The sequence below is a fragment of the Triticum urartu genome, chromosome 3A (genome assembly GCF_056163025.1).
Source record: "Triticum urartu cultivar PI428250 chromosome 3A, HENAU_Tu73, whole genome shotgun sequence".
NCBI lineage: Eukaryota > Viridiplantae > Streptophyta > Magnoliopsida > Poales > Poaceae > Triticum > Triticum urartu.
This window is the reverse complement of record NC_141875.1, coordinates 206,962,782-207,034,870: the sequence shown is the minus strand read 5'-3', so window position 1 is coordinate 207,034,870 and position 72,089 is coordinate 206,962,782. Positions and strand designations below refer to the sequence as shown.

At 46.2% G+C, this 72,089-nt stretch overlaps 3 protein-coding genes and 1 pseudogene across 3 annotated transcripts; 1 reads left to right on the top strand and 3 right to left on the bottom strand.

Annotated features, from left to right (window-relative positions):
* Nucleotides 1–13,157: 13,157 nt before the first annotated feature.
* Nucleotides 13,158–13,721, bottom strand: LOC147979217 (uncharacterized). Its single transcript, XM_087515088.1, has one exon. The coding sequence runs from the start codon at nt 13,719–13,721 to the stop codon at nt 13,158–13,160; it is 564 nt and encodes a 187-aa protein (XP_087371214.1).
* Nucleotides 13,722–19,796: 6,075 nt separating this feature from the next.
* Nucleotides 19,797–21,554, bottom strand: PKS4 (phytochrome kinase substrate 4). Its single transcript, XM_048711951.2, has one exon. The coding sequence runs from the start codon at nt 21,458–21,460 to the stop codon at nt 19,991–19,993; it is 1,470 nt and encodes a 489-aa protein (XP_048567908.2). The 5' UTR covers nt 21,461–21,554; the 3' UTR covers nt 19,797–19,990.
* Nucleotides 21,555–22,720: 1,166 nt separating this feature from the next.
* Nucleotides 22,721–32,088, bottom strand: LOC125543752 (uncharacterized). The gene is made up of 6 exons (XM_048707216.1): nt 31,900–32,088; nt 31,539–31,589; nt 31,348–31,399; nt 30,637–30,695; nt 29,916–29,961; nt 22,721–23,125 (listed from the first exon to the last, which is right to left on the bottom strand). Exons 1-6 carry the CDS (start codon nt 31,969–31,971, stop codon nt 22,998–23,000), a joined length of 408 nt encoding a protein of 135 aa, XP_048563173.1. The 5' UTR covers nt 31,972–32,088; the 3' UTR covers nt 22,721–22,997.
* On the top strand, nt 24,408–25,572 carry LOC147979216 (uncharacterized; annotated as a pseudogene).
* Nucleotides 32,089–72,089: the final 40,001 nt, after the last annotated feature.

Below are 72,089 nucleotides of genomic sequence, written 5' to 3'. Positions count from 1 at the left end.
TCTATCTTCTGCCGTGGTCGGGTTTTGAGTCTTACTCAATTTCACACCTTGTAACACAGGCAAGAACTCTTTCTTTGACTGTTCCATTTTGAACTACCTCAAAATCTTGTCAAGGTATGTACTCATTGAAAAAACTTATCAAGCGTCTTGATCTATCTCTATAGATCTTGATACTCAATATGTAAGCAGCTTCACCGAGGTCTTTCTTTGAAAAACTCCTTTCAAACACTCCTTTATGCTTTGCAGAATAATTCTACATTATTTCCGATCAACATTATGTCATTCACATATACTTATCAGAAATGCTGTAGTGCTCCCACTCACTTTCTAGTAAATACAGGCTTTACCGCAAGTCTGTATAAAACTATATGCTTTGATCAACTTATCAAAGCGTATATTCCGACTCCGAGATGCTTGCACCAGTCCATAGATGGATCGCTGGAGCTTTCATATTTTGTTAGCACCTTTAGGATTGACAAAACCTTCTGGTTGCATCATATACAACTCTTCTTCAATAAATCCATTAAGGAATGCAGTTTTGTTTATCCATTTGCCAGATTTTCATAAAATGCGGCAATTGCTAACATGATTCGGACAAACTTAAGCATAGATACGAGTGAGAAACTCTCATCGTAGTCAACACTTTGTACTTTGTCAAAAACCTTTTTCGACAAGTCTAGCTTTGTAGATAGTAACACTACTATCAACGTCCGTCTTCCTCTTGAAGATCCATTTATTGCCGATCATCGGGCAAATCCATCAAAGTCCATACTTTGTTCTCATACATGGATCATTTCTCAGATTTTATGGCCTCAAACCATTTCGCGGAATCTGGGCTCATCATCGCTTCCTCATAGTTCGCAAGTTCGTCATGGTCTAGTAACATGACTTCCAGAACAGGATTACCGTACCACACTGGTGCGGATCTCACTCTGGTTTACCTGCGAGATTCGGTAGTAACTTGATCTGAAGTTTCATGATCAATATCATTAGCTTCCTCACTAATTGGTGTAGGTGTCATAGAAACAGATTTCTGTGATGAACTACTTTCCAATAAGGGAGCAGGTACAGTTACCTTATCAAGTTCTACTTTCCTCCCACTCACTTCTTTCGAGAGAAACTCCTTCTCTAGAAAGTATCCATTCTCAGCAACGAATGTCTTGCCTTTGGATCTGTGATAGAAGGTGTACCATTCTGTCTCCTTTGGGTATCCTATGAAGACTCATTTCTTCGATTTGGGTTTGAGCTTATCATGATGAAACTTTTTCTTATAAGCATCGCAACCCCAAACTTTAAGAAACGACAACTTTGGTTTCTTGCCAAACCATAGTTCATATTGTGTCGTCTCAATGGACTTAGATGGTGCCCCTTTTTTTTAACGTGAATGCAGCTATCTCTAATGCATGATCCCAAAACGATATTGGTAAATCGGTAAGAAACATCATAGATTGTACTATATCCAATAAAGTATGTTTATGACGTTCGGACACACCATTATGTTGTGGTGTTCCAGGTGGCATGAATTTGTGAAACTATTCCACATTGTTTTAATTGAAGACCAAACTCGTAACTCAAATATTTGTCTCTGCGATCAGATCGTAGAAACCTTATTTTCTTGTCACGATGATTTTCCACTTCACTCTGAAATTCTTTGAACTTTTCAAATGTTTCAGACTTATGTTTCATCAAGTAGATATACCCATATCTTACTCAAATCATCTGTGAAGGTCAGAAAATAATGATACCCTCCGCGAGCCTTAACACTTATCGGATCGCATACATCAGTATATATTTATTTCCAATAAGTCAGTTGCTCGCTCCATTGTTCTGGAGAACGGCTTTTTAGTCATCTTGCCCATGAGGCACGGTTCGCAAGTACCAAGTGATTCATAATCAAGTGGTTCCAAAAGTCCATCAGCATGGAGTTTCTTCATGCGCTTTATACCCATATGACCTAAACGGCAGTGCCACAAATAAGTTGCACCATCATTATCAACTTTGCATCTTTTGGTTTCAATATTATGATTATGTGTATCACTACGATCGAGATCCAACGAACTATTTTCATTGGGTGTGTAACCATATAAGGTTTTATTCATGTAAACAGAACAACAATTTATTCTCTTACTTAAATGAATAACCGTATTACAATAAACATGATCAAATCATATTCATGCTCAACGCAAACACCAAATAACACTTATTCAGGTTCAACACTAATCCCGAAAGTATAGGGAGTGTGCGATGATGATCATATCAATCTTGGAACCACTTCCAACACACATCGTCACTTCACCCTTAACTAGTCTCTGTTTATTCTGCAACTCCCGTTTCGAGTTACTAATCTTAGCAACTGAACTAGTATCAAATACTGAGGGGTTGCTATAAACACTAGTAAAGTACACATCAATAACATGTATATCAAATATACTTATGTTCACTTTGCCATCCTTCTTATCTGCCAATCACTTGGGGTAGTTCCGCTTCCAGTGACCAATCCCTTTGCAGTAGAAACACTTAGTCTCAGGCTTAGGACCAGACTTGGGCTTCTTCACTTGAGCAGCAACTTGCTTGCTGTTCTTCTTGAAGTTCCCCTTCTTCACTCTGCCCTTTTCTTAAAACTAGTGGTCTTGTCTACCATCAACACTTGATGTTTTTCTCGATTTCTACCTTCGTCAATTTCCGCATTACGAAGAGCTTGGGAATTGTTTCTGTTATCCCTTGCATATCATAGTTCATCACGAAGTTCTACTAACTTGGTGATGGTGACTAGAGAATTCTGTCAATCACTATCTTATCTGGAAGATTAACTCCCACTTGATTCAAGCGATTGTAGTACCCAGACAATCTGAGCACATGCTCACTAGTTGAGCGATTCTCCTCCATCTTTTAGCTATAGAACTTGTTGGAGACTTCATATCTCTCAACTCGGGTATTTTCTTGAAATATTAACTTCAACTCCTGGAACATCTCATATGGTCCATGACGTTCAAAACGTCTTTGAAGTCCCGATTCTAAGCCATTAAGCATGGTGCACTAAACTATCAAGTAGTCATCATATTGAGCTAGCCAAACGTTCATAACGTCTGCATCTGCTCCTGCAATAGGTCTGTCACCTAGCGGTGCATCAAGGACATAATTCTTCTGTGCAGCAATGAGGATAAACCTCAGATCACGGATCCAATCCGCATCATTGCTACTAACATCTTTCAACACAATTTTCTCTAGGAACATATCAAAATAAACACAGGGAAGCAACAACGCGAGCTATTGATCTACAACATAATTTGCAAAATACTACCAGGACTAAGTTCATGATAAATTTAAGTTCAATTAATCATATTACTTCAGAACTCCCACTTAGATAGACATCCCTCTAATCCTCTAAGTGATTACGTGATCCAAATCAACTAAACCATGTCCGATCATCACGTGAGATGGAGTAGTTTCATTGGTGAACATCACTATGTTGATCATATCTACTATATGATTCATGCTCGACCTTTCGGTCTCCGTGTTCCGAGGCCATATCTGTATATGCTTGGCACGTCAAGTATAACCTGAGTATTCCGCGTGTGCAACTGTTTTGCACCCGTTGTATTTGAACGTAGAGCCTATCACACCCGATCATCACGTGGTGTCTCAGCACGAAGAACTTTCGCAATGGTGCATACTCAGGGAGAACACTTCTTGATAATTAGTGAGAGATCATCTTATAATGCTACCGTCAATCAAAGCAAGATAAGATGCATAAAAGATAAACATCACATGCAATCAATATAAGTGATATGATATGGCCATCATCATCTTGTGCTTGTGATCTCCATCTTCGAAGCACCGTCATGATCACCATCGTCACCGGCGCGACACCTTGATCTCCATCGTAGCATCGTTGTCGTCTCGCCAATCCTATGCTTCCATGACTATCGCTACCGCTTAGTGATAAAGTAAAGCATTACAGCGTGATTGCATTGCATACAATAAAGCGACAACCATATGGCTCCTGCCAGTTGCCGATAACTCGGTTACAAAACATGATCATCTCATACAATAAAATTTAGCATCATGTCTTGACCATATCACATCACAACATGCCCTGCAAAAACAAGTTAGACGTCCTCTACTTTGTTGTTGCAAGTTTTACGTGGCTGCTACGGGCTTAAGCAAGAACCAATCTTACCTACGCATCAAAACCACAATGATAGTTTGTCAAGTTGGTGTTGTTTTAACCTTCGCAAGGACCGGGCGTAGCCACACTCGGTTCAACTAAAGTTGGAGAAATTGTCACCCGCTAGCCACCTTTGTGCAAAGCACGTCGGGAGAACCGGTCTCGCGTAAGCGTACGCGTAATGTTGGTCCGGGCCGCTTCGTCCAACACTACCGCCGAACCAAAGTATGACATGCTAGTAAGCAGTATGACTTATATCGCCCACAACTCACTTGTGTTCTACTCGTGCATATAACATCAACACATAAAACCTAGGCTCGGATGCCACTGTTGGGGAACGTAGTAATTTCAAAAAAAATCCTACGCACACGCAAGATCATGGTGATGCATAGCAACGAGAGGGGAGAGTGTGATCTACGTACCCTTGTAGATCGACAACGGAAGCGTTAGGTTGATGTAGTCGTACGTCTTCACGGACCGACCGATCAAGCACCGAAACTACGGCACCTCCGAGTTCTAGCACACGTTCAACTCGATGACGATCCCCGGACTCCGATCCAGCAAAGTGTCAGGGAAGAGTTCCGTCAGCACGACGGCGTGGTGACGATCTTGATGTACTAATGTCGCAGGGCTTCGCCTAAGCACCGCTACAATATTATCGAGGACTATGGTGGAAGGGGGCACCGCACAAGGCTAAGAATATGATCACGTGGATCAACTTGTGTCTCAAGAGGGTGCCCCTTGCCTCCGTATATAAAGGCTCAAAGGGGGGGTGCGGCCGGCCATGATAGGGCGCGCCAGGAGGAGTCCTACTCCCTCCGGGAGTAGGATTCCCCCCTTTCCTGGTTGGAATAGGATTCGTTAAGTGGGAAAGAGGAGAGAGAGAAGGAAGGGGGCGCCGGCCCCCTCTCTCCTTGTCCTATTCGGACTAGGGGGGAGGGGCGCGCGGCCCAGCCCTGGCCACCTCTCCTCTCTTCCACTAAGGCCCATTAAGGCCCATATACCTCCCAGGGGGTTCCGGTAACCTCCCGGTAATCCGGTAAAATCCCAATTTCACCCGGAACACTTCCAATATCCAAATATAGGCTTCCGATATATCAATCTTTATGTCTCGACCATTTCGAGACTCCTCTTCATGTCCGTGATCACATCCGGGACTCCGAACAAACTTCGGTACATCAAAATGCATAAACTCATAATATAACTGTCATCGAAACCTTAAGCGTGCGGACCCTACGGGTTCGAGAACAGTGTAGACATGACCGAGACACGTCTCCGGTCAATAACCAATAGCGGAACCTGGATGCTCATATTGGCTCCTACATATTCTACGAAGATCTTTTATCGGTCAGACCGCATAACAACATACGTTGTTCCCTTTGTCATCGGTATGTTACTTGCCCGAGATTCGATCGTCGGTATCCAATACCTAGTTCAATCTCGTTACCGGCAAGTCTCTTTACTCGTTCTGTAATCCGTCATCCCGCAACTAACTCATTAGTCGCAAATGCTTGCAAGGCTTATGTGATGTGCATTACCGAGAGGGCCCAGAGATACCTCTCCGACAATCGGAGTGACAAATCCTAATCTCGAAATACGCCAGCCCAACATGTACCTTTGGAGACACCTGTAGAGCACCTTTATAATCACCCAGTTACGTTGTGACGTTTGGTTGCACACAAAGTGTTCCTCCGGTAAACGGGAGTTGCATAATCTCATAGTCATAGGAACATGTATAAGTCATGAAGAAAGCAATAGCAACATACTAAACGATCGGGTGCTAAGCTAATGGAATGGGTCATGTCAATCAGATCATTCACCTAATGATGTGATCCTGTTAATCAAATAACAACTCTTTGTCCATGGTTAGGAAACATAACCATCTTTGATTAATGAGCTAGTTAAGTAGAGGCATACTAGTGACATTCTGTTTGTCTATGTATTCACACATGTATTATGTTTCCGGTTAATACAATTCTAGCATGAATAATAAACATTTATCATGATATAAGGAAATAAATAATAACTTTATTATTGCCTCTAGGGCATATTTCCTTCAGCTGCCCTGGTATTAGACCCAGTAATTGGCGGATATCACTTCACACGAGTCTTGATGGATGGCGGGAGTAGCCTAAACCTAATATATCAGGATACAGTCCGCGGGATGGGGTTAGACCCAACACAAATTCGCCATAGCAATACTACTTTTAAAGGAGTAACGCCAGGCCCAGGGGCTCGTTGCACGGGCTCCCTCCTACTACAAGTTATATTCGGCTCCCCCGATAACTTCCGTCGCGAGCATCTAACTTTCCACATCGCTCTGTTTCAAAGTGGCTTTCAAGCACTGCTCGGAAGCGAAGCGTTCGCTCGCTTCAATGCAATACCACACTACACCTCCCTCACACTCAAGATGCCCGGTCTACGTGGCATCATTGCAGTGCACGGAAATATCAAGCGATCTCTGCGCGCCGAAGAAAGTGAGGCTGCCTTGGCAGCCGCACACTAAAGGCGCCCGGACCAGCGAAAGCATCCAATAGGTCGTCAAGACCTCAGACACAACTAATTGAGTCCGGCGCCGCTACTTATACCGAATAAACACTCACACCCCTATTTGTCAATACAAGGGGCTCAACGCGCGCAGACAAGTGGCAATTTCTTCTCATCTTGAATTATGCATGGTTTCTTTAAAAAACTATCTTTCTGCACGACAACTTTTTCACCTAAATTCCTATCTTTTACAGACGATCATCGTGCTACACCCGTCCAGGATACGGCATAACGGAGACACAAGCGCAGACGTGCAGCAGGGACCCGTTCCAAGGATTCTTTTTAGATTAAGACCCTGCGTAAACCTTTTTTACTGTCTCTTGTTGATACATATCCACCAAAGGATGCTGACGTCTTGGCATGTGGCCACGCCAGAACAATGCCCGTACCTGGACAGAAGGGGCTTCTTACAAAGGCCATTATTTAGGCCCGGTTTATACCACTAAGACCGAATACCTTAGGGAGTGTTCGGCGTCGCGAGTTCGGCCTTATATGCATCAGCTCCGAATCATTGTCTTTGGTCAAATGTTGGGTTTGCCCGGCTCCTGTGTTTTGGTGCCTTACGTTCCGCTTTACCGGCTAAGGTAGCACCAGCAGAACTACTGCGATTGTGCCCTGGTTCTTCCGAACGAGCACCTCAGTAGAGAAAGCCGAAAACTGACTGTCATGATATAGCGTGAGACTAGTCAACCACTCGATGACCTGTCGGAATGTTAGAATTCCTCCGCCTTAACGAAGGGCCGTTTTCCAGCCAGGCATGTACGCACCCCGGGATCGGGAGAGTGCGGAGCCACCAGGGGCTATCTAGTAGCCCCACTGTCAAACTCCTATGGCTAAGTGAAAGTGCTAAAGCATTATAGTCCGGTTGCCTCGCTCGCTCCGCTATCACCTCCTTAATAGGACCAAGATGTTGGGTTAAGTGTGAACGTGTGTTTGTGCGAGCACCTCCGCATTATATGCGTGAGGGTTGAAGCCGACGACTGCAATCTTTCAGGTTATACACATGTATACATAAACGGCCGCCCAAGAGGCATCATATTACTTTCAGGCAAAAGTATAAAAATAGCCTTACAAAAATTTATAAAAGCATTTCGCTTACAATGAGATTACATATCACTCAAACATAATATTTTTTGAGCACTGGGTCTCTATCAAACGAGCACCCTCAAGAACTTCTTCAAAGCAGTGCTCAGCAGCCCTTCGACCTATGGCTGAATCCCGCGCTGCAACGGTGGTAGCATCCATCTCCGCCCAGTATGCTTTAACACGGGCAAAGGCCATCCGTGCGCCCTCTATGCAAGCCGACCTCTTCATCGCATCAATGCGTGGCACCACGTCAAGGAACTGCTGCACCAAGCCGAAATAAGAGTCTGGTTTTGACCTTTCCAAGCCATAGCTGATCCACAACAGTCCTCATGGAGAGTCCGGACAACCTATTTAGTTCGGTCCATTCGGCCAATTGGTCACTCAATGAAAGTGGACGCTCGGGAGAATGGAATTGTTTCCAAAATAGCCGGTCTACTTCACGGTCTGTCTGACCCTGGAAATACTTGGCCGCGTCGGCAGCGCTCGCTGCCAAATCCATGTATACATCCTCCGAACTCCACAGCCGATCCAAAGGGGCATATCGTGGATCTCCGAACTTCCTCCGCAACATAAAGGATTTCCCGGCTACAATATCTCCGGCTTCCCGCAACGCCTCCTTCTTTGCCCTCATAGCAGAGCGGAGGTCCTTTCTCGTCGCAGCAGCCTTCTCAAGGTCCGATGCCTTCGCTTGGTTTTCCTTTTCGAGAACCCGGCAACGGTCGGCGGCGGCTTTTAATTCTATGGCCATCTTGGCCATCTTGCCTCGGCTCTCGCCATGCGCGACCTTCTCGGCTCGCAACTCTTCGGCCGCCTTCAAAGCAGCCGCATTACCCAACCTCGCTTGTTCCTTGGCTCGGGCAAGTTCCGCCCGCAAGGCTTCAACGGTGGCAGCTCCATCTGCAGTCATAACATATTAAAGATACTGGCTTCACGCTGCTCTTACTATGTGGCGTTTACCAGATAATGACACTTACCCTGTGCCTCGTCAAGCCTTTTGTTAACAAGCTCGATGTCGGCGTCTGTCGCATCCAACTGTCGTTCTAAATGGGCATACTCGCTCGTCCGGCTAGCCACCGGAGCTTCCATTACCTGCACATAAATGCAGTATGGTTATTACCTGGGAATATGATCCTCTGTTCGTCGTCGTTTCCGACGACAACCAGAGTCTCAGGGGCTACTATCTACACAGGGCACACCTAGCATGTGCAGGACTATCATACATTCTTTTACGTACCTCAAAGCCTGTCAGTAGACTCATAAAAGCTTCATGCAATCCGCTTTCGGCGGACGATATCCTCTCCATCACCGTATTCATTAGCACACGGTATTCGTCTGAGATGGCCGCTCACCCCACCAACTCCCTCAGAACATCCGATCACACACTAGACGGTGCCCGACTCTTTTGTCTGCTCTCTTCGGGAACCGGACACTGGGAGCTTCGGGGGTCAACGGGATTATTTTCTGGCCTCGCTGGACTCGGAGAAGCCCTCCGTGATGACACTTTAGGGTCACCCGCTTTCGGAGCAGAGGAGTCCGGAGGAGGCGTTTCACTCTCCATCATCTCTGGAAGGAGATCCCCTGAAGACGAGCTCATTTGAGAGGGGCTAAGGCCCGAACTGCAAAGATATATGTGGTAGTTACTTTCTCAGAAGAAAAAGATGGCGTATCTGTACTATTAAAGTATTTCGGGTCACTTACGACTCGTGGGAGAATTGATCCCCCCGCGGACTTTGTGCGGCCACTGCGCCTCCCGAGGTAGGACCCTCTGTGGGAGACTTCTTCTCCCGTTTGGAAGCTTCGGCTTCCGAATCCCCGGGCGTAGTCCTTTTCCTCTTCCGGTCGTCTTCCTTCATGAATACGCTCGCTCCCTCGGTTAGAATGGGCAGTGTTGGGGGCCCGCGTCCGCCCGTATTATCCTCCCTGGTATCTTCCTTCAAGGGCTCCGGGCAGGGTGCGACCTGGAGCATCTTTTCCAGTACCGGATTTTCCAAACCCTCAGGAAGGGGGGCCGAACACCGGATCAGCTTCGCCTTTGTTAGCCAGTCCTGGTCAAAAAGCGAACTCTCAGAGATAACTTCGTAACAAGTGAGAGATAGTATATTCGGCCGGAAAATTCCCTACCTGTTCGGCAGCGCGGATACTGCTCAGGCCCACGTCCTCGGTGATTTCCGGACACTCCACTTGAGGTTCGAAGAATGACTTGTACATCTCCTCGTGCGTCAGGCCGAGGAAATTTTGAATGACACGCGGTCCCTAGGGATTGAACTCCCACAAGCAAAGGGGCCGGCGTTTGCAAGGCTGGGCTTGACGGACCAGCGTGACTTGTATCACCGTAATCAAACTAAGATCTCCATTAAAGAGATCTCGAATGCGGCTTTGTAGCATAGGCACGTCCTTGGCTGGACCCCAGCTCAGTCCTCTGCTAATCCATGACATCAGTTGTGGTGGAGAGCTCGAGCGGAAAACAGGGGCAGCCGCCCACTTGGCACTTCTAGGAGCCGTGATGTAGAACCACTCCTGTTGCCACAATTCAGATACTTCTGGGATGGAACCTTTGGGCCATGGAGCTCCCTTCATCTTGCGTATTGAAGCACCTCCACACGCCGCATGTTGCCCCTCGATTATCTTCGGCTTTACTTCAAAGGTCTTGAGCCATAGGCCAAAGTGGGGGGTAACCCGTAGGAAGGCCTCGCACACGACGATAAATGTTGTGATATGAAGAAAGGAGTCCGGAGCTAGATCATGGAAATCTAGCCCGTAGTAAAACATCAAGCCCCTGACGAAAGGATCCAAAGCAAGGACTAGACCTCGGAGGAAGTGGGAGACGAACATGACACTCTCGTTGGGTTCGGGGGAAGGGACGGCCTGCCCCCGGGGAGGCAGCCGATGCAAAATCTCGGCGGTCAGATATCTGGCCTCCCTCAACTTTTTGATGTCTTCTTCCGTGACGGAGGAAGGCACCCATCGGCCTTGAAGGCTAGATCCGGACATGACTGAAGGTTCGGAGCACCTGACCTAGACTTTGGGCGTTTGAGCTTGAGGCGGGGGAAGGATTCGATTGAACACAGGAGGGAAAAGTAGAAAGCCTTGTCCCTTTATAAAGAGGGTGAATATCAAGCGTCCTCTCCGTGTCCGTTTGGACTTGCCTATAATCTAGGAGTCCCAGAAGCGGTTGGGTTACCCACACCCGTATTGATGAGAATCCCGGAATAAGGGGACACGATCTCTGCTTTAACAAGACGTGCCAATGAAACCGCCTCACGTAACACGCTGAGGTGGGGTAATAAAACGACTCGGATAAAGGCTTGGCCGTGGTGTGTCGCACTACGGAGTACGTCAGCAGATTAGAATTGTGTAAATATTGTTCTCTCTATGGCAATATGTGGAGACTTATTTTGCAGAGCCGGACACTATCTTTGTGTTCAAAATCTTCTATGAAGTACTTGGAGGAGGAACCCGCCTTGCAATGCCGAAGACAAACTGCGCGCCGGACTCGTCGTCATTAAAGCCTGGTTCAGGGGCTACTAAGGGAGTCCTAGATTAGGGGGTGTCCGGATGGCCGGACTATACCTTCAGCCGGACTCCTGGACTATGAAGATACAAGATCGAAGACTTCGTCCCGTGTTCGGAAGGGACTTTCCTTGGCGTGGAAGGCAAGCTTGGCGATACGGATATACAGATCTCCTACCATTGTAACCGACTTTGTGTAACCCTAACCCTCTCCGGTGTCTATATAAACCGGAGGGTTTTAGTCCGTAGGACAACATACACATCAACAATCATACCATAGGCTAGCTTCTAGGGTTTAGCCTCTCCGATCTCGTGGTAGATCTACTCTTGTACTACCCATATCATCAATATTAATCAAGCAGGATGTAGGGTTTTACCTCCATCGAGAGGGCCCGAACCTGGGTAAAACTTCGTGTCCCTTGTCTCCTGTTACCATCCGGCCTAGACGCACAATTCGGGACCCCCTACCCGAGATCCGCCGGTTTTGACACCGACAATCTTCGTAGAATATGTAGGAACCAATATGAGCATCCAGGTTCCGCTATTGGTTATTGACCGGAGATGTGTCTCGGTCATGTCTACATAGTTCTCGAACCCGTAGGGTCCGCACGCTTAAAGTTCTGTGATGATCGGTATTATGAGTTTTTGTGTTTTGATGTATCGAAGGTAGTTCAGAGTCCCGAATATGATCACGGACATGACGAGGAGTCTCGAAATGGTTGATACGTAAAGATCGACATATTGGAAGGTTATATTCGGACATCGGATGAGTTTCAGGGGTTATCGGATAAATACCGGAGAACCGAGAGGTTATCGGAACCTCCTGGGTGGTTATTGGGCCTTATGGGCCCAAGTGGAGGAAGAGGAGAGGCGGCCAGCTAGGGGCGCGCGGCCCCCGTAGCCCAAACCGAAGTGGACTAGGGGGTTGGCCCCCCCTTTCCTTCTTCTTCTCCCCCTTCCTTCTCCTCTCCTACTAGGAATAGGAAAGAAGGGGGAATTCTACTTGGAGTAGGATTGCCCCCCTTGGGAACGCCCCCTCCTCCTCTCCCTCCTTTATATACGGGGAGGGGGCACCCCTTGGACAGATAATAATTGATCTGTTGATCTCTTAGCCGTGTGAGGTGCCCCCCTCCACCATAATCCACCTCGGTTATATCGTAGCGGTGCTTAGGCGAAGCCCTGCGATGGTAGCTTCATCAACATCATCACCATGCCGTCGTGCTGACTAAACTCTCCCTTGAGCTCTACTGGATCATGAGTTTGCGGGACGTCACCGAGCTGAACGTGTGCTGAACGCGGAGGTGTCGTACATTCGGTGCCGAGGATCGGTCGATCGTGAAGACGTACGACTACATTAACCGCGTTGTTATAACGCTTCCGCTTAACGTTCTATGAGGGTACGTGGACGCCACTCTCCCCTCTCGTTGCTATGCATCACCATGATCTTGCGTGTGTGTAGGATTTTTTTTTGAAATTACTACGTTCCCCAACAGGAGCAACTTCAATGGGGCGACCCATTTCGTCCGCCGCCGTCCATTTGGGTCGGCGCGGATAGAAAAGTCGGCCCAACGCACCGACCCAAACGGACGCACGTCCGCTTTCGTCTGCCTTCCAACCCATTCACGACCCATTTTTTAGATGGATTTGCATCGGCACGGACACAAGACGAATGCGCGCGCTCGCCCTCTCTCCTTCCCAGGCCCGCTGGTCGGTGGCACATTGGCCTCTCCATATCCAACAGCACACCCTCGCCCGCCTGCTTCGTCGCCGACGCTGCTAGCCATTTTTTCGATAGAAAAAGGATACATAGATAGTTATAACGTCCACAGATAAAAGAAAAGATCAACTACTCGTCGCTTTCCGACTCTGACTCGGTAATGTCCTCCTCCGACGTTTGGATGTAGGCGTCAGCATACCGCTCTTCCTCGAAGTCCCACCCCGATGTTTCTCGTAGCTTCAGTTTCAATTGAGCGGCCTGCTTCCGCGCACGCTTGTCCTCCTGATAGGCGGCTCGCTCCGTCCTCCTCACCTCCCTCTCCGTCCTCCTTTGCTTGTAGAACAGGCGCTCGTCGACGATATCCTGCGGGAAGCGTTCGCGCCACACCACCATGGCTTCCACGTCCTTCTCGGCGATGGCGAGGCGACGCTGCCGTCCCCGATGGACACAACGATCCTCGCCGGTGAAAAGCCACAGGAGAGGCACGAGATCCTGCGCCCGCTGGCTCGACACGTCGGGAAAATTCATCTCCCAGCGAGGCCTCAGGAGGCGCCACGCCACTGCGTCGTGCGCGCGGGCCGCCTCCTCTATGGTGTCGAAGGTGTCGAGGATGAGACGTTTCTTGCCAAACCAGATCTCGGGGGAGAAGGCGCCGGAGCGGCGCTTCGAAGCGCCCAGGCGGCGCATCAACATGGTGGCGTAGAGGCGGTGAGGCTAGTGAGAGGGGGCGAGACGAGTGGGCGGCGGACAGACTGTGGAGGGAGCGCTGGCCGCGGCGCGCCAAAACAAGCACGCGAACCTTTCCCGCGCGCTGGAGCGCCAAAACCAGCGCGCACTATGCCGATTTTCCCCCGCGCGCGAACCTTTCCCACGCGCTGGAGCACCAAAATCAGGGCGACGACATGGCCATTAGCATGATCTAAGTGTGCGCGGTCATGAAATGGGTTGGCGCGTTGGGCTTACTGCCGACCCAAATCTAAAAGAGGACGGACGCTGGGTGGGCGGCCGACCCAAACGGACAAAAAGCGGACAAAAGCGTCGTCCGTTTGGGTCGGCCCATTGGAGTTGCTCTAATAGTGGCAGGCATCAACAATGCAACTTCGAGCTTTTCTTTTGCGATATTTCAGCATATTCGTCGGCAATTTAATGTTTTAGCTCATATTCTTGCTAAGTCTTGTATGAACTTTAGCGGTTTTGTGTTTTCTATTCTACTCCATATTGTATCTAGGGACTCTTGGTAACTATTTTTTTAGAAAGAAAGGGCTGCGCCCCTGTTCCATTTCATAACAGAAACGAAACAATAGATCCAGAGTATATTACATCACGAGAGCTCACGACGGACAGCAGGCACGCTGCCGCAGTAAAGCGTCACAAATCTATGGCAACGCAAAAACCAGAAACTAGAACTAGTAAAGGAAGAATCCAGCAACAACTAGTGCACTTTTAAACAGAGAGAAGCTACAGGCTCATAAGCCAAAAGAAACAAGTCTAAAAGGAATTTCCTCGCCTCAGCAAGGATCTGGCCACAGCAACAGAGGAGGGCGTCTCGCTTTCATCTCCAACTTTTCCATAGCCCACTCCAGCTTGCCCCTGGCACCTTCTGAGAAAAGGCATTCCCATGTAAACAGATTTGATGTTGTTCTCCTCCATATAGCATGCAAACCAGGCAAACAAACGTTATTGAAAACCATGTCGTTGCGACTTTTCCAGATCGCCCATAGCCCAGCTGCATGGACCGTGTTAGTGGCAGCGAACTTATCTCCTCTAAGCCGGTACGAGGAGATAGACATCATATTTATGTCTTCACTCACTCCAGTAATGGCGCGGATGGCTTTCCAGAACTCAGCAGCAACAAAACAAGCACTGAATAAGTGGAAACAGGATTCTTGCTCAGAGCAAAACACGCAAGTGGGATCACCCACCTCTTGTCTTTTGCTCAAATTATCTCTGGTCAGTAATTTATTATTAACCAAAAGCTAGAGAAAAATATGAATCCTAGGGGGGTTTAAGTTTCCAAACAGCAGGAGAAGTAGCAGGCAAGACCCCCCTGAAATTAATGAACTTATAGAAAGAATTGACTGTATAAACCCCTTTAGAATTCAGATTCCAAACAGGGGAGTCATCCTCATCTACCAAACAAATGGAACTAGCAATTTCTACAAGTTCAAACCAAAGAGCTACCTGCTCTTGAGTAAAACATCTTCTAAAAGTAAGCTTCAGGTTATGGCCATCCCAAATTTTATCAAAAGTGGCATTATGTTCATTAGCTAAGTTGTATAGATCCCAATGTTGGGTAGCCAAAGTAGCATTGCCAAACCAATGGTCCTCCCAGAACCGAGTCCTCTTGCCATTACCAACCTTCCAAGAGAAGCCAAGTTTGGCAGCTTGTGCTGCCCAGATCACCCCTTTCCAGAAAGGGGAGGCTCCAATAGCAGAACAAGCAAAAATGTTACTGTTCTGAGGGTTATATTTGGAGTCAATGATATTCTTCCAAATTTTGCCCTCGGAGTTGTAGTATCTACTAATCCAAGAAGCTAATAGGGCCAAGTTCATATCTTCTATGTCAGTAATACCAAAACCACCAAACTCTTTCTTCATATTTATTGAGTTCCAGGCAATTAAATGATATTTGTGATGACCTTCATAATCATCCCAAAAACAATGAGCTAATTGGGAGTTAATGAGCTTAATAGCCCATTTAGGAACTTTATAAAGCCCATAAGATAAGTAGGGATGCTAGCTAAGCAGGCTTGGACTAGAATAAGTCTCTTGCCAAAGGAGAGCGGTCTCCCTCTCCACCCAGCAGCTTTTCTTAATGATCTTATCAACAGTAGGTTGCAGATCCTCTTTTCTAATTTTGCTAAAATGTAAAGGGGCACCCAAGTACTTAATAGGGAAAGTACTAATTTTACAACCCAAGGTTTGAGCAAAAACTAAGGCCTCCTCCCAGGGGACAAGGTCACACTTGTGAAAATTAATCCTCATACCAAAGATCTGCTCAAAACAAGATAAAAGCCATTTAAGGTTTTTGGCATGTTCTGAGTTTTTGTCTAGGAAGAGCAGGGTGTCATCAGCATATTGCATGCTAATGACCCCAATAGGATTTGAGGGGGGGGGAACACCAGCAATTAAGTTTTCATTAACAGCTTTGATCAAAATTCAAGTGAAAACGTCAGCAACTAAATTAAACAGCAAAGGGGAGATAGGGTCCCCCTGTCTTGCCCCTTTGCCAGCTATAAAATACTCACTGTTGGTGTCATTAATTCTGACACCAACAGACCCTTTGCAGAGTAAGGATTCGATTTTATACATCCATATAGGACCAAATCCTCTCTTCCTAAGCATTTTCAGGAGGAATTCTCTACTGATCATGTCATAGGCTTTTTCATAGTCAAGTTTGAAGCAGAAACCAGACATTTTGTTAGTGGCAACTGCATGGACTACCTCATGAGCAGCCACTATGCTTTGAAGGATAAATCTTCCTTTTAGGAAAGCGGTCTGGTTGGGAGAAATTAGAAAATTACAAACAGGGCCAAACCTATTGGTGACACACTTGGCAAAAAATTAAAACTGCAATTAATCATGGCTAAAGGCCTAAACCTATCCAGCTTAACAACATTAGGTTCTTTAGGCACTAAAGTAAGTAGGGAGAAATTAAGCCTGTACAAATCAAGTTCTCCAGCCTCCCAGTCTCTAAACAGAGCAAATAGATCATTTTTGATTAAATCCCAGTACTTTGGATAAAACAGGAAAGGAAAACCATCCGGTCCAGGTGCTCCTTCAGCATATGAGCCAAATACAGCAGCCTTAATTTCCTCCTCAGAGAAAGGTTTTTCAAGTAAATTAAAGTGCTCAGGAGAGAGCATGCTATCATGATCCCAGAAGTCATCCTTGAGATCAATGTCAATGGTAGGAACATAACCAAATAATTTTTTATAATAATCTACAGCTATTTGAAGAATACCTTGGGTATCCTCCACAGGACCTGAAGGGGTTTCCAGCATAGCAATTTGTTTCTTCCTCCTCTTCTAATTTGCCACTGCTTTGAAATACCCAGTGTTATATTCACCCTCCAAAATCTCTTTCTCTCTGGACCTCTGCCTAGCCTTGATCTCCTCCCTTCTCCAGATTTCATTCAGCTCACCTGCAATATTTTTCATTTTATTCTTAGAGTTAGCAGATAATGGTTGAGTTTCAGCTAGGATATCTAAGTAATTATATTCAGCCACTAGTGCCTGCTTATTTCTGTTCTGATCTGCTTCATAATTAGCACACCAACCCTTAGCAGCTTTCCTAGTAGCCCTGATTTTAGATTGCCAGATATCAATGGCACTGGTGGCTTTGCACTCAGTGTTCCAAGCTTTATGAATAACATCATCATAACCAGGAATATTAAGCCACCATTTTTCAAATCTAAAGAATTTAGAAGTAGGGTTCGGGAGCCCAGAAGTAGTATTTAATACTAGAGGAGTGTGATCACTCCCCACTCTGGGTAGGGCTTTGATAGAGGCCCTAGGGAAAATCCCATCCCAATCTACAGAAACAAAAACTCTATCTAAAGTGGCCATAATCAAGTTGTCTTGATTATTAGCCCAAGTATATCTCCTCCCAGCATTTTTGATCTCAATGAGCCCAAACTTGTTGATCCAATCATTAAACAGATCGGCCCAATGTTGATTAATATTACCAGTATTCTTCTCACTAGTATACCTAACCAGATTAAAGTCACCCCCCCCACAAGAGTAGCACCTGACCAACCAGCAAGAACACTATTGGGTTCATTAAGAAAGTCTAGTTTGAACTCATCATAAGCAGAACCATATACAGATATCAATCTACATCTAGTATTATTATGTTTAAACTTCAAAATACAAGAGATGCAAAAGGTGCCTATATCACACTGTAAAATGTCAAAGCAATCCTCTTTAACACCTACTAGGATACCACCTGCAGTGCCAGCAGCAGGTAGCCAGTTTCACACAAAACCACTCCTAGAATCTATGGCATCTAGTTGTGGGATGGTGAAGTTGGCTTTTTAGTCTCAGATAAACAAATAAAGTCAGGGCTACAAGCTTTTATAAGCTCTTGCACTCTAGAATTCTTAGCAGAGCCATTGAGGCCTCTAATATTCCAGAAGGCGCCAATCATAGAAAATTATTTAGATTTCGTACTCCTAAATGACACTTTTTTGTTTCTTTGGTGGGATACCTCCAACTAAGGAAACTCTCCTTCCTCCCTATCTAAATATGTTTCAGTGCTAGAGGAAGGATGTTTTCCAGTGTCATTATTGTTACTAAAAGAAACCTCTCCATCAGCATCAGTGCTAGGAGGGAGGAACATTTCAGGGTTGTCTTTATGGAATTTTGCCAACCTCTCAAGTTCAATTTGTTTAATATAATCAATATTATTGTTACAACTACTAGGATAATTCCCAAGTCTCAAGCCAGCCAAATTAGCATTATGTAAAAGCAGATCAATATCTAAGCAAGCAAAGGAATTAAGAGAAAGAGCTGCAGTGCTACCTTTGGATACTTCCAGGTTTTGCACTTTTTTAATCTCTTGAGCCGTAGCTATAGAATTTTTCCCATCTCTCTTGATCCTGTTGCTCATCCTAGTGGCAACAACAGGGCCCCACTTCCCTCTGTCAGGCCTTTGGGCCTGAGGCCTGGGAGCTGGGCATGAGAGAGTGAAAGTAGAGGAAGCCAGGGGATTGAAACCAATGCTATCAGTGCCATTCACAACAGATTCAAACTGCACCAGCAGACTGTTGCCACAGCTCACATAGTAGGATTTTTTGGTTGCATACAAGTAGCTTTTGGTAACAGGGGCCACCTGACAGTTAGACAAAGCAAAAGAGCTCGGGGGGGACTGCACAATAGGAGTATGAGGATGGAGGTAGCCGACTCTGGTCTTAGTTCCACTGGGGGTGGGGATGGTTTTCCTGGCAATCTAGTTACTGGTATCTTGGTAACTACTCCCTCCATTCCTAAATATTTGTCTTTTTAAATATTTCAAATGACTATCACATACGGATGTATATAGACATATTTTAAAGTGTAAATTCACTCATTTTGCTCTGTATGTAGTCACTGGTTGAAATCTTTAGAAAGACGAGTATTTAGAAACGAAGGAAGTACGTTGCTTGATTAATAAAGTGCGACGTTGTCTCTCTCTCTCTAAAAAAAGGGCGCATATGTCAAAGAGCGTGAGTGAATCCGCACTATTTCATCAACCACATTGTGTGCGAGGACGCAAGGCGCAAAGTTGGTGAGTTGGCCCATCTTGTACCTGCAAGCGCCGCAATACAGCCCAAAAGGGGTTCATCCGCCGTCGTCCCGTCGCACTCGCACAACGTCGCGCGCATCATTTCCAGTTATGCACGCACATGACATAATGCATGCCTAGCTTGCGTGATGTAACTGGACATGGGCGTGGCAGGAAAATGCCCCGGCCCGAACGTTCGTTGCATCACTACTTTAGCAGCAGCATCAGGCTGGCGCTACAGCAAACTCGCGTCCACTCCACGGTCGACGTTCCAACATGATCGACCAACTCAGCTGAGCACCGATGGCGCCGTCCCGTCACATCACAGACGACCACGCTAGCTGGTTCCTTCGTTTTAAGCCGCTACTGGCAGTAGCTGTTGGACCTTCTCAATCAAGCGTGCGATCTGTCTAAAATATGTCGACAACCGGAAAATGATCGCTCACATAACACATACTAAGATCGATACACCAGACATGCGGCAGCACGTTTTTCTTCACGATAGGAGTATAATCGTATAGTATTAGGAGCAACTAATTACAGTAGCCGACGACGTCATCGTCATGCACGCACGCGTACAAGCGTACGTGCCAACGACACCTTGTACGTACCTGGAACAAACAAGAGAATTATGTACCGTACTGTACTTTCGTATAGGCTAACAGTAATAGGCGCCAGACGGGGAGCGCGCGCATCGATCACGTCCGCACCGGCATGTGGACGCGGCGGTTGTGGTACCGCGCGACGCCGCCGCTTTCCAGCCCCATCGCCGTCTTGTTAGCCGGGACCGCCGGTGGGCGGGCCACACGGACCGGCGTCGGCCCGACGCTCACGGCCTTCTCGCACCGGCAGCTGTCCAAGAACCCGCCGCCTTTCTTGCGGCCGGCGCTCCGGGACATTGCCGCGGTGAAGCCGTCGTGGCCGGCGGCGGACCCCGGCGGGACGAAGCGGAACTCGTCGACGCCGCACGCGGACGCCGAGCTGGAGAAGTTGGCCACGCTGCCCGCGTCGTAGGCCACGCCCTCGGCGGTGGCCACGCTCCACACCACGCTCGCCTCGCTCGGCGCGTACACGCACTCACTCAGCGCTGGCTCCGCGGCCGCGGCGGCGTACGCCAGGTCCTCGTCCCCCGAGTTGCGCCGGCTGCTGCGCCCGCGGTACGTGGTCGGGTACGACGATGACGCCGCGAAGCTCTCCAGGTCGAACAGGTCCGAGCTCGCGTCGCTCATCGCGTCGTCGTCCATGGCCGACACTACTGCCGGCGCGCGCAGAAAAGCGGCCGCGGCTAGGGGTGGCGGCGGGTCCACGAGCACCACCGAGTCCTCGTCGATGGGACGGAACACCTCCAGCGACTCGCGCGGCGGCTCGTCGAGGACGGTGCTGATGACGGCCTTGGACGGGCTGATCACCGGGAACGTGAAACCGCCGGAGCTCACGACGCGGCGGCCAACGTCGGGCGGGAAAGCGGGAAAGGAAGCGCTGGTCCGATGATCTGGAGCCGGAGCGAGGATGTTGTCGTTGGCGCGAAGCGGGAACGCGCAGCTCCCCGTCGTAAAAATCTTCATCACGCCGGACTCGTCGTTTGGAGACGGAGGAGGCAGCCCGTTGGCCTTAAAGATGGCGCTCTCCTCCCTGGCGTCGAACCTCACGTGGTTCCTCGGGGTGGCCGGCTCGGAGGCGACGTCCACGGTGACGGCCTTCCTGCCGGCGCAGGGGCAGTCCCGGCTGAAGATCCCCCAGCGCTGCCCGAAGGCGCCTGCGGCAGGCTTCCTGCCGCCGCGGTGATACCGGTCGTCCCTCGTATCCAGGACGACGACGCCGTTGACGCCACCGCCATAGCCCTTGTCGTGCTGCCTAGCGGCCGACGACGACTGGTCACTGGCGAGCAGCCCGGAGCGGCTGTTCCAACTGGCCTCCGACGACGCCGCGGTGCGGCCGCTCTGGCCTGCCGCCGCGTCCACGGCAGCGACGGGCAGCTGGCGCGGCGTGTTGTCCGCATGGACCGCGGCGGCGCTGTACTTGACGGCGTCCGCGGCGTTGAAGTAGCGCTCGGCCGTGAAGATGTCGAGCTCCCGCTCGGCGCCGCCCGAGCGCCGGGTGGCAGCCGCGGGCTGCAGGTGGCCGGAGAGGAAGACAGGCCGCGCCGGCGCCACTCTGTAGCGGTCCATGTATGCAATACAGGAGGAGAGATAAGACGCCACCTTTGGGTCACTCGTTCAGTGTGCGCGAGAGAGTTGGCGGAGAGGGGCCGGTTGAGCGGAGGAATTTGTAGGGGCGGGAGCGCGGGCAGAGCCAAGGCGCGACAGGCTGGGCTAGACGGGGACGGCGCGCGGGCGGGCGCGCCAGTGCGTGCCGAGACGCTACTGCTTCCGCTTCCGCTACGGGCGGGGAGGTGTAAGCGTCGGTGTCGCGCGCGTTTAAAAATGTGTGTGGCTGGCGTGGCGTGGCGCGGCAGCCAAGTGCGCGCGAGCGACGGCGGCATGCGAGCCGGGAGGAGAGGTGCTGTGCAGCTCGGGGACGCGGGGTGGGCACCAAGACTGTGCCGTGCCGAGTGGGTGCATACAGTCTTTTCGTTGTCGCGCCATCCTCTGCTCTCATCATCCCGCCTCACTCTCATCGCCCAATTCTGCGTGGTCTTCCTTTTCTCTGGGAGCGTGCAGGACATTTTTCACGCACTCTTCCAGGGTGAAATCCGCGTGCCACGGACAGACCCCGAAACTGATTGCAATCGAGCTTCGGATAGTTCATGGCAGGCGCTGGATGCACCCCACGTCGCCAAGTGCAATGCATCATCATCGACAGGCGGAGTGCGTGCGTTTCCACACGAATGATGAGTTCCATGCCATCCAAAACCAAGCGCGACGATCCAATGAACGATACAGGATACAGATGCGTAGCTGCATGCAGTGTACTCGCCGGGAAACGCCCAGGATCTACTACGTGGCGTCCAAACGAGCCACTACCACCGCATCGGCGACAGCCTCAGCCATGACAATATACCATCCACTCAACTAGCAATCGCTTATCAAATTATATCAAATGCCGTTGCCAAAATAGGCCACCATTTTCATACCAAAGGAACGCAACAAGTAAAGGGCTGGGGATGCCATATGCATGCCCCACTCCAATGCTTAGGATTTTTCCATCAGGTTTCACTTAATGGCACGAATCCTAAGGAATTAGATATGGACACAATCCTTAGGATTTTAGAAAGTACTGTACAACCTTCCTGTGAAAGAAATGACATACATAAGGGGGGAAATCTATGGAAATCCTCCAAAAAGTTAACAAACCAAAGGCCCGGTGTTTCAAACTTTAGAGCAAGCACATCTAGAACAATGATAAATACGACTGAAGCTATCAAATCACGAACAACTGCATTTACATGACTCGTGTCCTATCAAATGTAATTCAAGGCTGAACAATCATAGACCAACGCATGATTTCATTTTGCAGAAGAAAATAGCTGAAGGCTGGTTTAAGCTGGTTCACAACACTGCAATACTTATTTTAATACAAAAAATTAACACAAGATAGAGGGCATAACCTATACATAGAGGTAGATACCAACGAAAACTAAGTGAAAGGAGCACATGTCAGTTAAAACATCCTCCTGCATGAAATCTTAACATTTACATCCTTTATAAGGTGGCACAGAATTCTTCGAGCAGTACAATACAGTAGCTGGTCGGTTGCGCTAGTAAATTACAATGGCGAGGAGCCTCTGCTCTTGTGCATGTCATCGGGAGAAGCAGGGCGGGCGAAGGAGGGCGATGACATGGCGGCATGACAGGACGACGAAACCAGTTGTGCAAGGGCTGGTACTGTACCAGCTGCAGATAGAATTAAAACTTTAGCTCATCCAACGTATAGAAATGAGTAATGGCAGTGGCAGAGCAAAGATCATAGATGTAAATGCTGTAATATGTGTGTTGCAGAAGAATTTGTAACTTAATCTAAAGATGAAACATAATCTAACCAGCACGGCAACACTACATAGAACAAGTAATCTCAATAACCCTCTGCAATAAAAAGCTGCTATACTATTCCAATGTACATCCTATGTACCTGAACAGTACCATTGTTGCTATACTATTCCAATGTTATTACTAGAGTAATTGCTGTAAATCACATTAAATCTGCAGTTCAAATGCAAATGTTCCAAATATAATAATTAACCAATCTGTGAGTTGGTTTGGAAATGCATATCAATTCCAGGATCACATGAATAAACAAAACACATGTTCCTCTAAAACGAATTAGCTAACATAGAATATGCAAAAAAAAGGGTGTAGATAAGTACTAATACATCATATATATTAGACATGTTCCTCAAAAACGTTACTGCACATAAAGGCAACCTACAGAAAACCGACGTAGCCCAGTTTGAAACACCTTCAATACTGTTAGAAGTGTATAGTCCCTTTTCAGTATATCCCCATTGTATAAGGGGTTTTCTGCACTTTGACACACATGTATATGTAATGGTCTTTGGCCCTCAATAAAGTCAGTTGCTCATTCTCCAACACGGTATCAGATACTAGGCTAGTCCTTTTCTCCCGCACGATGCAACTCCGTGCGTCTCGTTCCTAACCTGCTTGTCTCGAGTCGTCCGGCCGCTGCATCTACGGCCCGGCTCTGCTGCTCCTCCTACAGGCCCCGGTCCGGCTCCTACCGTCTCCGTCCTCGTCCGGCCATCTGGCCGCAGTCCTGTCCGGCCGCCGCCCCGTCCAGCCCCGACCGGCCGCAGCCCCGTCCGGCCGCCCCCACTTGGCCGCTGCTCTGTCCGGCTGCCGCCACGCCCGGACCACCCCGTCCGGCCGCCACATCGACCGACCCGTCCGGTCCGGCCGCATCTGGCGCGAACTCCTTCTCGCTCGGGCGGCCTGGCTCTCGATCCACTTTGGGTCGGAGGCCCGCCTCTCCCTCAACTCTGCCTGGCGGATCCCCAGCGTACCCTCGTCGTGCGGCCTCTCGATCCACTTCGGATCGGACGCCCGCCCCTCCCTCGACTCTGCTTCGCCCGTGCGTGAGAGCGTGCGCCCCTGCCGCTTCTCTCGATTCAGATCGGGTCTTGCACCGTTGACTTCCCCAAAAAAAAATAGCACGTTTGTCATGTCCTCTTCGGGCTATGTTGTTGTTCCTCGTTGTTCGGTGATTTTTGATGGCACCAACTATGCTGAGTTTGTGGGCTTCATGCGCATCCATATGCGTGGACTTCTTCTATGGGGTGTTCTCTCTGGCGAGGTCCCTTGTCCGCCATGCCCTGTTGCGCCAGTGGCCCCAATCCCACCAGTGCCGCCGGTCCTTGCTGCTGATGCTTCTCAGGCTGACCGGGATGCCGCCAAGGCTCTAGATGATGCTGCGATTGATGCTTATGATCAGCAGGTATCCGCTTATTCCGATGCTCTTTCTGTGTACCGTGATGATCCGTCTGCTTACATCAGTGGTGCAATGATGATGCTCAAGCTGCTGTTGTTCTCACTGCGAGTGTTCTCCCTCAGTTTGCTTCGGAGTTCATGGGACTTGGCACAGTTGCAGCGATGTGGTCTTATCTCTGTCAGCGCTATCAGCCCTCTGGTGATGCTCTCTACCTATCTGTGGTGCGTCAGGAGCACGCACTCCAGCAAGGTGATTCTTCTGTTGATGAGTTCTATTCACAGTGCTCTGCCATCTGGCGCCAGCTTGACTCTCCTCGGACAGTTGTTTGTGGAACCTGTCGTTGCTGTCGAACTACTCGGTCTGATCTGGAGTTTCAGCGGGTCCATGAGTTCTTATCTCGTCTCCGGTCTGAGTTTGAGCCCCGACGTGCTCACTTGCTTGCTCGTGGTCGTGTTCCTATCTCGGAGGTGCTTGCCGAGCTTCGTGCTGAGGAGACCCGCCTTCGCTCTGCTGGGTTGCTGGTGGTTCCGTCTGTGTTGGCTGCTCGGGCTCCTGTGTCGTCTGCTCGGCTCACCGCTCCACCGCTCTTACCCACACCTTCAGGGGTGGATCGCCCTTCTTATGCTGAGAGGGGCCGGTCGCGCCGTGATTGCCGTGAGAAGAAGCGAGACCAGAGGCGCTCCTCTTTCAGTGGGACTCCTGGATCTTCCTCGACTCCGTCACTCACTGACCAGGACATTATGAGGCTCAAGCGTCTCTTGGCTTCCTCAGGCTCTTCGTCGACCGGTTTCGATGCTGCTGTGACTGCATCCACTTCTCCACCACCGCAGTCATCTACACAGTCAGGTACATCTTCATGGGTTCTGGATTCTGGAGCCTCTTTTCATATGTCTTCTGATTCTTCTGTGCTGTCTTTTCTCCGACCTCTTGATTCGCCTGTTAATGTTCTTACCGCCGATGGCACGCCTCTTCCTGTTGCTAGTCGTGGTCTTCTTTCCACTCCATCTTTTTCTGTTCCGAGTGTTTCACATGTTCCTTGCCTTACCATGAATCTTTTTTCTGCTGCCCAACTTACTGATTCTGGTTGTCGTGTCATTCTTGATACCGACTCTTGCTCCATTCAGGATCGTCGCACCAAGGCTTTGGTTGGTGCTGGCCCCCGGCGCCGTGAGTCAGAGGGCCTTTGGGAGGTTGACTGGCTTTGTGTTCCTTCCACTGCCACCACCTCTGCCAGCTCCCATGCTCTTGTTGCCTCCTCGTCTGCGTCCTTCCAGCAGTGGCATCATCGCCTTGGTCACATCTGTGGCTCTCGCCTGTCTTCTTTAGTTCGTCACGGCCTCTTAGGGTCTGTATCTGGAGATGTTTCTTTACGTTGTAATGGTTGCAGACTTGGCAAACAGACCCAGTTACCTTATCCTACAGTGAGTCGGTATCTCAGCGTCCTTTTGACTTAGTTCATTCTGATGTCTGGGTCCTGCTCTCTTTGATTCGAAAGGTGGTCATCGGTACTATATTTTGTTTATTGATGATTTCTCTCGCTACACTTGGCTCTACTTCATGAAATCTCGTAGCGAGGTTCTGTCTATCTACAAACGCTTTGCTGCCATGGTTCACACCCAGTTTTCCACGCCCATTCGTACTTTTCGTGCTGACTCCGCTGGTGAGTTCATCTCTCAGCTGTTGCGTGGTTTTCTTGCGGAACAAGGTACTCTTGCCCAGTTCTTATGTCCTGGTGCTCATGCTCAAAATGGCGTTGTCGAACGTAAGCATCGTCACCTACTTGAGACAGCTCGTGCGCTGATGATTGCCGCTTCCCTTCCACCCCACTTTTGGGCTGAGGCTGTTTCTGCATCCACCTATCTCATCAACATTCAGCCATCGACTGCTCTGCAGGGTGGTATTCCTATGGACTGTCTCACTGGTCGCTCTCCTGACTACTCAGCTCTCCGTATGTTTGGATGTGTGTGCTATGTCCTTCTTGCACCGCGAGAACGCACCAAACTGACTGCTCAGTCGGTTGAGTGTGTTTTCCTTGGCTACAGTGATGAGCACAAGGGCTATCGTTGTTGGGATCCTGTTGGTCGGAGTTTGCGCATCTCGCGTGATGTGACCTTTGACGAGTCTCGTTCTTACTACCCACGTCCTTCCTCGAGCTTCTCTGTGGACGATATTTCTTTTCTTCTTCTCCCCGATACACCCTGCTATGTGCCTCATTTTTCACTTCCTCCTCCTGCACCTGTCATTCCTTCTTCACCACCGACACCATCTTCCCCATCCTCCTCCACATCCCCATCATCATCTCCAGTCCGTCGCCCTCTCTCACCGTTTCCTCTCCCCTATACCCGTCGCCCTCGCTCTGAGGATGCTTCTCCTGACGCGCCTTCCACCTCTGGTGCTCCTCCTTTCACGCCTCCCCCGATTCATAACCTCCGTGCTCGGCCTCGCCCCCCGCCTGATCGTTACTCTCCTGATCGGTACGGTCTCTCTGTTCTTGCTGAGCCCACTTCCTATCAGACTGCCATGACTCAGCCTGAGTGGCAACTTGCGATGGCCGGAGAGCTTGCTGCCCTTGAGCGCTCAGGCACATGGGATTTGGTTCCCCTCCCTTCCTGTGTTCGTCCCATCACCTGCAAGTGGGTCTACAAGATTAAGACTCGCTCTGATGGTTCTCTTAAGCGCTACAAAGCTCGTCTTGTGGCCCGTGGTTTTTAGCAGGAGCAGGGACGCGATTATGATGAGACTTTCGCTCCTATGGCCCACATGACCACTGTCCGCACTCTTTCTTGTTGTGGCTTCTGTTCGTCATTGGTCTATCTGTCTATCTCTCAACTTGATGTCCAGAACGTCTTTCTCAATGGCGAGTTGCGTGAGGAGGTATATATGTAGCCACCACCGGGGTACTATGCCCCTGATGGTATGGTCTGTAGACTTCGGCGCTCCCTCTATGGTCTTAAACAGGCCCCTCGCGCCTGGTTTGAGCGCTTCGCCTCTGTGGTGACTGCCGCTGGTTTCTTGCCCAGTGATCATGATCCCGCGTTGTTTGTTCACACGTCTCCTCGTGGTCGGACTCTTCTCTTTCTCTATGTTGATGACATGATCATCACTGGTGATGACTCTGAGTACACTGCCTTTGTTAAGGCTCGCCTTCGCGACCAGTTTCTCATGACTGATCTTGGTCCACTTCGCTATTTTCTTGGGATTGAGATCTCCTCGACCTCTGATGGCTTCTACATCTCCCAAGAAAAATATATTCAGGATCTTCTTGCTCGCGCTGCTCTCGATGATGAGCGCACTGTTGTGACTCCTATGGAGCTCAACGTTCAGCTTCCTGCCTCTGATGGTGACCCTCTTCCTAACCCCACTCGCTATCGCCACCTCGTTGGCAGTCTTGTCTATCTTGCTATTACGCGTCCTGACATCTCCTATCCTGTCCACATCCTGAGTCAGTATGTTTCAGCCCCCACCTCTGTCCACTATAGTCACCTCCTCCGTATTCTACGATATCTTCGTGGCACGATCTCTCAGCGCCTTTTCTTTCCCCACTCCAGTTCTCTTGAGCTCCAGGCCTACTCTGATGCTACCTGGGCTAGTGATCCCTTTGATCGACGCTCGCTGTCTGCTTACTGTGTCTTTCTTGATGGCTCTCATTGCCTGGAAGACAAAGAAACAGACTGCAGTTTCTCGCTCGAGTACAGAGGCTGAGTTGCGGGCCATGGCTATGTTGACGGCTGAGGTGATCTGGTTACGGTGGTTACTTGAGGATTTTGGTGTGTCTGCTACTACCTCGACTCCCCTTATTGTCAGATAGTACTGGTGCTATCAGTATTGCGCGTGACCCGGTGAAGCATGAGCTCACCAAGCACATCGGTGTGGATGCCCACTTTGTGCGTGCTGTTGTGCAAGATCAGACTCTCGCTCTTCACTATGTGCCCTTTGAGTTACAGTTGGCTGACTTCTTCACGAAGGCACAGACTCGAGCGCAGCATACCTTTTTCCTCTCCAAACTCAGTGTTGTTGATCCACCATGAGTTTGAGGGGGGGTGTTAGATGTGTATAGTCCCTTTTCGGTATATCCCCATTGTATAAGGGGTTTTCTGCACTTTGACACACATGTATATGTAATGGCCTTTGGCCCTCAGTAAAGTCAGTTGCTCATTCTCCAACAAATACCACCTCCCCTAGTCATCTACATGGCTTTGTCTGTGTCCATCGCATCTAGTTTGAACTTTAAACCTTCTGGTTTATAAAGGGTGGTCTGTCTGGATTGGACAGGACAAGGTTCTCCTCACTTGCTTAATGAGCAGACCAATATCATATTGCACTTCATAAGTACGCCAAAATAAAGGAAAATACTATTACAAACACCAAAATAACAAACTGTGTAGTTCACAGGGTAAATTTGCATCTGATGAAGGTTATGCAGGTGCACAGCTATAGGCCAGTACTCAGGGCTCATACTCGATACGCCCACAGCTATGCAGCTCCGGCCAACACTCATTGGCAGCTAAGCCAGTTAGGATCTAGTTTCCCTCCTGTGTCAACTTTGTTTGGACGTACTCATCTACTATCACATGTGTGTACTCTGTATTGGTGAATGAATGCAAACCAGTGAAAAGATGATGTGGGGTTCAATTCAGTCCAGAAGCCTTCATGACAATGAAACTTCATAAAAGCATTTGCTTTGGAATCCCCAAAAGGTACAAGCGTGTTTTATAGCCAAATAGAGCATGGCTAATAGTGTAGTCAGCTGCTGGATATATTAAGTTGTCATGTCATGTAAAGCTATCATTTGCAATCACTCATATAAAAAGGTTGGCTACAAGCGTAATACTTTTTTCACCTTCTCTCTTTCTCTTTTTCATATTTATTGCCGTTGCCTAGGAGCACGTGTATAGGCAGGCTCTTGCATGAGATCCCATTCCTCTTGCTTTTTCATGTCACACTCCTCCACATAAGCAAACATGCCATGTAACCAGGCTACAAGCCTGTTATTATACTTGCTCATAGGCAGGCTAAGTGAACCATCACTAGTGACAAAAACTGTCAAGTGGAGCCAAGGAAAGGAAACTGTTCCAATGCAGAACATCTCTATAAATTACTTGTAATGATGTCCAGTGAAATACAGAAAATAATCTACCAACCATGACATCAAGGAAATAATAATAGAATAGATTTTTAGATAGCAGAATTACAAGCATAAAATAGATAAATATATTAAAATACAGAAGAGTATTGCCTCACCTGCTAATCCAGCACACGCAGAAGAGAATACAACAACTGGAGGGGCCTGCAGGAGGAAAAGGGTCAGACCAATGGACCTCATCAGACTGAACAAAAAATAGCATCCCAATGCAATCTTTGCACCAAAAATTCTCAAAGAAAGGAATAAAAGGCGATAAACTCTCTTGGTATGCAACTGTAGCTGGCTGTACAGTTAAGCAATGCTAGTCTCGGGAACCCGTCCCAGTAATAAAACTTGCTGATGTACGGAATGGTATGAAACTCAGCACATTGGCACAGTGAATATTCAGTGCTATGTTTACATACCAGACTACACAACTGATGCGTGCTTAAAGAAATTTCAAGAAAACTAGAGCTTGATGACACCAAAAAAAAACCCGCCTATTTTGTCTCAACATAGCCGGTTCCAAGCCTGGGTAAAGAAGGAGGATTGTGATGCTATCCACGTGCCAGAACCATGACTAGGTTCCGATATCTTATGGGTTTCAACACTAGCCTACCCCAACTTGTTTGGGAATGAAAAGATTTGTTGTTGTTGTAGGTTCTAATGTTGTCACTGTGATTGTTTGGGCAGTGGATGACCATTAGAGCATATAAATGTGCCCATCAAGTGATAAAAAGAACATCTTAGAGCTGCATCATTCCAAATAATTCATGCTAAAAAGAACATGCATAAGATAATATCAACATATGGAAAAGGGAAAATGGACACTGTACTTACACCAACAAGAAAATGCATCCACATTGGCCCTTTTATGTAACGCCGAACAACAGGCATAGCTACATAAAAAAAATCCAAAGTTAATGCTAATCTGAAGATAATATTATTATTTAGTATATATAATTGTATAATAGCATGATTTAAAAAATGGCATAAAAAGCTAAGTGATTTCATTCTAGACCCCTTTGCAACAAAAGACCAAGCAGGTAAATCCACTTCATGTAATAAAGTTGAGCCAATATCATGTGTATTGCCGGGAGAAAAAAATCCATGCATGTAGGCATGTACAGGGAGGTGTTTTACAAGAACATTAATAATCATTTTTGATACAGCAACAAGGTACATGCATATCTGAATAAGATTTGAAATGATATTGAGTATCCTATAAGATGATATCTGAATATTTTCACGAGATTTGAAATGCTATTGCGGATCCTATAAGATTAATGACAGGTATTACAATGCAAACTAGCAACACATCTCACAAGTTACAACCAGACAAACAAGGTGGTGTGCTGCATAAGAAGTTATAGAATCTCAAACTGAACACTATATATAATTCATCCAACAAATGATGAAGAAAGCAAAACTATTTCTCACAACATACAAAACCAATTGTCACACAAATACACCAGCATCTTTTAAGTAACTGAAAATTTAGAAGAGCTGGATGTATCAATCACTCATTGATCAAAATGGTAGCCAGCATACCATGATTAAACGCATAAAACGCGCCTGCAGTACCCCCAACAGCGGAACCAATCTGTTCCATATGGCCATGTTTATATATTAGTACACGGGTGGAGAGCACAAAACAAAAGGCAGTGCTTGGAAAGTTTCCAGTTTGGACTAAAAAGACGAATAACTCGCACTGGTGAGTGGTAAAAGGCGATGGAACAAACCATTGAGAAGCTATCTCGAACCAATGGAGTCACGGTCCAGCTGCTAGTTTCCTTCATAAGCCCAAAAAACATGCATTAGCGCAATTAACCACATAAGTTGCCTTACAAGGAAGCTATAACAGTACAAACTCGCTGCTTGCATCAGTACAAGCAGATAACAACAGCACAAAATTGCATCAGTTACATCAGTCCAAAAAAAATGCAACAACGGGCGTTTGATTACGAAACACAAACCAGCATACAAGCAATAGTCATGCTATAATTCAGGCAAAATTTACAAAGGGGTGCAAATCTGTACGAAGAACAAAGGGGTGTAGCGGCGGCGGCAGAGGATGTGAAGGGGGGAGAAGGCGGTCAGTACCATGTCCTTGGAGAGGGGCCCTGCGCAGTGGTGGCACCTCTTGGGTAGCTCCGGGGCGGCGTGCTCCGACATGGCGCCCCAGAGAAATGAGAGATGGCCCGCCGGGTGGATGGATCCGCCCCGAGCTAGCGGGAGGAAGGGAAGCTCTGTCTGACCTGTCGCCGCAGCCGCAGGAAACAAAACAGAACAAGGCCCCTTCGTTAAAACCCTTCGATTTTGGAGCGGCCACGATTCGACCACGGCCTAGCCGCAGCCGTCCGATTTCTTCTTTCTTCGCCTCCAAGTCGTGATTCTTCGGCCTTAGCCGGCCTGTCATGTTAATGGGCCAGGCTGATCTTGTCGTCCCTAGACAAACAGCTCTGAGCATGTGCCAACCTACGGCATTCCTTTTTTCTTTAGCATCAATACAGACACAAACGCTCATATAACGTACACACGCACACCCTATCCTTATGAGCATCTCCGAAAAACTGAGCCGACATATCATCTTGAGATTTACGAAGTCAACGTAAGCGTCTCGTCATCGACGGGAACGTCTCCTCCCACTGAAAGCGCATCGTCGGAAATTCTGAAATAAATTCAAAAATAATGCGAGCACCAGGATTTGAATCCTGATGGGTTGGAAGCATTTCCTAACGGGCGCCTTAAGCACCCGTTTCTTCAGTAAATGCAAACGGGCGCATACCCCTCGTGCCGCGCTGGGCCGGCCCGTGTCTTTTTTTTTTTCAAAACTGCAGCAAAAATCGAATTTCCTAAGCGCGGTATCGAATTCGCGATCTCTCAGTTGATAAAGCAGCGCACTAAGCAGCAGGACATCCTACCGCGAGCGTCTATTGACTTCTTCCCGCTATTTTTATTACCTAGGCCGCGGGAGCCCCCCAAACCAATTTTCCACGGCTTCGTGATTTCTAGGCGTTTTTTTCTGGTTCCTTTTTTCCTTTTCTTTTTATTTTCTTAAATGCGCGAACGTTTTTTCAAAGTTGTAAACTTTTTTCAAGTTGAATTAACTTTTGTTAAAATCAGTGAACTTTTTCAAATTTGAGGAAAAAAATTCAAAATCGATGAATTTTTTGAATTTGATGAAAGGTTTTCAAAATCGATTAACTTCTTTTAAATTCTGTGAATTTTTTAAAATCGATGAACTATTTTTAACATTCAGTGAACTTTTTTCTAAATCGATGAACTCTTTTTCAAAATCGTTGATCTTTTTTAAATTCGTTGAAAAAATTTTAATCGATGAACTTTTTTTAAAATTCAGTGAACTTTTTTCAAAATCGATGAACTCTTTTTCAATATCGATGAACTCTTTTTCAAAACTGATGAACTTTTTTTAAATTCGATGAACTTTTTTTAAAATTCAGTGAACTTTTTTCAAAATCGATGAACCCTTTTCAAATTCGATGAACTTTTTGAAATTCGATGAACTTTTTCAAAACTCATGATTTTCTTTACATTTGATGAATTTTTTTCAAATTCGATAAACTTCTTTCAAAATCGATGAAACTTTTCAAAATCGATGAACTCTTTTTTTCATTCTTAATGAACTTTTTTTTCAAAATCGATTTTTCTTTATGGATGAACTTTTTTTCAAATTCATGAACTTTTTTTTAAGTTCCTGGACTTTCTTTCAAGTTTTATGAAAATTCTTGAATTCACAAAAAATTTCAAAATTTTCGTTTTTTTGTTTTTTTCATCAAAAGTCAATTTTTTTTAGAAATTCAAAAGTTAATACTTGAGCGATCCAGGGGAGCGAACGAGCAGAAGTGGAACAAGCGAACGATGTAAGCTGGGCCGGCCCAGTTCGCGCGCGTGTGGGCGCCAGAACGGGAACCGGCGCTAAAGGCGCCCGTTAGGCGCCCTCCCAACCTATATGTGGTTGTTCCCACAAAAAAACCTACATGTGGCTGGATGGTTAGAATGACATTGGTATCTCTAGTCCACCAGAAAAGTCTTGTTGCTCGCATTTACTCTGAATTTATTTCAGAATTTTTGACGATGCGTGTTCAGTGAGAGAAGACGTTTCCATTGACTACGGAGCGCCTGTAATGGCTTCGTCAATCTCAAGATGATATGCCGGCTCAGTCCCTCGAAGGTGCTCATAAGGATAGGGTGTGTTTATAGGAATGAGTGTACGCACGTATATATGAGCGCCTATGTATGTACTGTGTTCTAAACAAAAGCTTTGAGCATGTTTCCCCTAAAAACCAGCTGCACAAGCTTTCGGTCTATTCAATGTCTTGTTTTTTTGAATGGAAAGGTGAAAGTGCGTTATATCGACTAGAGGGGGGGTGAATAGGCGATTTTTATGAAAGTCTTCAAAACGTGAGAGTTGTGAAGACAAACAGTGAAGATCATACCTATTACTATGCAGCGGAAGTTAGATTACACTAGGCCAGCCATGGTCATGTATTCAATAGAGTGAAAGCGCAATGACAAACAGCTTCAGTGTAATAAGGATCAGGTAGGAAGAAGTTATGAAGCCGAACAGATCATACATTCATGTTGTGAAGACAAAAGATAAAGCAAGCATGCAATGGCTTCACAATGAATAACTGTAAGTGAAAGGAAGTGAAGATGAAACCAGTGACACATTGAAGACAATGATTTGTTGGACCAGTTCCAGTTGCTGTGACAACTGTACGTCTGGTTGGAGCGGCTAGGTATTTAAACCAAAGGACACACAGTCCCGGACACCCAGTCAAGGACACTTAGTCCAAGACACCCAGTCCTCACCGTTTTCTCCTTGAGCTAAGGTCACACAGACCTCGCCCAATCACTCGGGTAAGTCTTCAAGGTAGACTCCCAAACCTTCACAGACTTCGTTCACTGACAATCCACAATTTCTCTTGGATGCTCAGAACGCGGCGCCTAACCGTCTGGAGGATGCACAGTCCTCAAGTGTAATAAGTCTTCAAATCACACAGACACGAAGACTTAAGTGATGCCCAATTTACTCTGGCTCTGGGTGGTTAGGGTTTTTCTCCTCACTGGGAATTTTTCTTTCAAAGGCTTCGAGGTGGGTTGCTCTCAAACGACAAAAGCCGTGCACTGAAATCTGAGCAGCCAACCGTTTATGGTTGTGGGGGGTGGACTATTTATAGCCACTTGGCAACCCGACCCGATCTGTCTAAAATGACCCTGGGTCACTGAGGAACTGACTCGTGTACCAACGGTCGAATTTTGAACTCACACGGCAACTTTACTTGGGCTACAAGTAAAGCTGACTTGTTTGGCTCTGGACAAGATTTTCTCTCAAAGTCTTCGCTCGAAGACATAGGATTTGAATTAGGCATCACTACAGTCATTCTGACTGGTTCTTTTGGACCCCACTTAACAGTACGGTGATTCCTATGACACTACATAAATGAAATGAAACTACGAAGGATCTAAGTCTTCGAGTTCCATAAGCTTCATAGGGAGTCTTCTCATGTCATTGACTTCAATATGAATATCTTCATAAACCACCATTGTTTTCAATGTCTTCGTACATTTTTAGGGGTCATCTCTGGTAATAAAACCGAATCAATGAGGGACTTCTATCTGTGTTTTCCTGCAATTCTCACAAACACGTTAGTCCCTCAACTAGGTTTGTCGTCAATACTCCAAAACCAACTAGGGGTGGCACTAGATGCACTTACAATCTCCCCCTTTTTGGTGATTGATGACAAACTAGTTGAAGTTTCCAACGGGGAACATAATTTGTGAAATAGTAAAGGAATTTGTCTTCATAAGTTGCAAGGGCTCCCCCTGAAGATGTGCATATAAGTAATTTGTCTTTTGAATGCAAATGCACATGGCAGGTTGTACTTGTGGAGATCCACTTCAACTTATGATGAGAATCCACTATGCATGTGAAAGTATATGAAGATAATGACATGCATAATGGAAAATGGACGTCTGCAGTAAGAGATGAGTGCGGAATTTATCGTCGCACATGCGGAATTTATCTTCGCATAACGGAGTGACAAGCAGGTAGCAGATGGCCATCAAGGCTAAGTGTTACAACTCAAAGAAGCAAATGTAGCAAAAACGGGAGTTGTAAGCACGAAGCAAAATGTAGCAAAATATAGTGGCACCCGCCCAAAGTGACCCGCACATGATGAAGACTATAAACATCATGCTTCTCCCCCTTTTGTCAGTGATGACCAAAAAGGTTTGAAGACATAGAGTTTTCTACGCGTTCCCAGGCGCAGCAGGGTCGGTGGAGTTGTTTGGTGGCGGTGCAGATGAGCTTGGTGCAGATTCGACGTGTGTTGAAGCAGGTGGAGATGATGTCGCATCGTCGTCTTCTTCAATAATCCGGGCAGACACGGTGGCAGCAGAAGAAGAGAATTCTGACTCTTCAAGTGATGGTGTGCTTCGCATCACCGCTCTTCTTGGAGGCGTGGAGTCAAATTGGAATCTCTCTCTGAAGCCATCCTCTTGCAGTTCAGCTTCATTGCTCATCATGGTGAGGCCTTTCCAAGTGCGGCGACAAGTCTCGTGTGCGACAAACGCATTTTTGGTTGCCAGATTTCTGATGCGATTGACGTCTTGCATGATGCTTCTCATCTGCCGTTTGAGCCAGTCGTGATGCCTATCTTGCTTTTGGTGAAGAGACAAAAGAAGCTCTCGGTCATTAAGTGTTCGAACGCGCTTCTTGGGTCTCTTGGCAGCTGTGCTGTCAGTGGCTTCAGTTGATGCAGGGGCACGTGTGGTGCCAGCCATTGGATACACTCGGGAGAGAGCTTCAACACCTTCAATATTTTGAGTGAAGCTCTGGTGTTCTGCATTTTGAAGACTTAATGGTTGCTTGCCAGGCTCTGGATATATTGCTTCAGCAGATGTGTCCACATCTGGCAAGAATATCCTATGGTTGCGGGCTGAGGGTTGATAGGAGATTGCAGAGTGAAGCTTGATCAGCCTCATAACCCAAGGAGCATAGAACTTTAATCCAAACAGTTCTGAGGCAGACGCTGCAAAGTGATGGATGAAGAGATCCTGTGCATTGAAGCATTTGCCATGTAGAATGCAGAAGATGAGAGTCTTCATTGCACCATCAATTGTAGCATATCGAGAGTGTCCCTTTACAGGCCATAGAGTCCGCCTTATGATATGATATATTGTTCTGGGCAGGTACTCTAAGTCTTCAACGAAGAATCTAGTTGGATAGGGTGCATTCGGAGGCAGTGGCTTCATCATTGAGAGCATCTGACTCATATCTGGCTCAGGACGCTGAAATATGCTCTCAATTGCTTCAGCATGGAGTTGGCACCCTTCTTCAAAGAATTCGCCAGGAGTGGGAAGGCCGGTAAGCTCAATTAGGTCGAAAGCATTGGCTTCATGATGGATATTGCCTGTCATCCACTCCAGAATCCATGTCTTCGGATCTCTATTATAGCCTTTGATATGCACAGTGGCATAGAACTGGAGCAGAAGCTCTTCGTTCCAGTGCTCTTCATCAGTGATAAATGGCAGCAAACCCACTTGCTTGAAGCAATCCAGTGCTTCTTCCAGACCAGGCAGACCAGCAACAGCTTCAACCTCAAGGCGCTTGTGAGGAAAGATGCGGCCTTGGTTGTAAAGGATGCATGAATAATAGCTGCGCTGTTGATGGCTCCAGAACCTATCTGATACAATCCGTTCCCTTGAATAAGGGTTCTTGGAGCGGTCGAAAAACGTGTTATCGGCCCTGAAGCCGTTGATGTTGAAGGAACCAGGAGCTGATGCAGGACCTGGGAACCTTGGCAGTCGTGGGATCGGCTTCTGGACCTGGGGTCTGTACGCAATATGATAGTTGAATTGTGGTCCTATAGCAGACTCAGACACAAAATGTTCAGGAGCAGTAGCTTCATTGTCTTCTGAAGCTATTGTTGGGTTGGGCTCCACATTTGCTTCGGCGTTGTTTGTGGCAGCCTCAACATTTGCAGACTCAGGCACGTTCTCCTGGAGAACTGCTTCTTGTTGGTGTGGGGGAGTTGGAGCTTGTGGTATCTCTGCATGCTCTTCGGCTGATGCAGCCGGAATGTCGTCAGCAGCCTGAGCCCTTGGCCCTTTGCGAAGCCTACGGAATTTGGGCGACGCTTGTGGAGTTGCAGTGGGCTGTGGCTCATCTTCTTCCTGTGGGCGATCTGCCCATGATGCTGCTTGTGTGATTGGCGTCAAGGGACGACCAATACTGATCAGTTCGCTTGTCTCAAGCTGAGGAAGGGCTGCATCACCTTGCACATTGTCTTGGAGACCAATGTCTTCAGCAGCGTAGGGTTCGTCTGCTGGAATGTCTTCAGTGTTGGGTTCATGCACAGTCAACTGACGATCTGTGTCAGGATAGCGGACGCAGAGGGGTTCAACTATCAGGGGCTCTGTGGGAGCAGCCCGAGATTTCTTGGTCTTGCGCTTCTTGATGATGGGTTCAGAAGGAGAGGCTTCAGAATGTTTTCTCTTCTTAGCTTCAGCCTCTGCAGTCCGTGTCTTCTTGTGCTGTGAGGCGGTTGATCGACTCTTTGGCTTCGAGCCAGTCGTTGCAGCGGGGAAGACAATCGGAGCAGTTTCTGACCTTGGCGCTTCAGGTTCGGGCACAGCCGCCTTCTTTTTCTTCTTCGCGGCCATCCTGGGGTCAATGCCGGGACGCCCAAGTGCCTTGCGCTTTTCTGCCTCATTGTAGGCTTGCACGCAGCGATCAGCCAAAGTCTTCATGCGTTCTCGCGAGCCTTGAGCTTCGGCACGCGTCTTCAGGAAGTTCTCTTTCAGCTCGTGCAACATGATCTTGAAGTTTTTCACTTCTTGCACACTGAGCTTGGCCACATGCTTCTTGAACTGAGCCTTTTCATGATCAATTTTCTGCTTCAGTTCTACAATTCGCTGGGCTATTGCAAGTTCTGAAGTGATTGCACCTTGAAAGGCAACGCTGAGGCCTATGGGTAGTTGCAGATCATTGAAGCTTATGTCTGGTGTGTCAAACCATTTGTCAATGAAGTTGTGGATGATGGCGACATCAAACAGAGGCAGATTGTTGAAGATTTCAGCCTCCTCCTTGCTCTTGATGAGCTGCTCAAGAGCATCATCTCCAAGATCTTCATCGCTTGAGAGATCAATGGTTTCGCAGCGCAGAATGTCAGCAGCTGTGAGCTCTTTGCCTGTGTGTGGCTGAGGCTTCTTGGCTTCTTGGGGCTTGGACACTCGTGATAAGCCTTCTGACTGCACACTGGCTTCAGGAGGTGCAGTTGCTAAAGGCTTCACTCTTGCGATCTTGGGAGAAGCGGCTGGCTTTGAAGCTTTTAGAGCTTTTGGCTTCTTCTGCTTTGGCTTCGGAGCAGCAGGGGCGTCATCTGACTCAGTATCTGCTGGAGGATCATTCACAGCAGTCCCTTGGACTAGGATGCGAGTGATGAGGCCTGCAAGATTGGCATACGGCCCGATGATATTGGGATCGGCGTTGCGTGTGCCATCTGCCCTTGGTGAGGAGGGACCAGGGTTGAAGTCAAGCCCAAATTTCTTCTTGTTTATCTTTGCTGACTGTTGTGCAAACTGAAAGTTGCGCTTGAAGAGATTATCATCGCGGCACCAGAGAAGTGATGACGGATGTGCCTCAGCTGGCTGTGGTCCTCTCACCATGCATGGATAGAAGCCTTGAGCAATGGCTTCGACTCTGGACCTGGGTACAAGATTTTTGTATAGTACGTCTCCCCACGGTCTTTTGATGGCGCACTTCTCCGCATATTCCTGAGTGACGAAGCGGTAGTGGAACCATTGCTCTGCCCAATATCTTCGAATCCATTGGATTCGTGTCTTGCGCTGACCATAGCTTTCTTCAGGATCAGTTTTGTACATCACTGCCAATTCATCAGGCACATCTTTGGACGTTTCACCACGTCGCTGTCTGCCTCCCTTCCTTGCTGCTGTTTCTGAAGCCATGAATAACTTGGAAGGCTTCAAAATGTTCAAAGGCTTCAAAGGCTTCCTTTTGCAAGAACTGGCTTCAGGAGAGTTGATGTGATGCTGCAAGTACTCTACAAATGAATGCAGACTATGAGAACCAAAGGATTCTCCCACGGACATGTACCTGTGACAGCATTAAGGTGCGAGGGAAGGGGAAGAGGTCATATGCATTCTCAGAAGATTTTGAAGATAAATCGGTTTAGAAGACATAGACCTCATTGTGCGAAGACATTCACTCACAGATAAGAAGTTGGTTCCAGATTTGTACGAACCCACAGATCAGTACAAATGAGGAATCTAACTACCTTATGAAGCAAAAGTGAATATACTAGGCATGTCATGAGATGTAGCGAGATAACTAACTGATGTGAAGAGAAACTCCTTATGGCAGAAAGTGACTGAACTATGGGATCAAAAGAGGCTGTAAAAAGAGATTTTATTTACCACACTTGGAACTGCTAGACAAGGTGAGAGTTGAGGCCGAGCAGTTCGATCCTCCGTGCCCTAACTTGGCGACGGAAGACACCTACGGCGACGGCGGAGAGAGCGATGTCCGCTGTCGGCGTGAAAACGGCGTCGGAGAGGTTGCGGCAGTGAAGCGCTTCGTCACCGGCGTCGTCGAGTGCTAGCGGTGGCGCTAGGGTTCGTGCGAGGGTGGAAGAAGGAGATAATGACCGCAGTGAATCGTATATTTATAGGGATAGAGGCGGCACTGCGCTATTACGCAGGTACCCCTGGCGGTTCGCATTTGAGGCACGCGTGGCCAGTTAGAGGACGATTGGGATTTGTTCCACGTCCCACGCACGCCTAAATTGTCGGGCGGTCGTTCCTGCTTCTCCGGATCTTATGTGGAGGAATGAGCATTAAAAACGGACTTTTATGGTTGTCACTATGTCTTCAGCTGACAAGGACACAGTGAAGACATTTCACAGTTACAACAGAATGCATATGACTTGGAGAGATAGAGTTTGAGATAGAGAGCATAGATAGGTTAGGGTCCGATCACATTCACTTAGTTCAAAAGATTCAACCAAGAAGACATAGCTATAAGTGAATGCTGTAGAGGACAGAACATCAGTACATATATATCCATATAATCAACGCAGTGAAGATAATCATGAAGACATATTGAGAATGAAACCAAACCAATTGTGAAGACATTGAGAGGTAACGCCATGAGAGAAACACTTCAAAATGGAACGTTTGGTGGTGGCGTTACCCACCGTATAGGAAGTATTAGACCCAGACACGGCGCACAATTATCTTGGCGCTCCGAAGTCAAATTCCACATTAATGTATTCACACTTAGAATGTATGTCTTCATTGTTTGAAGATATACGCTACTTCGTGTGTTGCACATCTAAGTCATCAATATGCTTAAGTGTTAGGATGTGTGCCTGATCACAGAACATTTGAGGACTCCAAGATATTTAGCTCACACCGTAACTTGCAAAATCTCTTCTCATCCAAGGGCTTTGTGAAGATATCTGCCAATTGCTCTTCAGTGTTGACATGTATGATATCAATGTCTTCCTTCACAACATGATCTCTGAGAAAGTGATGACGAATTTCAATGTGCTTTGTCTTCGAGTGCTGAACTGGGTTGTTGGCAATCTTGATGGCGCTTTCGTTGTCGCAGTAAAGTGGCACTTGCTTCAGATGAATGCCATAATCCTTGAGTGTTTGCTTCATCCACAGAAGCTGAGCGCAGCAAGATCCAGCAGCAATGTATTCAGATTCAGCAGTGGAGAGTGATACACAGTTCTGCTTCTTTGAAGACCAACATACAAGTGATCGTCCCAGAAAGTGACATGTGCCTGATGTAGACTTGCGATCAACTTTGTCACCAGCATAATCAGCATCCGAGAATCCAACTAAATCAAACTCTGAGCCCTTTGGATACCATAATCCTAGAGTTGGGGTGTGAGCCAAATATCGAAGAATTCGCTTCACAGCTAAGTGATGCGACTCCTTTGGTGTCGCTTGAAATCGAGCACACATGCAAACACTAAGCATGATATCTGGCCTAGATGCACATAAATAAAGCAAAGACCCAATCATGGAGCGGTATACCTTTTGATCGAACTCTTTACCATTGTCGTCGGGACCCAGATGATGCTTGGCTGGCATTGGTGTTGTGAAGCCTTTGCAGTCTTGCATACCGAACTTCTTCAGGCACTCTTTAAGATATTTCTCTTGAGATATGAAGATGCCGTTGCGTTGTTGCCGTATTTGAAGACCGAGAAAGAACTTCAGCTCCCCCATCATGGACATCTGATATTGCTCTTGCATCATATATCCAAACTCTTCACTATACTTCTGATTGGTGCAGCCGAAGATAATGTCATCCACATATATTTGGCACACAAACAGTTCACCATCATATGTCTTCGTGAAAAGAGTGGGATCCAGGGAACCAGGTATGAAGCCTTTGCTTTTCATAAAGTACTTGAGTGTATCATACCAGGCCCTAGGGGCTTGTTTGAGGCCATACAGTGCCTTGTTGAGCTTGTATACCATATCAGGATGTTTTGGATTTTCAAAGCCAGGTGGTTGTGCAACATACACTTCTTCTTCAATCTTGCCATTGAGAAAGGCACTTTTCACATCCATCTGATAGAGAAGTATGTTATGATGATTTGCATAGGCCAGCAGTATGCGTATGGCTTCAAGCCTAGCCACAGGAGCAAATGTTTCATCGAAGTCAATGCCCTCCACTTGAGTATATCCTTGAGCAACGAGACGAGCTTTGTTTCTGACAACTTGACCATGCTCATCTTGCTTGTTGCGGTATATCCATTTGGTGCCTATTATGTTGTGCTTCCGTGGATCAGGACGCTTAACCAGTTCCCATACATTATTCAGCTCAAACTGTTGAAGCTCTTCTTGCATAGCTTGAATCCATTCAGATTCCATGAAGGCTTCTTCAACTTTCTTGGGTTCTGATATTGAGACGAATGCGAAATGCCCACAGAAGTTTGTTAGCTGAGTTGCCCTTGAACGAGTGAGTGGACCAGGTGCATTGATGCTGTCCAGTATTTTGTCAATTTGTACTTCATTTGCAACACGAGGGTGTGTGGGGCGAAGACTTTGCTCTTGCTGATCTATGTGGTCATTTGAAGGTATATCTTCAGGCTGAGCATTGTCTTCATGTGGATCAGGTGCTGAGATGATAAGTTCTTCTTCAGGTTGAGCTTCAGAAGGTACAATTTCTCCAGTTCCCATAAGCTTGATTGATTCATTTGCTGGAACTTCATCTAGCACATTTGGCAATTGCTCTCTTTGTGATCCATTGGTTTCATCAAATCGCACATCCACTGTTTCAACCACTTTGTAGTGGAAGAGATTGAAGACTCTGTAGGAGTGCGAATCCTTTCCATATCCAAGCATGAAGCCTTCATGTGCTTTTGGTGCAAACTTTGAGGTGTGGTGTGGGTCCTTGATCCAGCATTTTGCGCCAAATACTCTGAAATAACTGACATTTGGCTTCTTGCCAGTTAGGAGTTCATAGGATGTCTTGTTCAGAAGCTTGTGAAGATAAACACGATTGATTGTATGGCATGCAGTATCAATGGCTTCAGTCCAGAATTTTCTTGGAGTCTTGTATTCATCTAGCATTGTTCTGGCCATCTCAATGAGTGTTCTGTTTTTGCGTTCGACGATGCCATTCTGCTGTGGCGTGTATGGAGCTGAGAATTCATGTGTGATGCCCAAGGTATCCAGATATGTATCAAGGCCAGTGTTCTTGAATTCAGTGCCATTGTCACTTCTGATGTGCTTTATCTTGGCGCCAAAATTGTTCATAGCTCGATTTGTGAAGCGTCTGAAGACATCCTGCACTTCAGTCTTGTAAAGGATTATGTGCATCCAAGTATATCTAGAATAATCATCAACAATTACGAAGCCATAGAGGCATGCAGAAGTAGTAAAAGTTGAGTAGTGAGTGGGACCGAAAAGATCCATGTGGAGCAGTTCGAAGGGTTGAGTAGTGGTCATGATTGTCTTCGAAGGATGTTTTGCCCTTGTCATCTTCCCTGCTTCACAGGCACCGCATAAGTGATCTTTCTTGAACTTGACGCCCTCGATGCCTATGACGTGCTTTTTCTTCGCAAGGGTGTGGAGGTTCCTCATGCCAGCATGCCCAAGCCTTCGATGCCAAAGCCAGCATTCTGAAGCTTTTGCAAGAAGACATACTGCAAGTTGTGGTCCTGCTGAGAAATCTACCACATACAAATCACCTTTCCTATACCCTTCAAACACTAGAGATTTGTCAGATTCCATTAGCACCAGGCAGTGATATTTGCCAAACATTACAATCATATTCAAATCGCAAAGCATTGAGACCGACATTAAGTTGAAGCCAAGGGATTCAACAAGCATGACTTTATCCATGTGTTGATCCTTTGAGATTGCAACTCTACCTAGACCCAATACCTTACTTTTACCAGTGTCAGCGAATGTAATGTGGCTCTTGTCGGATGGACGTAAAGTTGAGTCCATAAGAAGGCTTCTTCTGCCAGTCATGTGATTTGTACACCCACTGTCAATAATCCATTCTGAAGACTTTGAAGTCGCTGGTATCGTACCCTACAGTGCAGTTAGGGGGATAGGCTTCACGAAGAGTGTTGTGAAGCATAAACATTTGACGAACCAGTGGGTTATGAAAACTTAGATCCAGATTAGGACTAATGGGGAGAGTATCATGCGATTCAGGAACGAAGTACATAATGATGCCATTTGGGCAGTTTATCTTGCGCCCCACAAGATTTTTATGGTCCCCAGCAACAGCATCAGAAGATTTTGTTTTTGTGCTGGAGACCTTTCCCTGCAAAAGAGAGTTAAGCTTTCTTAACCACCCACATCTTCAAGGGTGGCTTAGAAGCTATGAGTCTAAGTGCAGCATCTGAGAATTTTGGCTTTGAAGCCTTAGCAAACAGTCTAGCAGGGGGACAATAATACTCATAGGCATAAGCAGAAAGATTTTTGGTCATATGAACATGACGGTTCGATGAACCGCTCTCATATTCATATGCCTGAGTGTGGTTTCCCTGCAAAACATTTGCGTTAGTGTGACTTAGGTGAGTCCTCTGTCTGTATGAAGCCTTTGGACCGAGGTTTGTCTTCTTCAAGTGAGGTGTCATGAAGACATTCACAGGAAGATTTTCCAGACATGTTTTCGGAACCCAGATCTTCTTCATAGGCGGTCCATTCCTGCAGTTAGTACCAATGTACCTGGCAAACACTTCATCATTCTGATTCTTAAACAGTTTATAGTTTGCATCAAAGGATTCATCAATGATAATTGGGTTAGCACAAGTGAAGCCAGATAAATTGGATGGATCTGCTGAAAGTTCCTTTGCAGCAACCCATGTAGTTTTGGGGTACTGCTCAGGTTTCCAGTAAGAGCCATCTGCATTGATTTTCCTCACGAACCCAACACCCTCTTTCCTAGGGTTTCGGTTCAGAATCTGCTTCTTAAGGACATCACATAATGTTTGATGCCCTTTCAGACTTTTGTACATCCCTGTTTCAAGCAATGTCTTCAACCTAGCATTCTCATCAGCAATAGCAGTGGTATCCTCAGCAGAGGGGTTAGTTGCCACATCAACAGTTGAAGATATTGGAACAGTAGTAGCAGTGGAACATTCAGCAACAGAATTAGCATTATTACGCTCAATGCATTTAAGACATGGTGGTTCAAATCCTTCCTGAACGGAACTGATCTATTTGGCGCGAAGTGACTCGTTTTCCTTTTGAAGATCTTCATGAGCCACCCTCAATCTCTCAAGTTCTTGCTTCCTTTGAAGATAGTCATAGGAAAGTTTTTCATGAGTTGTTGAGAGAGTATCATGACGATCTTCAAGTTCCTGATACTTAACGTGAAGGTTTTTTATGTCTTCAATTAAGGATTCAGATCGAGTCATTTCAGCACCCAACAGATCATCGCTTCTGTCTAACAGTTTTTGAATGTGTTCCATAGCTTTCTGTTGTTCAGTTGCAATTTTAGCAAGTGTTTTGTAGCTAGGTTTTGAATCACATTCAGAGTCATCGTCACTGGATGTTTCATAGCGAGTGGTGCGTGAGTTTACCTTGGTACCGCGTGCCATGAAGCAGTAGGTAGGAGTGGAGTCGTTCTTGTCATTTGCGTCGGTGTCGGTGATGCAATTATTGACTTCAGTGTTGAAGATGGACTTGGCGACGTATGCTGTAGCCAGATTCGCAATGCCAGAATCAGACTCCTCCTCAGATTCCACTTCTGCCTCCTCAGATGCGGATTCCTCCTCTGAATCCATCTCCTTGCCTACAAACGCACGCGCCTTGCCAGATGAGCTCTTCTTGTGTGATGAAGACTTTGATGAAGACTTGGAAGAAGACTTTGAGTGTTTCTTCTTCTTCTTGTCGTCAGAATCATATTCCTTGCTCTTCTTCTTCCTTCTGTTCTCATTGTCCCACTGTGGACACTCAGAGATGAAGTGCCCAGTTTTCTTGCACTTGTGACATGTTTTCTTCTTGTAGTCATGAGCAGAAGCTTCATCATTCCTTGAGCTTGATCGTGAAGATTTTCTGAAGCCTTTCTTCTTGGTGAATTTTTGAAACTTCTTCACTAGCATTGCAAGTTCTCTTCCAACGTCTTCAGGATCATCAGAACTGCAGTCAGATTCTTCTTCAGATGAGGAGACAGCTTTTTCCTTCAGGGCACGAGTTCGCCCATAGTTTGGACCGTAGATATCTCTTTTCTCAGAAAGCTGAAACTCATGTGTGTTGAGCCTCTCAAGTATGTCAGACGGATCGAGTGTCTTGAAATCAGGACGTTCTTGAATCATCAGGGCCAGAATGTCAAACGAACTATCAAGTGATCTCAGCAGCGTCTTGACGATTTCATGTTTGGTGATCTCAGTAGCGCCGAGGGCTTGAAGCTCATTTGTGATGTCAGTGAGTCGATCAAAGGTGTGCTGGACATTCTCATTGTCATTTCGTTTGAAGCGGTTGAAGAGATTGTGAAGGACACTGATTCTTTGATCTCTCTGGGTTGATATGCCTTCATTAACTTTGGAGAGCCAATCCCAGACCAGTTTGGATGTCTTCAAGGCACTCACACGGCCATACTGTCCTTTGGTCAGATGACCACAGATGATATTCTTGGCAGTAGAGTCCAGTTGAACGAACTTCTTGACATCAGCAGCAGTGACACCTTCTCCAGCCTTGGGAACGCCGTTTTCGACGACATACCATAGGTCGACGTCAATGGCTTCAAGATGCATGAGCATCTTATTCTTCCAGTAGGGATATTCAGTTCCATCAAAGACGGGACAAGCAGCGGAGACTTTGATTATCCCTGCAGTCGACATAGCTAAAACTCCAGGTGGTTAAACCGAATCACACAGAACAAAGGGAGCACCAGGCTCTGATACCAATTGAAAGTGCGTTATATCGACTAGAGGGGGGGTGAATAGGCGATTTTTATGAAAGTCTTCAAAACGTGAGAGTTGTGAAGACAAACAGTGAAGATCATGCCTATTACTATGCAGCGGAAGTTAGATTACACTAGGCCAGCCATGGTCATGTATTCAATAGAGTGAAAGCGCAATGACAAACAGCTTCAGTGTAATAAGGATTAGGTAGGAAGAAGTTATGAAGCCGAACAGATCATACATTCATGTTGTGAAGACAAAAGATAAAGCAAGCATGCAATGGCTTCACAATGAATAACTGTAAGTGAAAGGAAGTGAAGATGAAACCAGTGACACGTTGAAGACAATGATTTGTTGGACCAGTTCCAGTTGCTGTGACAACTGTACGTCTGGTTGGAGCGGCTAGGTATTTAAACCAAAGCACACAGTCCCGGACACCCAGTCAAGGACACTTAGTCCAAGACACCCAGTCATCACCGTTTTCTCCTTGAGCTAAGGTCACACAGACCTCGCCCAATCACTCGGGTAAGTCTTCAAGGTAGACTCCCAAACCTTCACAGACTTCATTCACTGACAATCCACAATTTCTCTTGGATGCTCAGAATGCGACGCCTAACCGTCTGGAGGATGCACAGTCCTCGAGTGTAATAAGTCTTCAAATCACACAGACACGAAGACTTAAGTGATGCCCAATTTACTCTGGCTCTGGGTGGTTAGGGCTTTTCTCCTCACTGGGAATTTTTCTTTCAAAGGCTTCGAGGTGGGTTGCTCTCAAACGACAAAAGCCGTGCACTGAAATCTGAGCAGCCAACCGTTTATGGTTCTGGGGGGTGGACTATTTATAGCCACTTGGCAACCCGACCCGATCTGTCCAAAATGACCCTGGGTCACTGAGGAACTGACTCGTGTACCAACGGTCGAATTTTGAACTCACACGGCAACTTTACTTGGGCTACAAGTAAAGCTGACTTGTCTGGCTCTGGACAAGATTTTCTCTCAAAGTCTTCGCTCGAAGACATAGGATTTGAATTAGGCATCACTACAGTCATTCTGACTGGTTCTTTTGGACCCCACTTAACAGTACGGTGGTTCCTATGACACTACATAAATGAAATAAAACTACGAAGGATCTAAGTCTTCGAGTTCCATAAGCTTCATAGGGAGTCTTCTCATGTCATTGACTTCAATATGAATATCTTCATAAACCACCATTGTCTTCAATGTCTTCGTACATTTTTAGGGGTCATCTCTGGTAATAAAACCGAATCAATGAGGGACTTCTATCTGTGTTTTCCTGCAATTCTCACAAACACGTTAGTCCCTCAACTAGGTTTGTCGTCAATACTCCAAAACCAACTAGGGGTGGCACTAGATGCACTTACAAAAGGGATTTCTTCCCCAATTTCATTAACCAAACCAGCAATTTGGCAACAATCCAAACACAGCAAAACCATCAGCAAGGTTCCAAACCATCACCCCCCCTCACCTCAACAAGGGAAGTAAGGGGAAAACGTGGGACTGGACCTACAATAGGCAAGGACACCGGATAGAAAAACGCAGAACTACACACATATGGAGACTGGCACCCCAGCATTCATATGCTAGTGAGCCACATGAGCTAAAACCCCGACACCCAACTTTCAATGTCTTGTTTTAAACTGTCGAGGGGTTTGTGTGAACACCTGAAATATATGATCAAAGCCTTTTGGTGGGGAGTAAAAGAGGCCAGTGCAAACCATACTGGGTGTCATGGGACATAATGAGCATGCCTAAATACATGGGGGGTCTGGGCTTCAAGGGCTTTGAAATTTTCAATCTTGCGCTTCTTGCAAGACAGGCTTGGAGAATCATAGAAAACCATTATTCAATAAGTGCAAGAATACTGAAGGCGGTGTACTTCCCAGAAGTTCATTTTTTGAATGCAGCACTTGGGACTCATCCATCACAAATTTGAAGAGCAATCATTTAGGGGTGTGATACCCTTAAACAGGGGCTGATTAGGCGAATTGGCAATGGTACAACCACTGAAATATGGAACTTCAACCGCATCCCAAGACAGGAATATATGTGCCCAATCATCTCGCTTGTGATTCAACCACCGCAGCTTGTTTCAGAACTACTTGACATCCCGAACACCAGATCGGACAACGAGGTTATCAGGCAGGTCTTTCTACCATATGATGCTTTGGCAATTATGCATATTCCTATTTGTACCTGCAATATGGAGGACATTTGTCTTGGAACTTTGAGAAAATCAGGAATCTTTTCAATACGGTCGGTGTATAGGATGATTGTGGCAACAAAAAAGTGTCGCCAAGATTGGCTTGATGAGCGACCGGGCTCCTCTGATAATGCGGCAGATGAGAAGTCTTGGACCATTCTTTGAAACGCTCTAGTGCCGACAAAACTTAAAGTTTTCCTGTGGAGATTGGCCCAACATTCATTACCTACTAAGGATGTAAGAAAACATAGAAATATGTCTGACATAGATGGATGTTCATTTTGTGTCATGCGTGACTTTGGGAGGCTAAGTCTTATTGAGTGCTCAATGGCGAGATGTGTGTGGGCATTTATTGACCTGGAGCCTTTTGACCAGATGATGGCCATGGTTGAACCTTATGCTACAAATTGTATGTTTACTTTGATGGATGTGCTTTCACATGATCAGTTCACTTGGTTGACGGCAACCCTATGGGCGATATGGACTGTGAGACGTAAACTGATACACAAAGGCATTAGTCAAAGCCCTTTGTCGACGCATCTCTTTATCACAAGTTTTATGTCAGAGCTTTAGCAAGTTCACCATCCAGCAGCACATGAAATAACAGTGCCTCCAGGCGGAAATGCTTAGGTTCGGTGGTTGCCTCCTCCGCTGGACTCATCAAAATTAATGCTAATGCAGGTGTTGGCCACAATTTAGGAGCAACAACTATAGTTTATCATGGCAGGGATGGCGGCTACTTAGGCTCCTCAATTCTAGTCACCCAAGGCCTAACCGATGCTTCTTCTTTGGAAGCTATTGCTTGCAAGGAGGCTTTGTGTAAGTGCATCTAGTGCCACCCCTAGTTGGTTTTGGAGTATTGACGACAAAACTGGTTGAGGGACTAATGTGTTTGTGAGAATTGCAGGATAACATAGGTAGAAGTCCCTCATTGATTCGGTTTTCCTACCAGAGATGACCCCAAAAAATGTATGAAGACATTGAAGTCAAAGGTGGTATGTGAAGACAGTCACATTGAAGACTATGACAAGAGAAGACATTGAGTGAAGACCATGGAGCGCGAAGACTTAGTTGTTTCGTTGTTCTTTTTCTTCTTTGTTGAGTCATAGGAACCACCGTACTGTTAAGTGGGGTCCAAGTGAATCAGTCAGAATGACTGAAGTGATGCTTAATGTAAGTGCATCTAGTGCCACCCCTAGTTGGTTTTGAAGTATTGACGACAAACCTAGTTGAGGGACTAATGTGTTTGTGAGAATTGCAGGATAACACAGGTAGACGTCCCTCATTGATTCGGTTTTACTACCTGTAAGTGCATCTAGTGCCACCCCTAGTTGGTTTTGGAGTATTGACGACAAACCTAGTTGGGGGACTAATGTGTTTGTGAGAATTGCAGGATAACACAGGTAGAAGTCCCTCATTGATTCGGTTTTACTACCAGAGATGACCCCTAAAAATGTATGAAGACATTGAAGCCAAAGGTGGTATATGAAGATATTCACATTGAAGACTATGACAAAAGAAGACACATTATGAAGCCTACGGAGCTCGAAGACTTAGATCTTTCGTAGTTCCTTTTCTTTTGTGTTGAGTCATAGGAACCACCGTACTGTTAAGTGGGGTCCAGGAGAAACAGTCAGAATGACTGAAGTGATGCTCAAAACCAAAAACCTATGTCTTCGAGTGAAGACAATGAGAGCGAATCTTGTCCAGAGCCGGACAAGTCAACTTTGCTTGTAGCCCAAGTAAAGTTGCCATGAGAGTTTAAAATCTGACCGTTGGGACACGTGTCAGTTCCTTAATGACCCAGGGTCATTTCAGACAAATCAGGTCGGGTTGCCAAGTGGCTATAAATAGCCCACCCCCACAACCATAAACGGTTGGCTGCTCAGATTTCAGTGCACGGCTTTTGTCGTTTGAGAGCAACCCACCTCGAAGCCTTTGAGAGAAAATTCCTAGTGAGGAGAAAAGCCCTAACCACCCAGAGCCAGAGCAAATTGGGCATCACTTAGGTCTTCTTGTCTGTGTGATCTGAAGACTTATTACACTTGAGGACTGTGAATCCTCCAGACGGTTAGGCGTCGCGTTCAGAGCATCCAAGAGACATTGTGGATTGCCAGTGAACGAAGTTTGTGAAGGTTTGGGAGTCTACCTTGAAGACTTACCAGAGTGATTGGGCGAGGACTAAGTGACCATAGCTCAAGGAGAATACGGTGAGGACTTGGTGTCCTGAACTGTGTGTTCAGGACTGGGTGTCCGGGACTGTGTGTCCTAAGGTTTAAATACCTAGCCGCTCCAACCAGACGTACAGTTGTCACAGCAACTGGAACTGGTCCAACATATCATTGTCTTCAACGAGTCACTGGTTTCATCTCCACTTCCTTTTCTTACTGTTACACATTGTGAAGCCGTTGCATGCTTGCTTTATCTTTTGTCTTCACAACGTGAATGTATGATCTGTTTGGCTTCATAACTTCTTCCTACCTGATCCTTATTACACTGCAGTTGTTTGTCATTGTGCTTTCACTCTATTGAATACATGACCATGGCTGGCCTAGTGTAATCTAACTTCCGCTGCATAGTAATAGGCATAATCTTCGCTGTTTGTCTTCATAACTCTCACGTTTTGAAGACTTTCATAAAAATCGCCTATTCACCCCCCCTCTAGTCGATATAACGCACTTTCAATTGGTATCAGAGCAAGGTGCTCCCTTGTTCTGTGTGATTCGGTTTAACCACCTGGAGTTTTAGCTATGTCGACTATAGGGATAATCAAAGTCTCCGTTGCGTGCCCCGTCTTCGATGGAACTGAATATTCCTACTGGAAGAATAAGATGCGCATGCATCTTGAAGCCATTGACGTCGACCTATGGTATGTCGTCGAGAATGGCGTTCCCAAGGCTGGAGAAGGTGTCACTGCTGCTGATGTCAAGAAGTTCACTCAACTGGACTCTACTCCCAAAAATATCATCTGTGGCCATCTGACAAAAGGACAGTATGGCCGTGTGAGTGCCTTGAAGACATCCAAGCTGGTCTGGGACTGGCTCTCCAAGGTCAATGAAGGCGTCTCAACCCAGAGAGATCAAAGAATCAGTGTTCTTCGCAACCTCTTCAACCGCTTCAAGCGAAATGACAATGAGAATGTCCAGCACACATTTGATCGGCTCACTGACATCACAAATGAGCTTCAAGCCCTCGGCGCCACTGAGATCACCAAACATGAAATTGTCAAGACGCTGCTGAGATCACTTGATAGTTCGTTTGACATCCTAGCCATGATGATTCAAGAACGTCCTGATTCAAGACACTCGATCCGTCTGACATACTTGAGAGGCTCAACCCACATGAGTTTCAGCTTTCTGAGAAAAGAGATATCTACGGTCCAAACTATGGGCGAACTCGTGCCTTGAAGGCAAAAGCTGTTTCCTCATCTGAAAAAGAATTTGACAGCTGTTCTGATGATCCTGAAGACATTGGAAGAGAACTTGCAATGCTAGTGAAGAAGTTTCAAAAATTCACCAAGAAGAAAGGCTTCAGAAAATCTTCACGATCAAGCTCAAGGAATGATGAAGCTTCTGCTCATGACTATAAAAAGAAAACATGTCACAAGTGCAAGAAAGCTGGACACTTCATCTCTGAGTGTCCACAATGGGACAATGAGAACAGAAGGAAGAAGAAGAGCAAGGAATATGATTCTGACGACAAGAAGAAAAAGAAATACTCAAAGTCTTCATCACACAAGAAGAGCTCGTCTGGCAAGGCACGTGCATTTGTTGGCAAGGAAGTGGATTCAGAGGAGGAGTCCGCTTCTGAGGAGGCGGAGGTGGAGTCTGAGGAGGAGTCTGATTCTGGCATTGCGAGTCTGGCTAGAGCATACGTCGCTAAGTCCATCTTCAACACTGAAGACAATGACTGCATCACTGACGCCGATGCAAATGACAAGAACGACTCCACTCCTACCTACTGCTTCATGGCACGCGGTGCCAAGGTAAACTCACGCACTACTCGCTATCAAACATCTAGTGACGATGACTCTGACTGTGATTCAAAACCCAGCTACAAAACACTTGCTAAAATTGCAACTGAACAACAGAAAGCTATGGAACATATTCAAAAACTGTTAGACAGAAGTGATGATCTGTTGGGTGCTGAAATGACTCGATCTGAATCCTTAATTGAAGACATAAAAAATCTTCACGTTAAGTATCAGGAACTTGAAGATCGTCTTGATACTCTCTCAACGACTCATGAAAAGCTTTCCTATGATTATCTTCAAAGGAAGCAAGAACTTGAGAAATTGAGAGCGGCCCATGAAGATCTTCAAAAGGAAAACGAGTCACTTCGCGCCGAATAGATCAGTCCCGCTCAGGAAGGATTTGAACCACCATGTCTTAAATGCATTGAGCGTGATAATGCTACTTTTGTTGCTGAATGTTCCACTGCTACTGCTGTTGCAATATCTTCAACTGCTGATGTGGTAACTAACCCCTCTGCTGAGGATACCACTGCTATTGCTGATGAGAATGCTAGGTTGAAGACATTGCTTGAAACAGGGATGTACAAAAGTCTTAAAGGACATCAGACATTATGTGATGTCCTCAAGAAGCAGATTCTGAACCGAAACCCCAGGAAAGAGGGTGTTGGGTTCGTGAGGAAAATAAACGCAGATGGCTCATACTGGAAACCTGAGCAGTACCCCAAAACCACATGGGTTGCTGCAAAGGAACTTTCAGCAGATCCATCCAATTTATCTGGCTTCACTTGTGCTAACCCCATTATCATTGATGAATCCTTTGATGCAAAATATAAACTGTTTAAGAATCAGAATGGTGAAGTGTTTGCTAGGTACATTGGTACTAACTGCAGGAATGGACCACCTATGAAGAAGATTTGGGTTCCGAAAAAGTGTCTGGAAAATCTTCCTGTGAATGTCTTCATGACACCTCACTTGAAGAAGACAAACCTCAGACCAAAGGCTTCATACGGTCCAAAGGCTTCATACAAACAGAGGACTCACCTGAGTCACACTAACGCAAATGTTTTGTAGGGAAACCATACTCAGGCATACGAATATGAGAGCGGTTCTTCGAACCGTCATGTTCATATGACCAAAAATTATTCTGCTTATTCCTATGAGTATTATTGTCCACCTGCTAGACTGTTTGCTAAGGCTTCAAAGCCAAAATTTTCAGATGTTGCACTTAGACTTATAGCTTCTAAGCCACCCTTGAAGATGTGGGTGGTTAAGAAAGCTTAACTCTCTTTTGTAGGGAAAGGTCTCCAGCACAAAAACAAAATCTTCTGATGCTATTGCTGGGGACCTTAAAAAACTTGTGGGGCGCAAGATAAAATGCCCAAACGGCATCATTATGTACTTTGTTCCTGAATCGCATGCTATTCTCCCTATTAGTCCTAATCTGGATCTAAGTTTTCGTAACCCACTGGTTCGTCAAATGTTTTTGCTTCACAATTCTCTTCGTGAAGCCTATCCCCTAACTGCACTGTAGGGTACGACACCAGCGACTTCAAAGTCTTCAGAATGGATTATTGACAGTGGGTACAAATCACATGACTGGCAAAAGAAGCCTTCTTATGGACTCAACCTTACGTCCATCCGACAAGAGTCACATCACATTTGCTGACACTAGTAAAAGTAAGGTATTGGGTCTAGGTAGAGTTGCAATCTCAAAGGATCAACACATGGATAAAGTCATGCTTGTTGAATCCCTTGGCTTCAACTTAATGTCTGTCTCAATGCTTTGTGATTTGAACATGATCGTAATGTTTGGAAAATATCGTTGCCTGGTACTAATGGAATATGACAAGTCTCTAGTGTTTGAAGGGTATCGAAAAGATGATTTGTACGTGGTAGATTTCTCAGCAGGGCCACAACTGGCAGTATGTCTTCTTGCAAAAGCTTCAGAATGCTGGCTTTGGCATCGGAGGCTTGGGCATGCTGGCATGAGGAACCTCCACACCCTTGCGAAGAAGACGTATGTCATAGGCATCGAGGGCATCAAGTTCAAGAAAGATCACTTATGTGGTGCCTGTGAAGCAGGGAAAATGACAAGGGCAAAACATCCTTCGAAGACAATCATGACTACCACACAACTCTTTGAACTACTCCACATGGATATTTTCGGTCCCACTCACTACTCAACTTTTACTACTTCTGCTTGCCTCTATGGCTTTGTCATTGTTGATGATTATTCTAGATATACGTGGGTGCACATAATCCTTTACAAGAATGAAGTGCAGGATGTCTTCCGACGCTTTGCCAATCGAGCTATGAACAATTTTGGCGCCAAGATAAAGCACATCAGAAGTGACAATGGCACTGAATTCAAGAACACTGGCCTTGATACATATCTTGATACCTTGGGCATCACACATGAATTCTCAGCTCCGTACACGCCACAGCAGAATGACATCGTCGAACGCAAGAACAGAACACTCATTGAGATGGCCAGAACAATGCTAGATGAATACAAGACTCCAAGAAAATTCTGGACTGAAGCCATTGACACTGCATGCCATACAATCAATCGCGTTTATCTTCACAAGCTTCTGAACAAGACATCTTATGAACTCCTAACTGGCAAGAAGCCAAATGTCAGTTACTTCAGAGTATTTGGAGCAAGGTGCTGGATCAAGGACCCACACCACACCTCAAAGTTTGCACCAAAAGCACATGAGGGCTTTATGCTTGGATATGGAAAGGATTCGCACTCCTACAGAGTCTTCAATCTCTTTCATTACAAAGTGGTTGAAACAGTGGATGTGCGGTTCGATGAGACAAATGGTTCACAAAGAGAGCAACTGCCAAATGTGCTAGATGAAGTTCCAGCTAATGAATCAATCAAGCTTATGGGAACTGGAGAGATTATACCTTCTGAAGCTCATCCTAAAGAAGAACTTATCATCTCAGCACCTGATCAACATGAAGACAATGCTCAGCCTGAAGACATTCCTCCCAACTACAACACAGATCAGCAAGAGCAAAGTCTTCGCCCTGTACACCCTCGTGTTGCCAATGAAGTGCAAATTGACAGAATAATTGACAGCATCAATGCACCTGGTCCACTCACTCGTTCAAGGGCAACTCAACTGGCGAATTTCTGTGGGCACTTCGCATTCGTATCAATATCAGAACCCAAGAAAGTTGAAGAAGCCTTCATGGAACCTGAATGGATTCAAGCTATGCAAGAAGAGCTTCAACAGTTTGAACTGAATAATGTATGGGAACTGGTTAAGCGTCCTGATCCACGGAAGCACAACATAATAGGCACCAAATGGATATACCGCAACAAGCAAGATGAGCATGGTCAAGTTGTCAGAAACAAAGCTCATCTCGTTGCTCAAGGATATACTCAAGTGGAGGGCATTGACTTCGATGAAACATTTGCTCCTGTGGCTAGGCTTGAAGCCATACGCATACTGCTGGCCTATGCAAATCATCATAACATACTTCTATATCAAATGGATGTGAAAAGTGCCTTTCTCAATGGCAAGATTGAAGAAGAAGTGTATGTTGCACAACCACCTGGCTTTGAAAATCCAAAACATCCTGACATGGTATACAAGCTCAACAAGGCACTGTATGGCCTCAAACAAGCCCCTAGGGCCTGGTATGACACACTCAAATACTTCCTGAAGAGCAAAGGCTTCATACCTGGTTCCCTGGATCCCACTCTCTTCACAAAGACATATGATGGTGAACTGTTTGTGTGCCAAATATATGTGGATGACATTATCTTCGGCTGCACCAATCAGAAGTACAGTGAAGAGTTTGGATATATGATGCAAGAGCAATATCAGATGTCCATGATGGGGGAGCTGAAGTTCTTCCTTGGTCTTCAAATATGACAACAACGCAATGGCATCTTCATATCTCAAGAGAAGTATCTCAAAGATTGCCTGAAGAAGTTCGGTATGCAAGACTGCAAAGGCTTCACAACACCAATGCCAGCCAAACATCTTCTAGGTCCTGACGACAATGGTAAAGAGTTCGATCAAAAGGTATACCGCTCCATGATTGGGTCTTTGCTTTATTTATGTGCATCTAGGCCAGATATTATGCTTATTGTTTGCATGTGTGCTCGATTTCAAGCGGCACCAAAGGAGTCGCATCACTTAGCTGTGAAGCGAATTCTTTGATATTTGGCTCACACCCCAACTCTAGGATTATGGTATCCAAAGGGCTCAGAGTTTGATTTGGTTGGATTTTCGGATGTTGATTATGCTGGTGACAAGGTTGATCGCAAGTCTACATCACGCACATGTCACTTTCTGGGACGATCACTTGTATGTTGGTCTTCAAAGAAGCAGAACTGTGTATCTCTCTCCACTGCTGAATCTGAATACATTGCTGCTGGATCTTGCTGCGCTCAGCTTCTGTGGATGAAGCAAACACTCAAGGATTATGATATTCATCTAAAGCAAGTACCACTTTACTGCGACAACGAAAGTGCCATCAAGATAGCCAACAACCCAGTTCAGCACTCGAAGACAAAGCACATTGAAATTCGTCATCACTTTCTCAGAGATCATGTTGTGAAGGAAGACATTGATATCATACACGTCAACACTGAAGAACAATTGGCGGATATCTTCACCAAGCCCTTGGATGAGAAGAGATTTCACAAGTTACGGTGTGAGCTAAATATCTTGGAATCCTCAAATGTCCTGTGATCAGGCACACATCCTAACACTTATGCATATTGACGACTTAGATGTGCAACACACAAAGTAAAGTATATCTTCAATCAATGAAGAGATATATTCTAAGTGTGAATACATTAATGTGGAATTTGACTTCGGAGCGCCACGATAATTGTGCGCCGTGTCTGGGTCTAATACTTCCTATACGGTGGGTAACGCCACCACCAAACATTCTATTTTGAAGTGTTTCCCTCATGGCGTTACCTTGCAATATCTTCACATTTGGTTTGGCTTCGAACTCAATATGTCTTCATGATTATCTTCACTACGTTGATTATATAGATATATACATACTAGTGTTCTGTCCTCTACAGCATTCACTTATAGCTATGTCTTCTTGGTTGAATCTTTTGAACTAAGTGAATGTGATCGGACCCTAATCTCTCTATGCTTTCCATCTCAAATTCTATCTCTCCAAGTCATATGCATTCTATTGAAACTGTTGAATGTATTCACTGCGTCCTTGTCAGCAGAAGATAAAGAGACAACCATAAAGTCCGTTTTCAATGCTCATTTATCCACATAAAATCCGAAGAAGTAGGAACGACCGCCCGACAATTCAGGCGTGCGTGGGACGTGGAACAAACCCAAAACTTCCGCAAACTGGCCACGCGTTCCTCAGATGCGAACCGCCAGGGGCACCTGTGTAATAGCACAGTGCCGCCCCTGAGCCTATAAATTCACACTTACCGCAGTCATTATCTCCTTCTTCCACCCTCTCACGAACCCTAGCGCCACCGCTAGCACTCGACGACGCCGGAGACGAAGCGCTTCGCTGCCGCAATCTCTCCAACGCCGTCCTCACGCCGACCGCGGACATCGTCCTCTCCGCCGTCGCCGTAGGTGTTTTCCGTCGCCAAGTTAGGGCACGGAGGACTGAACTGCTCGGCATCAACTCCCACTTCCGTCTAGCAGTTCCAAGTGTGGTAAATAAAACCTCTTTTTACAGCCCCTTTTGATCTCATGGTTCTGTCACTTTCTACCATAAGAGGTTTATCTTCACACAAGTTAGATCTCTCAATCTGCATCTCATAACATGCCTAGTATATTCACTTGTGCTTCATAAAGTAGTTAGATTCCTCACTTGTACTGATCCGTGGGTTCGTACAAATCTGGAACCAACTGCTTATCTATGAGTGAATGTCTTCGCACGATGAGGTCAATGTCTTCTAAAATGACTAATCTTCAAAACCTTCTGAGAATGCATATGACCTCTTCCCCTTCCCTCGCACCTTAATGCTGTCACAGGTACATGTCCGTTGGAGAATCCTTTGGTTCTCATAGTCTGCATTCATTTGCAGAATTCCTACAGCATCACATAAACTCTCCTGAAGCCAGTTCATGTTGGTCCAGAAAAGGAAAGCCTTTGAAGCATTTGAAAACTTTGAAGCCTTTCAAGTTAAAGTTTATGGCTTCAGAAGCTGCAGCAAGGAAGGGGGGCAGACAAAGACGTGAAGGAACTTCCAAAGATCTGCCTGAAGATTTGGCAGAAATGTACAAAACAGATCCAGAAGAGAACTATGGGCAGCGCAAGATCCGAATCCAATGGATTCGACGCTATTGGGCAGAACAGTGGTTCAAATACCGCTTCGTCACTCAGGAGTATGCTGAGAAATGTGCCATCAAGAAGCCATGGGGGGACATCCTTTACAAGAATCTCATACCCAAGACCAGAGGTGAAGCCATTGCTCAAGGCTTCTACCCATGCATGGTCCGAGGACCACAGCCTGATGATGCGCATCCATAGTCACTCCTCTGGTGCCGTGACGACAATCTCTTCAAGCGCAACTTTCAGTTTGCCCAACAATCAGCGAAGCTGAATAAGAAGAAATTTGGGTTAGACTTCAACCCTGGTCCCTCCGCACCAAGGGCAGATGGCACACGCGACGCCGAACCCAATGTCATCGGTCCGTTTGCCAATCTTGAGGGCCTGATCACCCACATCTTAGTCCAAGGGACTGCCGTAAATGACCCTCCAGCTGACTCTGAGTCTGATGAAGCTCCTGCTGTGCCGAAGCCAAAGCAGATGAAGAAACCAAAAGCTTCAAAGCCGGCTCCTGCCTCAAAAATCTCAAGGGCGAAGCCATTGAAAACTGCACCTCCTGAAGTCAGTGTGCAGTCTGAAGACATATCCCGCGTCTCCAAGCCCCAGAAGGAAAAGGAGCCCCAGCAACAAACAGGCAAAGAGCTCACTGCTGCTGCTATTCTGCGCAGCGAAGCCATTGATCTATCAAGCGATGAAGATCTGGGAGATGACGCTCTAGAGCAGCTTATCAAAAGCAAAGAAGAAGCTGAAATCTTCAACAATCTGCCTCTCTTTGATGTCGCCATCATCCACAACTTCATCGATGAATGGTTTGCCTCAGCAGACATCAGCTTCGAAGATCTGCAGCTGCCCGTTGGCCTCAGCGTCGCCTTCCAAGGCACAATTGCTTCAGAATTGGCCATTGCTCAGCGCATTGTTGAGCTGAAGCAGAAAATTGATCATGAAAAGGCTCAGTTCAAGAAGCACATGGCCAGGCTCAGCGTGCAGGAAGTGAAGAGCTTCAAAACCATGCTGCATGAGCTCAAGGAAAATTTTCTGAAGAAGCGTGCTGAAGCTCAGGGCTCACGTGAGCGGATGAAGTCTCTGGCAGAACGATGTGTGCAGGCCTACAATGAGGCCGAGAAGCGCAAGGCACTTGGGCGTCCTGGCATCGACCCCAAGATGGCCGCGAAGAAGAAGAAGCAGCCTGCTGTGAATGAACCAGAGGCACCAAGACAAGAAGCTATTCCGATTGTCTTCCCAACCGCCACGACTGGCTCGAAGCCAAAGAGCCGGTCAACCGCTTCAGAGCTTAAGAAGACACGGAATGCAGAGGCTGAAGCTAGGAAGAGGAAACACTCTGAAGTCTCTCCTTCTGACCCTGGCAAGAAGAAGCGCAAAGTCAAGAAATCTCGGGCTGCTCCCACAGAGCCCTTGATGGTTGAACCTATCTCTATGGTTCGCCCAAACCCAGAAAGACAATTGACAGTTCATGAGCCTGCTTCCACAGAGGCTCCTGAAGCTGAAGACATACCAGTAGCCGACCCAATTGCTACTGAAGACATTGGTCATCAGGACAATTTACAAGATGATGCAGCCCTTCCTCAGCTTGAAACAAGCGAACTCATCAGCATTGGTCGTCCTCTGACGCCAATGGCACAAGATGAGTCATGGGCGGATCGCCCTCGGGAGGAAGAAGACTTTGAGGCCCAGCCCACTCCAACCCCACAAGCGTCGTCTGTGTTCCGTAGGCTTCGCAAAGGTCCAAGGCCTCAAGTTCATACTGAAGAAATTCCGGCTGCATCAGGCGAGGACAATGAAGAAGCACCACCAGAACCCACTCCCCCGCTACATCAAGATGCAGTTCTCCAGGAGAACATGCCTGAGGTTGTCCCTCCAACTACACAAGCGGAGGAAGAAAATGTTGAGGCTGCCACCACAAACACTGAAGCCAATGTGGAGCCCGCCCCACCAAATGCTTCAGCAGACAACAAAGCCACTGAGCCAGACACTTCTGTTCCTGAGTCTGCTGCAGGTCCTCAATTTGATTACCATGTTGAGCACAGGCCTCATGTTCAGAAGCCAGTCCCAAGGCTGCCAAGGTTCCCAGGTCCTGCATCAGCACTTGGCTCCTTTGATATTAATAGCTTCAAGGCAGACAATACATTCTTCAACAGCTCCAAGAACCCCTATTCAAGGGAAAGGATTGTATCAGATAGGTTCTGGAGCTATCCTCAGCGCAGCTACTACTCAAGCATCCTATACAACCAAGGTCGCATCTTCCCGCACAAGCGCCTTGAGGTTGAAGCCATTGCTGGTCTGCCATGTCTTGAGGAAGCCTTGGATTGCTTTAAGCAAGTGGGTTTGCTGCCGTTTGTCACAGATGAAGAGCACTGGAATGAAGAGCTTCTGCTTCAGTTCTATGCCACCCTCCACATTAAAGGATACAACAGAGATCCGAAGACTTGGGTACTGGAGTGGATGACCAGAAATGTCCATCATGAAGCCAATGCATTTGATACCATTGAGCTCACTGGCCTGCCCACTCCTGGCAAATTCTACGAGGAAGGCTGTCAACTACATGCTGAAGCTATCGAGAGCATATTCCAGAGGCCTGAACCAAATATGAGTCAGATGCTCTCAATGATGAAGCCATTGCCCCACGATGCTCCTTATCCAACAGAGTTCTTCGTTGAAGACTTTGAGTTCCTGCCCAGGACCATATATCACATCATCCGGCGGACACTCTGGCCTATTAAAGGGCACTCTCCAAATGCCAAGATCGAAGGTGCAATGAAGACTATGATATTCTGTATCCTTCATGGCAAATGGTTCAACGCACAGGATTTCTTCATACGCCAACTTGCAGCGTCAGGCTCAGATTTATTTGGTTTGAAGTTCTATGCTCCTTGGGTGATGAGGCTGATCAAACTGCACTCTGCGATCTCGTATCAGCCCTCAGCTCAAAACCATTGGATCTTCTTGCCAGATGTGGATACCTCCTCTGAAGCTATATATCCTAAGCCTGCCAAGCAACCGTTGAGTCTTTAGAATGCAGAACACCAGAGCTTCACTCAGAACGATGAAGGTGTTGAAGCCATCTCCAGGGTGTATCCTTTGGCTGGCACTACACATGCGCCACACCCTGCTTCAACTGAAGCCACTGATAGTGCACCTGCTTCAAGACCCAAGAAGCGCACTCGTGTTCTCACTGACCGAGAGCTTCTTGTGGCCCTTCATCAAAAACAAGATAGGCATCACGACTGGCTAAAGCGTCAGATGAAGAGCCTCTTGGTGGATGTCAATCGTCTTCGAAACCTAGCCACCAAGAATGCTTTCGTTACACATGAAACGTGCCGTCGTACATGGAAAGGGCTCTCAATGATATGCACTGAGGTTGAACTTGAAGAGGATGGCTTCACAGAGCGCTTCAAGTTTGACACCACACCTCCTAGAAGGGCTGTGATGCGCAACACACCATCACTTGAAGACTCTGAGTTTTCTTCATCTGCTGCCACAGTCACTGCCAGAATCATTGATGAAGACGATGATGCTACATCACCGCCACCTGCTTCAGCACCTCCAAGCTCTGCACCGCCAAACAACTCCACCGACCCTGCTGCTCCTGGGAATGGGTAGACACTCTATGTCTTCAAACCTTTTTGGTCCTTGCTGACAAAAGGGGGAGAAGCATATGGGTTTATAGTCTTCAATCGGGTCCATATGGGCGGGTGCCTTATGTTTTGCTATATTTTTGCTTCGTGCTTACAACTCTCGTTTTTGCTTCATTGGTTCTTTGAGTTGTAACACTAAAACTCGATGGTCGTCTGCTACTTGTTTTGCCACCCTGTTTTGCGAAGATAAATTCCGCATGTGCGACGATAAATTCCGCACTTATCTCATTCTGCAGACGTCCATTTTCCATTATGCACGTCATTATCTTCATATATATTCACATGCATAGTGGATTGTCATCATAAGCTGAAGTGGATCTCCAAGTACAACCTGCCATGTGCATTTGCATTCCAACAGCAAATCAACTTATATGCACATCTTCAGGGGGAGCCCTTGCAACTTATGAAGACAATGACTTATCCTTTACAATTTCACAGACTATATTCCCCGTTGAAAGCTTCAACTAGTTTGTCATCAATCACCAAAAAGGGGGAGATTGTAAGTGCATCTAGTGCCACCCCTAGTTGGTTTTGGAGTATTGACGACAAACCTAGTTGAGGGACTAATGTGTTTGTGAGAATTGCAGGATAACACAGGTAGAAGTCCCTCATTGATTCGGTTTTACCACCAGAGATGACCCCTAAAAATGTATGAAGACATTGAAGCCAAAGGTGGTATATGAAGATATTCACATTGAAGACTATGACAAAAGAAGACACGTTATGAAGCCTATGGAGCTCGAAGACTTAGATCTTTTATAGTTCCTTTTCTTTTGTGTTGAGTCATAGGAACCACCGTACTGTTAAGTGGGGTCCAGGAGAACCAGTCAAAATGACTGAAGTGATGCTCAAAACCAAAAACTTATGTCTTCGAGTGAAGACAATGAGAGCGAATCTTGTCCAGAGCCGGACAAGTCAACTTTGCTTGTAGCCCAAGTAAAGTTGCCATGAGAGTTTAAAATCTGACCGTTGAGACACGTGTCAGTTCCTTAGTGACCCAGGGTCATTTCGGACAAATCAGGTCGGGTTGCCAAGTGGCTATAAATAGCCCACCCCCACAACCATAAACGGTTGGCTGCTCAGATTTCAGTGCACGGCTTTTGTCATTTGAGAGCAACCCACCTCGAAGCCTTTGAGAGAAAATTCCTAGTGAGGAGAAAAGCCCTAACCACCCAGAGCCAGAGCAAATTGGGCATCACTTAGGTCTTCTTGTCTGTGTGATCTGAAGACTTATTACACTTGAGGACTGTGAATCCTCCAGACGGTTAGGCTTCGCGTTCAGAGCATCCAAGAGACATTGTGGATTGCCAGTGAACGAAGTTTGTGAAGGTTTGGGAGTCTACCTTGAAGACTTACCAGAGTGATTGGGCGAGGACTAAGTGACCATAGATCAAGGAGAATACGGTGAGGACTTGGTGTCCTGAACTGTGTGTTCAGGACTGGGTGTCCGGGACTGTGTGTCCTAAGGTTTAAATACCTAGCCGCTCCAACCAGACGTACAGTTGTCACAGCAACTGGAACTGGTCCAACATATCATTGTCTTCAACGAGTCACTGGTTTCATCTTCACTTCCTTTTCTTACTGTTACACATTGTGAAGCCATTGCATGCTTGCTTTATCTTTTGTCTTCACAACGTGAATGTATGATCTGTTTGGCTTCATAACTTCTTCCTACCTGATCCTTATTACACTGCAGTTGTTTGTCATTGTGCTTTCACTCTATTGAATACATGACCATGGCTGACCTAGTGTAATCTAACTTCCGCTGCATAGTAATAGGCATAATATTTGCTGTTTGTCTTCATAACTCTCACGTTTTGAAGACTTTCATAAAAATCGCCTATTCACCCCCCTCTAGTCGATATAACGCACTTTCACTACCAGAGATGACCCCTAAAACTGTATGAAGACATTGAAGTCAAAGGTGGTATATGAAGATATTCACATTGAAGACTATGACAAAAGAAGACACGTTATGAAGCCAATGGAGCTCGAAGACTTAGATCTTTCGTAGTTCTTTTTCTTTTGTGTTGAGTCATAGGAACCACCGTACTGTTAAGTGGGGTCCAGGAGAACCAGTCAGAATGACTGAAGTGATGCCTAAACCAAAAACCTATGTCTTCGAGTGAAGACAATGAGAGCGAATCTTGTCCAGAGCCGGACAAGTCAGCTTTGCTTGTAGCCCAAGTAAAGTTGCCATGAGAGTTTGAAATCTGACCGTTGAGACACGTGTCAGTTCCTTAGTGACCCAGGGTCATTTCGGACAAATCAGGTCGGGTTGCCAAGTGGCTATAAATAGCCCACCCCCTACAACCATAAACGGTTGGCTGCTCAGATTTCAGTGCATGGCTTTTGTCGTTTGAGAGCAACCCACCTCGAAGCCTTTGAGAGAAAATTCCTAGCGAGGAGGAAGCCCTAACCACCCAGAGCCAGAGTAAATTGGGCATCACTTAAGTCTTCTTGTCTGAGTGATCTGAAGACTTATTACACTTGAGGACTGTGCATCCTCCAGACGGTTAGGCGTCGCGTTCTGAGCATCCAAGAGACATTGTGGATTGCCAGTGAACGAAGTCTGTGAAGGTTTGGGAGTCTACCTTGAAGACTTACCTGAGTGATTGGGCGAGGACTATGTGACCTTAGCTCAAGGAGAATACGGTGAGGACTTGGTGTCCTGAGCTGCGTGTTCAGGACTGGGTGTCCGGGACTATGTGTCCTAAGGTTTAAATACCTAGCCGCTCCAACCAGACGTACAGTTGTCATAGCAACTGGAACTGGTCCAACACATCATTGTCTTCAACGAGTCACTGGTTCCATCTTCACTTCCTTTTACTTACTGTTACTCATTGTGAAGCCATTGCATGCTTGTTATATCTTTTGTCTTCACAACGTAACTGTATGATTTGTTTGGCTTCATAACTTCTTCCTACCTGATCCTTATTACACTGCAGCTACTTGTCATTGTGCTTTCACTCTATTGAATACTCGACCATGGCTTGCCTAGTGTAATCTAACTTCCGCTGCATAGTGATAGGCTTATCTCTACTGTTTGTCTTCATAACTTCCACATTTTGAAGACTTTCATAAAAATCGCCTATTCACCCCCCCTCTAGTCGATATAACGCACTTTCAATTGGTATCAGAGCTAGGTGCTCCCTTGTTCTGTGTGATTCGGTTTAACCACCTGGAATTTTAGCTATGTCGACTGCAGGGATAATTAAAGTCTCCGGTGCGTGCCCCTTCTTCGATGGAACTGAATATCCCTACTAGAAGAATAAGATGCGTATGCATCTTGAAGCCATTGACGTCGACCTATGGTATGTCGTCGAGAACGACGTTCCCAAGGCTGGAGAAGGTGTCACTGCTGCTGATGTCAAGAATTTCGTTCAACTGGACTCTACTGCCAAGAATATCATTTGTGGACATCTGACCAAAGGACAGTATGGCCGTGTGAGTGCTTTGAAGACATCCAAGCTGGTCTGGGACTGGCTCTCCAAGGTCAATGAAGGCATCTCAACCCAGAGAGATCAGAGAATCAGTGTCCTTCGCAACCTCTTCAACCGCTTCAAGCGAAATGACAATGAGAATGTCCAGCACACATTTGATCGGCTCACTGACATCACAAATGAGCTTCAAGCCCTCGGCGCCACTGAGATCACCAAACATGAAATCGTCAAGACGCTGCTGAGATCACTTGATAGTTCGTTTGACATCCTAGCCCTGATGATTCAAGAACGTCCTGATTTCAAGACACTCGATCCATCTGACATACTTGAGAGGCTCAACACACATGAGTTTCAGCTTTCTAAGAAAAGAGATATCTACGGTCCAAACTATGGGCGAACTCATGCCTTGAAAGCAAAAGCTGTTTCCTCATCTGAAGAAGAATCTGATAGCAGCTCTGATGATCCTGAAGACATTGGAAGGGAACTTGCAATGCTAGTGAAGAAGTTCCAAAAATTCACCAAGAAGAAAGGCTTCAGAAAGTCTTCACGATCAAGCTCAAGGAATGATGAAGCTTCTGCTCATGACTACAAGAAGAAAACATGCCGCAAGTGCAAGAAAACTGGACACTTCATCTCTGAGTGTCCACAGTGGGACAATGAGAACAGAAAGAAGAAGAAGAGCAAGGAATATGATTCTGACGACAAGAAGAAGAAGAAATACTCAAAGTCTTCTTCTAAGTCTTCCTCAGAGTCTTCATCACACAAGAAGAGCTCATCTGGCAAGGCACGTGCGTTTGTTGGCAAGGAAATGGATTCAGAGGAGGAGTCCGCTTCTGAGGAGGCAGAGGCGGAGTCTGAGGAGGAGTCTGATTCTGGCATTGCAAGTCTGGCTACAGCATACGTCGCCAAGTCCATCTTCAACACTGAAGACAATGACTTCATCACCGACACCGATGCAAATGACAAGGACTACTCCACTCCTACCTACTGCTTCATGGCACGCGGTGCCAAGGTAAACAAACGCACTACCCACTATCAAACATCTAGTGAAGATGACTCTGATTGTGATTCAAAACCCAGTTACAAAACACTTGCTAAAATTGCAACTGAACAACAGAAAGCCATGGAACATATTCAAAAACTGTTAGACAGAAGCGATGATCTGTTGGGTGCTGAAATGACTCGATCTGAATCCTTAATTGAAGACATAAAAAATCTTCACGTTAAGTATCAGGAACTTGAAGATCGTCATGATACTCTCTCAACAACTCATGAAAAGCTTTCCTATGATTACCTTCAAAGGAAGCAAGAACTTGAGAAATTGAGAGCGGCTCATGAAGATCTTCAAAAGGAAAACGAGTCACTTCGCGCCGAACAGATCAGTTCCGCTGAGGAAGGGTTTGAACCACCATGTCTTAAATGCATTAAGCGTGATAATGCTACTTCTGTTGCTGAATGTTCCACTGCTACTGCTGTTGCAATATCTTCAACTGTTGATGTGGTAACTAACCCCTCTGCTGAGGATACCACTACTATTGCTGATGAGAATGCTAGGTTGAAGACATTGCTTGAAACAGGGATGTACAAAAGTCTTAAAGGACATCAGACATTATGTGATGTCCTCAAGAAGCAGATTCTGAACCGAAACCCTAGGAAAGAGGGTGTTGGGTTCGTAAGGAAAATAAATGCAGATGGCTCTTACTGGAAACCTGAGCAGTACCCCAAAACCAAGTGGGTTGCTGCAAAGGAACCTTCAGCAGATCCATCCAATTTATCTGGCTTCACCTGTGCTAACCCCATTATCATTGATGAATCCTTTGATGCAAACTATGTACTGTTTAAAAATCAGAATGGTGTAGTGTTTGCCAGGTACATTGGTACTAACTGCAGGAATGGACCGCCTATGAAGAAGATTTGGGTTCTGAAAAAGTGTCTGGAAAATCTTCCTATGAATGTCTTCATGACACCTCACATGAAGAAGACAAACCTCAGACCAAAGGCTTCATACGGTCCAAAGGCTTCATACAGACAGAGGACTCACCTGAGTCGCACTAACGCAAATGTTTTGCAGGGAAACCATACTCAGGCATATGAATATGAGAGCGGTTCATCAAACCATCATGTTCATATGACCAAAAACTATTCTGTCTATGCTTATGAGTACTATTGTCCGTCTGCTAGACTGTTTGCTAGGGCTCCAAAACCAAAATTCTCAGATGCTGCACTTAGACTTATTGCTTCTAAGCCACCCTTGAAATGTGGGTGGTTAAGAAAGCTTAACTCTCTTTTGCAGGGAAAGGTCTCCTGCAGAAAAACAAAATCTTCTGACGCTATTACTGGGGACCTTAAAAAACTTGTAGGGCGCAAGATAAAATGCCCGAATGGCATCATTATGTACTTCGTTCCTGAATCGCATGCTACTCTCCCTATTAGTCCTAATTTGGATCTAAGTTTTCGTAACCCACTGGTTCGTCAAATGTTTTTGCTTCACAATTCTCTTCGTGAAGCCTATCCCCCTAACTGCACTGTAGGGTACGACACCAGCGTCTTCAAAGTCTTCAGAATGGATTATTGACAGTGGGTGTACAAATCACATGACTGGCAAAAGAAGCCTTCTTATGGACTCAACCTTACGTCCATCCGACAAGAGCCACATCACATTTGCTGACACTGGTAAAAGTAAGGTATTGGGTCTAGGTAGAGTTGCAATCTCAAAGGATCAACACATGGATAAAGTCATGCTTGTTGAATCCCTTGGCTTCAACTTAATGTCTGTCTCAATGCTTTGCGATTTGAACATGATCGTAATGTTTGGAAAATATCGTTGGCTTGTACTAATGGAATCTGACAAGTCTCTAGTGTTAGAAGGGTATCGAAAAGATGATCTGTACGTGGTAGATTTCTCAGCAGGGCCACAACTTGCAGTATGTCTTCTTGCAAAAGCTTCAGAATGCTGGCTTTGGCATCGGAGGCTTGGGCATGCTGGCATGAGGAACCTCCACACCCTTGTGAAGAAGAAACATGTCATAGGCATCGAGGGCGTCAAGTTCAAGAAAGATCACTTATGCGGTGCCTGTGAAGCAGGGAAGATGACGAGGGCAAAACATCCCTCGAAGACAATCATGACCACTACTCGACCCTTCGAACTGCTTCACATGGATCTTTTTGGTCCCACTCACTACTCAACTTTTACCACTACTGCTTGCCTCTATGGCTTTGTCATTGTTGATGATTACTCTAGATATACTTGGGTGCACATAATCCTTTACAAGACTGAAGTGCAGGATGTCTTCAGACGCTTCGCCAATCGAGCTATGAACAATTTTGGCGCCAAGATAAAGCACATCAGAAGTGACAATGGCACTGAATTCAAGAACACTGGCCTTGATACATATCTTGATACCTTGGGCATCACACATGAATTCTCAGCTCCGTACACGCCACAGCAGAATGGCGTCATCAAACGCAAGAACAGAACACTCATTGAGATGGCCAGAACGATGCTAGATGAATACAAGACTCCAAGAAAATTCTGGACTGAAGCCATTGACACTACATGCCATACAATCAATCGTGTTTATCTTCACAAGCTTTTGAACAAAACATCTTATGAGCTCCTTACTGGCAAAAAGCCAAATGTCAGTTACTTCAGAGTATTTGGCGCAAGGTGCTGGATCAAGGACCCACATCACACCTCAAAATTTGCACCAAAAGCACATGAGGGTTTTATGCTTGGATATGGAAAGGATTCGCACTCCTACAGAGTCTTCAATCTCTTTCATTACAAAGTGGTTGAAACCGTGGATGTGCGGTTCGATGAGACAAATTGTTCACAAAGAGAGCAACTGCCAAATGTGCTTGATGAAATTCCAGCTAGTGAATCAATTAAGCTAATGGGAACTGGAGAGATTATACCTTCTGAAGCTCATCCTGAAGAAGAACTTATCATCTCAGCACCTGATCAACATGAAGACAATGCTCAGCCTAAAGACATTCCTCCCAACAACAACACAGATCAACAAGAGCAAAGTCTTCGCCCTGTACATCCTCGTGTTGCCAATGAAGTGCAGATTGACAGAATAATTGACAGCATCAATGCACCTGGTCCACTCACTCGTTCAAGGGTAACTCAGCTAGCAAATTTCTGTGGGCACTTCGCATTCGTCTCAATATCAGAACCCAAGAAAGTTGAAGAAGCCTTCTTGGAACCTGAATGGATTCAAGCTATGCAAGAAGAGCTTCAACAGTTTGAGCTAAATAATGTATGGGAACTGGTTAAGCGTCCTGATCCATGGAAGCACAACATAATAGGCACCAAATGGATATACCGCAACAAGCAAGATGAGCATGGTCAAGTTGTCAGAAACAAAGCTCGTCTCGTTGCTCAAGGATATACTCAAGTGGAAGGCATTGACTTCGATGAAACATTTGCTCCTGTGGCTAGGCTTGAAGCCATCCGCATACTGCTGGCCTATGCAAATCATCATAACATACTTCTATATCAAATGGATGTGAAGAGTGCCTTTCTCAATGGCAAGATTGAAGAGGAAGTGTATGTTGCACAACCGCCTGGCTTTGAAAATCCAAAACATCCTGACATGGTATACAAGCTCAACAAGGCACTGTATGGCCTCAAACAAGCCCCTAGGGCCTGGTATGACACACTCAAATACTTCCTGAAGAGCAAAGGTTTCATACCTGGTTCCCTAGATCCCACTCTTTTCACGAAGACATATGATGGTGAACTGTTTGTGTGCCAAATATATGTGGATGATATTATCTTCGGCTGCACCAATCAGAAGTACAGTGAAGAGTTTGGCTATATGATGCAAGAGCAATATCAGATGTCTATGATGGGGGAGCTGAAGTTCTTCCTTGGTTTTCAAATATGACAACAACGCAATGGCATCTTCATATCTCAAGAGAAGTATCTCAAAGATTGCCTGAAGAAATTCGGTATGCAGGACTGCAAAGGCTTCACAACACCAATGCCAGCCAAACATCATCTGGGTGCTGACGACAATGGTAAAGAGTTCGATCAAAAGGTATACCGCTCCATTATTGGTTCTTTACTTTATCAATGTGCATCTAGGCCAGATATTATGCTAAGTGTTTGCATGTGTGCTCGATTTCAAGCGGCACCAAAGGAGTCGCATCACTTAGCTGTGAAGCGAATTCTTCGATATTTGGCTCACACCCCAACTCTAGGATTATGGTATGCAAAGGGCTCAGAGTTTGATTTGGTTGGATTCTCGGATGCTGATTATGCTGGTGACAAAG

What these genes read in the sequence shown, in the direction of transcription:
- LOC147979217 (XM_087515088.1), bottom strand. Translation starts at nt 13,721, where the DNA reads ATGTTGATGCGCCGCCTGGGCGCTTCGAAGCGCCGCTCCGGCGCCTTC.
- PKS4 (XM_048711951.2), bottom strand. Translation starts at nt 21,460, where the DNA reads ATGGACCGCTACAGAGTGGCGCCGGCGCGGCCTGTCTTCCTCTCCGGC.
- LOC125543752 (XM_048707216.1), bottom strand. Translation starts at nt 31,971, where the DNA reads ATGTCGGAGCACGCCGCCCCGGAGCTACCCAAGAGGTGCCACCACTGC. An exon ending in GGCCCCTCTCCAAGGACATG is followed by an intron (nt 31,590 to 31,899) that starts GTACTGACCGCC and finishes GGGCTTATGAAG; the next exon opens with GAAACTAGCAGCTGGACCGT. An exon ending in TGCGTGTGCTGGATTAGCAG is followed by an intron (nt 23,126 to 29,915) that starts GTGAGGCAATAC and finishes TTCTATCTGCAG; the next exon opens with CTGGTACAGTACCAGCCCTT.